Below are 65853 nucleotides of genomic sequence, written 5' to 3' on the forward strand. Positions count from 1 at the left end.
TCCTTATGCTTCATTTGATCATCACTTGAATTGAAAGTCTAATCAAACTAATCTACAACTACAAGAAACTAAGGGCAACTTCTCACAACTCATCATTATAATATTAAATGTATTCTACTCATGATATTAGATTAAAATGCTAAAAATTAAAAAGTTGGAATCATGGTAAGAAAATCAATAAAAATTTAATTTATTATAGATAATTTTTTGTAATTTATGTAATTTTTTTTATTTGAAAGAATCATATATTCTATTAACTTTATTGTATCATACATTCTATTAATTTTACTGTATAATAACAAAAAGGAAGTTTGATTGTGAGCATACCATTTATCTTTTTTACATTGGTTAGTATTAATGAAATTTAACTAATTTGCTTTTTTTACACTTACCATATTTACAAATTTATATTTTCGGAAAAACTCATACATTAATAGATGCAATAAATCACAATTATTTCCAATTACATATTTGTATATAAATGCACTATTTAAAAAATATAATGGGAAATCTATAATGTACTATGTTGAACATTATATTTTGTCGGATAAAATTCTGAAATTACACTACGTAGAAAACTATTCTACGGAATAAATTACATTTATTCCAGTACAATTGGAATTACACAATTTAGAAAATTATACTGTAAAATTACACTGTGTATAAAATCATACAACAATTTAGGAAATTACTTGAAGTACATAATAGCCCCTTTATCTATCAAATGTTATTTAAAATTAAAATGACATAAAATTCAATTAATTGATCATTAAAATCAATTATTTATATTGTTAGATTACCATAATTATAATTTTAAATTTTAGGAAAAATGTAAAGTATTGTTTGCAATCTAAAATTTTATAAAAATATTAATGTATTTAAAAATTTGTGCGGATTTCTACCCTAGTATCTGTATAATATAACTATATTAGAGTAAGTATAATTTTATTTTCCTCTCCCTCTCATGCTAAGGATTTCTCCCTCTCATCCTAAGGATTTCATCTTACTAATAATAATAAATAATAAATAATAATTTTCTAAAATAAACCCAATTTCTAATTTAAATTTCGCTTAATACAATCCCCATCATAAACCCTAAACAAGACAACAATATAGTTTGTGTTAACCTAACCCCTAATCCCCCAATTCCCCTAATTTTAAAAGAAAACAAAGGAAGAGGACCCAATGTCGGAGTACCAGTTGAAGTAGACATTTTAGTGTCCATTTCAACTCAAAATCTGCATAGTATTTTGCTTAATTGCTGTACTTTTGGATTTTCTTAGATTTTTTCCTGCTCAATCTGTTTCAGAAATTCTTACATATGCAGATTTGATCTGGGATTTGGAAAATGTTCAAGCTTACACTTAGCAAATTTCATTTTTTCACTATTTGAGGTACTATTTCATTTTTCAAATGCCCCTGAATTCACTCATATTTGCTTTATTTTAGTTTCCATGTAAATTCTTATTTTTTTACTTAATACTCCGCCCATATACTCTTATAAAATATCTTTAGGTTATGCTCCTATTGTGATATGATAACAATTAATCATACTAAACTGCAAATTTGACCGTATACATGTGGATGTAGTTTGAGATTTTATAAATAGAGTAAATAATTTGTATTTGAAAGGATTGAGCTTTTCACATTGTGGATTTTTTGCCATTCAAGTTCATGTTTGTTTAGGAGGAATTATAGACCCTTTTGCATGTTAACTAGATAAATGTATAGTTTTGTCAAATCATTCTTAAATTTTAATGGACTAACAACGGTAATTGTTTAAGTATAAAACCTATTATGGGACCTCAACTATCAATGTAAGCTATTGGTTGAGTTAATTTCTTGACATAATACCAAAAGCTAGCGTGACAACTAATAAGAGGTAATGGGTTTGAATCTATACGCCCCTCATTTAGAGTGGATTATTTAGCACCGTGTATGAGGAGAAATGTGTGGAATTCAAACTTCTAGCTCAATGGGCTTTTGTGTGAGGGGGCGTGTTAGAGTATAAACCTTATTCCGGGGCCTCAATTAGGAGCTTAAGCTTTGCTTTTGGTTGAGTTGGTTCTTTGACATGGTATTAGAGCCAAAGGTTCGATTACAGATTGAATAGTAGGTTCAAAAAGAATGTTGTTCCTACCCTAATTGATTACTCCCATATGCAAACTTAACGTTATTTTGCATGTGAGGGGATGTTGGGATGGTTTGTTACACATCGATGAATTAATGATGATGTGCACACTTTATAAGTCATTAGAGCCCTTGCTCCCATTGCCATATGGTCTTGGGATGATATCTCCTTGGCTTATGAAGTGTACCTCGTGTTTTCCCAATTGTATGCGGGCATACACATTATGTCCATCCCAATTTAACAATAAGGTTGCATACATTTAAGTTGACCTCTTAAATCCGAGCATAGATGGTTAATGGCATTGTGGTGCTGTAATATTTCATATATTCGTTAAATTATATACTATGTTGGTGGATATATGGATTTTACTTTGCTAACATGGGTAAGTTGGAAATAATCTTTTTGTTGCCATTAACAAGGGCAAAGTTGCATACATTTGACCTTTTGAAATCCTGCCTAGGTGGCTAATGGCACTTGGGTGCTTGAACATTACATATTCGTTTACTTCTAAACTATATTCGTGGATATATAGATTTTACTTGAACTTAACGCAATATTATATGCTAAATTTTCAGGTATTCGGGATTAGCTGCTTATAGTATGCAAAGTTAAAGTCCAAAGGGTAGAGTTGATGAGTGCAGCTCATCGAGTACTTTTCAAGGAAGTTGTCAGGCTTACTAAAGAACAGAATATCCAAACGGGTAAAGCTCTTCATGCAAAAATCATCAAGTCAAATTCTTATTCAAATGTATACTTAGGTAATAGTATAGTTAATTTGTATGCTAAATGTGGCGAATTGTACAATGCAAAGTTTGCTTTTGAGGAAATCCCCATCAAAGATGATGTCTCTTGGAGCTCCATCATCAACGCCCATGCTCAACATGGCGGGAGCAAGTCGTCTCTTCTTGTCGTGGATTTGTTTAGGCGAATGCGGGCTGATAATTCTCTTCCCAGTCCTCATTCTCTTGCTGGGATTTTTACTGCTGTATCGAATTTAGGTGATGCTTTGGCTGGGAAACAGGTTCATTCATTGGCAATAAAGATTAATCACAGTGGAGATGTGGTTGTTGGAAGCTCAATTCTTAACATGTATTGTAAATCGGGTAACATGGAAGATGCGCGCCAAATGTTTGATACAATGCCTGAAAGGAATTCAGTGTCATGGGCTACTATGATTTCTGGATATGCAATACGTGGTATGGCTGGAGAAGCTATGGGAATTTTTAAATTGATATTGAAAGATCAAGAGGATAAAGCCAACCCTTTTTGCTTGACGAGTGTGCTTAGCTCTTTGACCCTTCCAGAGTTTATTAATGCTGGAAGGGAGATCCACTGTTTTGTTATTAAAGCTGGAGTGTCATGGATTGCAGAGGTAAAAAATGCCCTTATTACTATGTATTTGAAATGTGGGAGCCCAGACAATGCACTTCAATTGTTTGCATCGTCTACAGATAAGAATTCTATCATGTGGTCAGCAATGGTTACTGGATTTGCGCAAAGTGGGCACTCTAATAAAGCTTTGGACTTGTTTTCTAAAATGCATTATTCCAGGATTAGGCCTAGTGAATATACATTTGTTGGGGTGATAAATGCATGTAGCGACATTAATGCCCTTGAAATTGGAAGACAAGTCCATTGTTATTCAATCAAAATGGGGTTCAAGAATCAAATGTATATTATAACTGCACTTGTGGACATGTATGCTAAAGGTGGCAGCATTACCGATGCTCGGAGAGGTTTTGACTGTTTGCAAGAACCGGATGTCGTTCTGTGGACCTCAATGATAGGAGGATATATACAAAATGGAGATAATGAAGAAGCTTTGGGTTTGTACAGGAAAATGGAGGCTGAAGGAATTCCACCAAATGATCTAACTATTGCTAGTGTCTTAAAGGGCTGTTCTACCCTTGCTGCGTTGGAGCATGGAAAGCAAATTCATGCCCGCGCCATTAAGTATGGCCTTGCTGGGGAGCTTACTATTGGAAGTTCTCTTTCATCCATGTATGCAAAGTGTGGATGCATTGACGAAGGAAACTTGGTGTTCCGAAGGATGACTACAAGGGATATAGTTTCCTGGAACGCTATGATATCTGGTCTTGCTCAGAATGGTTGCAGTGACAAAGCTTTGGAGCTGTTCGAGGAGATGAGATCAAAGGGCATAAAGCCAGATAATGTTTCCTTTGTTAATATACTGTCTGCATGTAGCCATATGGGTTTCTTTGACCGAGCCTGGGATTATTTTAAGATGATTTCTAGTGAATATGGGTTAGAACCGGGATTAGAACATTATGCTTGTATGATTGATGTGTATAGCCGTGCAGGGAGGCTAACTGAAGCCAAAGAATTCATCGAATCAGCAACGTTTAACCATGGCATGTGTTTGTGGCGAATTTTATTAAGTGCATGTCGAAATCACCGGCATTATGAGCTAGGAGCTTATGCAGGGGAGAAACTAATGGAGCTAGGCTCACAAGAATCATCAGCTTATGTCTTGTTGTCCAGAATTTATACTGCACTAGGAAGACCGGATGATGTGACAAGGGTCATTAGGTTGATGAAGCTTAGAAGGGTAGATAAGGAGCCTGGGTTTAGTTGGATTGAATTGAGGAATCTTGTTCATGTGTTTGTTGTTGGAGATCAGAAGCATCCTGACATAGCAGATATCTCTTTTTGGTTAAAGATATTAACCAAACAAATGATGGATGAAGGATATCAACCAGACCTGATTCATTATTGACAGCTTTGATGTGAATCCGGGAGGATCCTTTTGAATCGAGACCTATGCTCTGGTACTATCCTTATTTCTTTTGATTTGTGTTGATATGCTCTTTTCTAGTTCTTCAGGTTGGTCTTTTGCATGGCCATGAACTTCCATTTGTTGATAATTTACCTGCCAATTTTGATTGGACCCCGAAGATTTGATCGAACCTTATTTGGACTGGCCGACCCTACTGCTTTTCTTACTATTTGCCATAATTTTGAATTTTGCATCAATTTTTTCAAGTTATAACGTAGTATATTTCGTCAATTTTTATCATTTAGGTCAATATTTCACAACTATGACTTATAAAACTCTTTTTAGGCCAATATAATGAATAACTAATTTTAGAATTTTAACAAAAACTTACATAGTATTCTTAGCTATTTTATAGCAATAAGAATAAAACAAAAACTAATTTGTGACTTGTTGACTCAAACCTGGCGGATTCGAGACAGACCATTTTGACATGTGTACAACTATATTATAGCTTGACTGTTAAAAGCCAAGATGTTTATTTTATTGTAGGGTATTTCAGTAGTCTTCAAGAAGATAAAGAAGAATATAGAACACAGATTCTTTGTCCATTGCAATAAAAAGATATTGTGTGTACTTCGCTTTTCTCGTTCTCTTCCTTTGAGGCACTACTTGACATATCTGGAATGTGAAGATACAAAGCTTGGATTTCCCAAAAAAATTTGTGCAAACTCCCTATTTATTTTGTAAAAGCCTACACTTTTCCTCTTGGTTGCTGAGAATTTCTTGTATTTCCAGCAATAGATAGGCTTCAGATCTACCGTGATCTCTTGTTAGGACCTGTTAGGGGGTAGTTGATAAATTCCGTTGAGTTAAAATAGTTCTTGTTTCCAGTTGGTCTTCTAAATTCAGGCTCAGATGGTGGTTAAATCTGATGGCCAACTTATATGAAGTAATTTTCTTAATGAATTAATAGTCTAATATGTAGTGGGCCATATGATATAAAGTTTGGTAATCTAACTTACTAACACACTTTCTATAAATATACTTATATGCAGCATGAGTGAGATGATGAGTACTTTACTTTCCTTGGTGACTAGTTATGGCAAACCGTCGTCTGCTTGGAGTTTTCGGTGTACTGATTTGTCTTATCGTTGCATGCGGAGCAACCACGTATATGGTTGGTGACACAGCTGGTTGGGATATTAGTAGCGATCTTGATTCGTGGGCGGCCGAAAAGAGATTTGTAGTTGGTGATGTACTTGGTAAGGTTTATTCCTCTTGTTTTTTCTTTATCGAGTGCTTGATGGTCTATAAGAGTTGCACATGTAGTTTCGATTACCAGATTGTTAATATAAGCAAATGGTATGCAAAGGCGAGTGTTCCGCTCACCACCTATAATAGTATCCTAAATTCACCACTGTGGTTTGAAGATTTACTTAATTTCTAGGGTAGTTTAGAGATTTGTGTTCAAAATTTGTTTAATCTATTAGACTCTATATTCTGATCCTGTTTTCAAGCCCCTCTTCCAAGGGGTACGAGTACGGTTTGTCCATCACATTCCCTCACCCAGACCCTGTTTTCGAGCGGGATATTGGGTTGATGATCACTCTATATTCTAATTTAAAACCGACATTAACAAACTTGAACCCCTTAAAACACAAAATAAATAGACCAATCGGGATCATTACGTTTAAGTCATTTTATGAAATTATTTGAATTGTTTCATTTTAACCCATTGATCCAATTCATCGATTTGCTCCGACTGTATTTCCAACAATGAACTAGTGCTTTTTTTTTCGAAAAAAATTGCATCGGTAAACCTTGTTCGTATTTCTTCAGCAAAAGTTAAAACCGATACATTTTTCTCTTGTATCGCAGTATTTCAATACTCATCATCAGGAGATAGTGTATGTGAGCTCACAAAACAAGAATTTACACGTTGCGACACCAATAATGCTGCCCGAAGAAGCACTTCAGGAAACACAACCTTCACCTTGACAAAGCCAGGAGACCGATACTTTGCTTGTTGCAACCAACTTTACTGCCTCGGAGGGATGAAGCTCCAGGTACATGTAGAATCAAACTCGACGAATGCTTCACCGGTGGGAGCACCTGTAGCAGCACCGGGGCCTGTAGGTTTACTCCCAAGAACTTCTAAGAGCAATAACCCTGTTCTTTCCTCTTCGGCTGAGTTTGTCAAAGTTGGCAATCCTTTCGTTCTATTTTTTCTTGGTTTTCTCTGCTACTCGATTCTCGGTAATGGTATCGTTTGATTATTCTTGACCATGGAAATATGATTGATAAAATAGTTTCAGTTTGTTGATTTTATCAATATACATATGTTAAGATGTATTTGACGCATTCTTTGTACTAAAACATGAGCTATTGACAAGAAATATACATTATCTTGCATTCTTCTCCTTACATAGCCTTTAATATTAGATTTGTTTTTATAATAAATATTTTTGTGTATTAGAGAAATTTCTACATACAAGAGCAAAGCGAAAATTGATCTTCCTGTAGGTTTCGAGAATAAATTATCTTATTTGCACTTTGCAAGTTTACATACCCCAAATGGAGTACATGCTAAAGCATGTAAGTTCATATATCCCATAATCAAACAAATTATGAACCATAGGATAACAATTCTTTTGCTTTCTACACCATTGATCTTCACGATCGTTTATTAAGAATTGAGGATTGAAGGATAGAGATAAAGGGTGATGGATTTAATTCATAGGTCTATTGCTTTTTATATTCATCAAGTCATTTTGTCAACTATTTTTTGTTATCATTATGATAGTTCAAAATAGTGATTATAATGGACAAATAATGTTATTCAATGAGCCAATAATTATTGACTTATAATAGTTTAAACTTTATTAAACATAATTAGGTGTAACTTGAAGTAAACAAATGAAGTACAATAAAATTGGAGTAAACAATGTTTTTTATGCCATCAATGAAAAGGTATCAAACATTTATTATCATCCTATAATATTGCTTCTTCATTGACAATCCTTTTGATTTTTAGGAAACATCTTCATAATAGTCAACTTAACGGCTAGCAAATTAATTAATATTTATACCTGGTCAAACCAGCCAACAACTTCCAACCAACTTATATTTCAAGTAGAGTTGTTCATGGGCAAGCTACCCACTCGAAAAACGGGCGGGCTTAGACAACAATTTTGGAAAAAATTTAATATTTGGGCATGCACTACCCACTTGCTAAGTTAAACGGGCGGGTAGCGGTAGAAAAATAATACCCGAGAGTAAACCCGTCCGCCCGCTTATTTTATAAATATATGATTTATCTCATTTTTATTTTATGAGATTGAAAATTTTATGTTTTATTAATTGCTTTTTTTTCTATGTTTTTGTTTTTTGTGTTCTTTAGTCCGTTGTAATTATGAGTTGCATATTAGTTAGTCTTGATTTTTATTATTTTGTTTATTTTTCTTATGGTATCAATTTAACTCTGGATAATATATTGTATTTCAAGTATGTATGAGTATTGAGAATGGGGTATTATTTCAGTTGAAGAACAAATACCTCTTTTCAGAAAAGATCCTATGTTCGATCCTCCTCCCCATTCCCTCATCCTACCCTTGTGATCCCATTCGATGATCCTATATTGGATATGAATTAGCAATACTAGATTTTACAAGAACAAATTGGTACAATAACTGGAACATTTAAAACCAGTAATCCCAAGTCCATTGATTATAGTCGCATATCCAAGGATGATTTGAGCAGGCCTCATATTATATATCGTCTTCTATGAACAACTCTTTCCTGTACAGCTGAAGGTATTAACTTATCGAGCACCTTATCCAATATAGCTCTATTGGCTGAAATCGCGACAATAGAGCACATAACAATGACTATGATAGCTGCCCACAACGACTTGTGAGATATAGTAGTGTATACTCCGGTCATAAACGCCACCAATGTTCCATAAAGAGCTTGCACAAGTATCACCACACTTCGATCAATCAGTACAAGTGACTTGTATCGGTCACCAGACATAGACCAAATCAAGCAGAATAAGACTAACATTGAGCAACACATTGCGTATGTATCTGCTATAATAAACACAAGAAAAGACGCCTTCTTTGATAGAAGGGCTTCTCCGACATCTTGGTCTAGGCCTCCAGGAAGTGTGAATCCGGCTGCAAATGTAAGAGTCGCTAAAAGGGCTGCTACGATTGACAGTGTGCCTCGTATTTCTTCTGCTGATGTTATTCTTCCTCGTGTACCTTGCGCTGTTGGATAAGTCATGAAGTTTGTTCTTAGCCTCGGGTTTATTTGTATACGTTCGCACATTTCTTCCTGCAGCATTTTAATTCAGATGTGAGCCTGATTTTGTTCATGCACTACTTTTAACAAACCAAACAACAAGAGAAAACAGGTTGAAGTGAACACACCCATTCATAATGTTCTTTGCCTAATTTTTTTAGCAAATGGGTGCCAGTTTTACCATTTTTATCCTTTATGTTTCGAAGAATCCCATCACCGGAGAGCAATGCTTCAACAAACAGGATGTCTTTGCGTTCTAATGCTCGATGAAGGGGCGTTGCACCATCAAAATCAACCATGTTTTTCATCTCCTGAATCAAAGGAATAGCCAGAAAATCCTTGTAATCTCTGTAACTTTTCAGTTCTATGTGATGTAAAGGGGAGTCTTTTCTTTGGAAACAGAAAGTTCTGAAGTCAGGAGCGTCAATGAAAGCATATATAGCTTCTAAATGACCTTTTTTACATGCTTCAATACAAGCAAAAGGTGCACTTGTTATTGAAGAAGGATCCTTTGTCAGCAGTAATTTTATAAGCCACGCGTTTACAGCTTCTGATGCTACATCTAGGGCAGTTTTTCCATTATCATCAGGCTCGTTGATCAGCCATGGTAAGTTTTCCACCAACAATTTGCAAGTTCTCTCTGTGTACACACATTGACAGTTTATGCAAATTCAATTAGCGTATTCATAACAATAAGCTGTTTTAACCAGCTAATTTACGAAACACGACTATTGATGGTTTGACCATCCAACCATCTATTTGTACCTATGCAATTCGAAGCAACGTGCAAGACATTTTTCCCATCATTTCCTTTAAGCTGCATCAAACGAAAGCGAGAAGGATCTACTGAGGCCAATATATCTGCTGCAACTTCATCACATCCATGCAGCACAGCACAGTAAAGTATGCTTTTCGTTGCATTTATAACTTAGTTTTCGACATCTAAAGCAATGAAAAAACGAGCTAACTTCTCATTTTTATGGACTAGGGATAAGATCAATGGGGTTTCGTCATTTTTGTTCTCAAAATTCCAAGGGCTATGCCGAAGCACATCTCCCTGTTCATAAGCATCTATATAAGCTTTTACAAGGAGCTGCACAGCCTGCAATATGTCTTCTGTGTGCATTGAAGCTGCTGTATGTAAAGGATTGTTTCCGGTTGATTTCTCAGCTGCACTTAAAAGATTGATGAACTCTTTTCTCCACTTAAAGTTTGCCTTTCGGTTTAAAAGGAACTCGAATGGCCATAACTGACCCATCATTACCCATTTATGTATGACTGTTAGTCCATTTGTACTAGCTTTTTTTAGCATTTCTGGGTGCTTGTCAAGAACCAGAGTGCAAACTTCCTCTGCAGAAGAAAATATTAGGCTAGAATGAATATTTGTTGACTTTAATCAAGTCATGTTTGGTACTAATCAACATGTATAAGATTCTGAAAGTATCCAACAGATTAAATAACAAGGCAAGCCATGATCTTCATTCAAAAACAGATTTATTCTAGTAGTGTTGAATAGTACAATACTACAAAACGATAGAGTATATAACCATTAGCTTAAACTTTTAGTTGAGTTGGTTCTTTGAAATGGTATCAGAAGTCAACGTGACAAAAAAGTCACAAATTTGCTCACCCACCCATCATTTCAAGGTGGAATATTTAGTGGCTCTGATGTGAGGGCATGATAGATTATATAACATATATCTTGGTCTTCAACCATCAGATGAAAGTCGGTAAATGCCAGTTCATTCTTAGCTAAAAGCATTAAAATTCAAGCAAGAAATTCTTATCTTTCAGCAAAACAAATGGGTTACAGTTACATACCTGAACAATTTGGTATAACATGAAGGGGAGTCATCTGATCCTCACCAACAATACTGTAAGAAAACCCAGATGTCAAGATCTTCATTACAACTTGTACACAACCTCTCTGCACAGCTTCAAAGAGCGGACTTGTACCTTTGTTATCAGCCATATTACAAACAACTTCTCCATCTAATTCCATAATTTCTATAGCACATTTTTCTCTCTTCCGATCCAAGCCCACAAGAAAAGGCGACTTTCCATTGATTTCGGCTGCTAACCATGGTTTCGATGATGCTGAAACCGATTTACAAAACTTGATCATGAGCCTAACAATAGCAAGATTGCCTCTTAACATGGCACAGTGTAATGGGTTGTAATTGAAATAGGATGAATCTTGTTGGCATAGAAGCACTTGTGAAGTTGAGATTGGTAATCTCTCAAACAATTCTCTAAGGAACTCTGTTTGCTCATTTAATACAGCAATATGCATGATATTGTAATGTTCTTGCCCATTTTTGCTTTTCATTCTAGTTAGGAAGTAACCAATGGGTTGACAAGCAAGAGCTTCTACAAGGAATTCAACATTTCCTTCTTGTGCTGCTAAGAGCAGATGTTCATTAGACATGTTTGCCATGACACTATATTGAAATTTGTGCTCTTACTAAGTTTGAGTCTTGGGTCTGCAACTCGTTGAAACTCTTAACTACTCCATTTGTTTGTTCTTGTATTGTAGTCCAATGTTTATGTTGGTCTTAAAGGCGGAGTAAAAATTGATAAATTTTTTGAAGGTCATGTGCAATTATTTCAAAACTCATGATAATTTTCTAACAACTTCATATCTTTAAATACTTAATATATACTACATAATTTAACTTTAAAACTTTCAATTTTTTGGGACCTTATGCGATCGAATACGTTGAATATGGTCAGAACCTCCATAATCACTTAGTTTTGAAATAGACAAAATAAAAATCAAACTTACGAATTCTTTGTACATTGCACAACGTCATGTATTGCATTGGCTTTAACAAAAGTAACATGGCTTGGAAAAGTAAATTAATGTACTATTGGTTGCATTTACAAAAAGTCATTAACTATGTGCTTGCATTCACACACCAATTAGTTAGATGAGATTAAATTTGTGTTATAAATTGTCACTTTCCTCTTTCTCATATGCAATTTAAGGAAAGTTTTATTAACGTTTAAACTAAAAATTAATAGTGTTAATGTGATTAGTTAATTAATATAATAAGAGCATAAAATTAACATAAATCACTTTCATTTACATATTTAATTCATAATTTGTAGATGCTGAGTAATAATTGTTGTCCATATGAGAATCAGATGATTTTCACTCCATTATTTAATTTATACCCTTTTAGATTATAATTTTCAATAGTTTAGATCTTAAATTCAATCACATATTATATTCTTTCACCGTGTGATATCTAAAATATCGCAAAAATTATTAAACTAACTCTCTAATATTCAACCCGCAAATACACATACAATAAATAAAATTTCACATGGATATGGTAGTCATCCCCACTTCCCCCACCAATTTGCAACATGTGGTATTGATAACATCTTCAAAACCTTGTAAAACAAAAAACTAGCCATACATTTAGCTTACATCCATATTTCATTCATTTTTCTTTATTTCATTATAACTATTACTCTTAAAAATCATAAGATAATCACAAACACAAAACTAGTACAGCCCATTCAAAAATGAATTACCATCAAAATTTCTTCCTTAAACCTCAAAATCCATGTACAAACATAATTCATCATCTACCCTTTACATATTCATTTTCACAAGCTAAAGTACATAAAACCAATCATATACAAGCATCATCTTCTTCATCACCATCACCATACCCTGTATATGTCGCTCATAGAAGCTATAATCAGGATTCGTGCAGAGTTGGAAGACGGCAGACCAGACTCTTCTCGAAAGAGAAAAGGAGGTTGCAAAGAATGATACCATCGGCCCGAGAAACCCATGAAAATACAGCTTCCATTACCAAAGAAACTCAAGAATTAAAATCATTAAGTTCTTATAAGATTGAGTTTAAGACCTTGGGAGATTGCAAACTTGGTATTGGAAGATACCCAGATTTTGAGTATGATGCTAAGGGTGGTTTTGGAACAGGAATTGGTAAATATGATGATGACTTAAACGGAAAAATTATGGTTAATTTTGATGTTGATAAGCTTTATGTGCCACCATTAACAAGTGGCACAACTAAGTTTCTAGGGTTGCCTTTACCTCCATTTTTGAGAATTGATATTGTGCCGGATATGTTTAGTGGAAGCATTGATAAAGAGACTGGCAAGGTGAGACATATACAATATACCTATGTTATTATCTTGCATCAATCAATTTATTTTAAAAATTTTGAAGCAATATTTTTTAAGCATTGTCATGTCTGAAATACTAATATAGAATGAGTTGAACACTTCTATCTTTTTTGTATTGTATATAGACTTGTACAACTGGCCAGTGGTTTACTAAATGTCCAAATTCGACTCTTAAATTTATAACTTTTAGGTCTGATTCTAAATGAATTGGACTTTAAACCGACCCTTTATTTACATAAACAAAGCGGACTAAAAACAGTCTTTATATGAACCTTAAACAAATTTTTATTATTAATTTTTGCTAGAATTATAATACATTACTATTGATTTATAATAGTCTATAATCAGATTATAGATGACAAAAACAAGTCTTTATTATTAATTTTTTGCTTCAACTATGGTTCTAGCACTTTTTCACCTAAAAGAAAGTAGAGAACATAACTTATTCAAAAGAAATGTTTTCTAAAACCAAACACCTTTTAGTAAAGCAATTTAAATTTTATATACTATATTTATATGAGTACAATATACTTAAAATTTCTCAGTTATTAATCGTTAGTTATTAACAGTTTAAATAGTTGATGATGCTTACATGTCAATAAAACCTACGTTCCTTAAAGAAATTCTCGTTTGTCTTTTTTGGTGTTTTATTTGTTGTTCACACAAAAAAATTTTCTATTTTTATCACAAATTTTGGACTAACTTTATTTTTAATAATGCTTTTGGTCCTCACATATCTTCTACTAACTTCATTTTAACATTTTTATATTCTTTATGATCCCCACATTTTTCCCACTAACTTTATAAAAATATTTTTTTATTAGTTCCGATCTTTATATTTTTTCCACTAACCTTTTAATATTTTTATATTGTTTATGATTCCCACTTTTTCTCAATCAAATTTATTATTTAATAAAATAATATATTAATTATCTAAAATATTTTATTTTTTTAATTCTCGTGAATATTTCTTGTGGAAAATTCATTAAGAAACTAAACGTAGGGAGTATTAAATTATAGGGTTGCACAATACTAGTTGAGATGGTTCACATAGGTATTCACATACACCGACACAACACAAGAACATATGCCAACTGAAATTCCAAACTTTTATTTCGTTAAAAAGGCTAAAATCGAAAAAAAAAAAAAAAAAAACACTTGTTGAAGCATAAATTTTTAAGATATAAAGTCTATTACATAAATCAAAACAAATAAAAAAAAAAAACGAGATTGTTCGTAACACCTTACCTTTATCCATTTTAGATTGATCTTGAATTCAAGGCCAACTTTTGGTTCTCAATGGGGACTATATACAAAGCACCACCATTACTAGTTTCAACAATGTTGACCTCTGAAGAATCACAAGGGAAATTGAGAAAAGGCAGAGGAAAAAGGCTTGAGAAAGATGGCAAATGCAAGCTAGTAGGAGTGGCAACAGTGGATCCCATTGATGATACCTTCATGAATACCTTCCTTAGCCTTCCTACTGAATGTCTTGCTATTTTGAATGCCACAATCTCCTTATCATAAATCAACAATTGTATAGTACTCCATGAGTGTTTATTTATTATATCAACCTCATGATATATTTTGCAGGTCATTCTCGAGCCGAAAGTCTAGCTGCAACCTCTTTTTCTCTTTTGATAAGTGTATAGTTTGGCTCTTTTTATCCCTCCTCAGGTCTGAGTATAGCTGCTAAAGGCAAGATACTCCAAATATGATGATGATTCAAATAAAATTGGCATAAACAACAACATAATCCGAGCACTAGATTATGACACTGTATAATATGATATCACGAGATTTGCTAATATCCTCTCAACAAACAGTTAATAAAAAAGAAAATTAAATTTTGGTTGGTTTTGAGCTTTATTGGGTCATATTGAGCGAATTGTAAATTTAAAGGCAAAGTAAACAGCACATACAATTGATTTAATATCTCGTGAGAAATACTCTTATGTTTCAATTTGTTGCTACATTTCTGATTAGGTATACTTTATTAGGTTTGATTGGGTATATAGAAAAAAAAACATAAAACATACTGTAAATGACATGAGAATAAAGAATATTAGCTCATGTCTAAATATAGAGATGTACAAAATTTAAAGATCATGCATATTCTCCTTTAACAATCTCTTTTTCTTCATAAAATTTTGGACTTTCAAAAATGATAAACGTAGCATGTAGCAAACTATCACAATAGATAGAGTATATGACTTTTGACAATTCCCAACATACTAAAAAGATTGTATTAATGACTTCATAGTAAAGAATACTCAAGGCTCAAGCTATTGATACTTGAAAGTTTAAACAAGCAAATTCCGTGATAAAGTAATACACTACAATGAATGTGATGAATAAAACAGAATCATATATTAAGTTCAAACAAACCTCCTAATTTTGTATTTTGTGCATACAAAACATAACTTAACTTCAATCAAGTTCATAAGATAAACCCATCTTCTAATATACTCTTACATCATATCAACTATCTATTAGCTATTAGCTATCAGCAAGCAGAAATGCAGTGTTATAGACCTGTTTCCTTAAACCAAATCAGTGTTCCTCAGGCACATTTCTGCAAGACTAATAGTAGTAATGATGTTTACAACAATATTAGGCTGAAGACACTCAATGGCTGCGAGTTGCGCATTTCGCAGCATCGTTTTCTCTACAATGCAGAGGGTGGGAGAGGGATCGGCAGCTGTATCAAGAGTCTAGAACACGATGATTTAAAAAGCCAAGTTCCAATCAGATATGATTTTGATCTGAAAACAGTGCACATTCCTCCATTGACAAGCACAACATGTATGTTGGAAGGGCTTGTGTTAGTTCCTTTGCCACCTTTTGTGAAGGTTGATGTTGTCCCAGAACTTATCCAAGGAAACATATACAAGGATTCTGGAAAGGTAGGTTGTAAGTATGCTTAATTTTTGATCTAAAATAGGTGCTTGAGTTTTGATTGAAGTAAAGAATCTGAGTAACATAATTTACATTACGGGAGAATCTAGGCTCGGGTATAGTATCTAGGCCATGGATTAGATCATTTGATTAAAAATCTTTTATGCTATGTTTGGAAAGGATGATTTCATTTGAAAATATAGATTTGACTCAATTTAGTGTTTGACAAATAATAAAAATTCAAATTTGAATGGAAAATTTGTAAACAATACTCTCAACTATTGCTCGTTGACCCAAAATGCCTCCAACTATTATTTAACTCTGTATATCCTCAAGTATTGTGATACTTAGCCTTGAATACCCTCAACTATTGTTCATTGACTCAAAATACCCCAAACAATGAATGGAAAGTAATGTGCAAAGTGTTGAAGGATAAGTATCCCAATACTTGGAGGTACACAGAGTTAATAATAGTCGGGGGTATTTTGAGTTAAAAGAACCATAGCTGAGAGTATTATCCACAAATTTTCTAATTTGGATTTGAGTTAAATCCACCATTGTTATAAAAGGGGTGAAAGACGAGGATTTAAAAATGACTTTCCAAACTTTGTCATTCTCAAATTCTTCGTTAATAATTTCATGATTGAAATCCACAATTTGAAATGAAATGCTTGTTCTCAAATGCAATCTTATAGAATTGTGTAACATGTGACAAAAAAATAAAAGTTGAGTTAGTTCAGTTCACATATAGAAATGAGTGTTTCGGCCAACCCTACAAGTATCCTAGTTTCGCCCCTGATTTGCACAACCCTCTTGATAGTTGATAGCTACTAAATGCTGAGATGTTTTCCCTTTACAGATTGAATTTAAGATCAAATTTAAGTTCCTATTTTCCATGGGAAGCAGCTATAAAGTCTCTCCTATGCACATAGACATGACATTAACAACTGAAGAACTGAAGGGAGCATCATCTAAGAGCACAAGAGGGAAGAGGATAGGTAAAGAAGGGCAGTGCGAATTGGTTGGCATAACCAAAATTGATCCAGTTGATGACAATTACATAAATTTGGTTCTTGGCCTGCCTTCTGAATGTCTGGCCAGTATGAAAGCTATTGTTTCTTTCTTCTAGTTTATACCCAAAACACAGCAGTAGGCAATAAGGGATAATTCTACAGTGATTGGCTTTAAATCCAACCACTATAATAAATTCAAGTAAATGATATTGATAAAATTTAATATTAAGTTTGACAATATTAACGATAACTTAAAAATATTTATAAATTTGTCATTTTTAATTAATAGAAAAAAATTGCTTACATTTTGTACTAGAAAAATCAAGGGTTGAATTACCCAACAAGTATATGTTTTTTAACTTGATAAACATTGAATAACACAAATTTCATTTTTATCGATAAGGGCTAATGCTTTAGTACTGTTGTTGTATAAATAGTTGAATGTGTGTCGTTCCTTAGTAATAACTCCTAGTGATCTCCACATATTTCTAAACCAACTTTATTTCAACATTCTTTTAAAGCTTACGGTCGTTATATTTAACAGCTAACTTTATTGTAATATTTTTCTAATGCTCAATAGTCCTCAACTCCTCAAATTATTGAAGATAATTAAGAATTTTACACTTCATGAAATTGGTAAAATAATCTCATTCATTCCTAAAAAGAAGCTGTTTGAGTGAAATATTTGATACATGATCTCATTCAGCAACAGAATTCTCTTTCATCAAAAATTGTGCGTGAGCCAGTATTTAATCAAATATATAATCATTTACCAAGAGCACATCACTAATAAGAGTTTGTACACAAAAGAAAAGACATCAAACCTCAAACAAATCACACACATCGTCTTCATCCCTCTTTATCTTTAGCTGAGCAGCACCCAGAAATGCAGTGCTCCATACCTGTTGCTGTAAGCCAAAAGATTATCGTTTCTCAAACACGAATGATGTATAAAATAAAATTAAGACACTGAATGGCTGCAATCTTACTCGCACATAGCAATTGAAATCTGCAGCGGTAACTATAAATTGACGTGTTTCTGTCTATACACAAGAGCATAAACGCCTCTTTTCGGCTTATGTTCTCATCATTCCAATGCAGTACAAGCTACTGAGTACCAACTAATGAAGCATATTCACCAGTTTGCGACAAGAATTGAGAATAGATCTTGACCTCTGTGATCTTCCCATCAGACCAAAGCGTAATTTAATAGTGTCAAGACTTTCAACCAAAGAGCAAGTCCATTATACATGTCACCAACAAAAGTCAGGCAGAGGAACAGAATCGACAGAAACATAAGCAATGATGTGTGCCTCATCAAACATCAAACTTGGAGCATTTCAGAAATGTCCAGATTGGTATGCCCAGCTAGGACATAGTCTTTATGCCAAGAGGGGGTTGAATTGTCCTAGAGGACCTTCTTGGAGCACAATTGGGTTGGGAAAGAGGTTCAGGAGATGTTAGTAATGGTGGAGAGGGAGAAAAAGGGATAGAATCATCAGGAAGTATAAGAGGATTGATAGAAAGAGAAGGAGAGGGAGCAGGTGATGAGGTAGAAAAAATTTTAAAAAGAAAAATATGTTCATGAAATGTAACATCTCTACTAACAAAAATTTTTTGAGTCAAAAGATTAAGAAGTTTGAATCCTTTTGAGTGGAAGGGTACCCTAAGAAAATACAAGGAATGCCTCTTGGAGATAATTTTTCTATGTCTCTACTAGGATTAGAAGCCAAGGCAGGACAACCAAAGGTCCTTAGGTGAGCATAAGAAGGGAGCTCATTGTAGAGAATTTCATAAGGTGTTTGAAATTTGAGGGCAGCAGTGGGAAGCCTATTGATGATATGAACAGCACACAGTCACATCAATAACTTAAAGGCAAACCAGATTGAAACCTCAAGGCTCTAGACATCTCTAAGACATTTCTTTCCACCCTACTATTTTTTTGAGGCCTATCAACACAAGATGTTTGATGGATGATACCTAGATTGTGAAAAAACTAAGTGCATTGCTTATCATGAAATTCTAATGCATTATCTGATCTTAAGATTTTAATACTATGATTGAACTGAGTTTTGATCATTGATGCAAAATTCTTGAAGACTTGAAAAAAAACCAGACTTTTGTTTTAAAAGTTGTATCCAAGTGACTCTGGAAAAACCATCTACAATAGTTAGGAAGTACCTGTAATGGCCCTTTGTAGGTACCCTATATGCACCCCAAATGTCAATATGGACAAGAGCAAAGGGTTGGGAGGCTCTAGAATCACTAGAAGGATAAGGTTTCTTGGTGAACTTGGATAAAGGACAGGTTATGCAAACATCTCCTGCAGTGGGCGTTAAATGTGATAAAGAAGGAAGTTTTTTGATTTTTTTCAAGTGGAGCATGTCCTAGCCTACTATGCCATAGAGTATTGGTGGACATTGGCTTGATGCCAACAATAGAATATGGAATATGCAAAGAAGTGGCAGCACAGTGTTCATTTGTGGAGATAGAGGGTGGTGTAGAAAGGTAATAAAGACCATTCATAGCTAAACCGGTTCCTTTTACAACACCAGTAAGACCATTAATAATAAAGCACTTAGTAGGCTCAAATATAATTTTACAATGCTCATCTCAGTTTTTGAACAAATAAAAGATTGTGCTTGAAGCTAGGAATATGTAAGACATCCTTAAGAGTTAAAGGACTTATGGAAACAGATCTTTTGTGAGAAATGACAGAAGTTTCTCCATTAGGTAAGTTGATCTTTGAGTGCTGGTTTTGATGAACAGGATTGAGCAAGAGGCCTATAATGCCTGTCATGTGATCAGAAGCTCCTGAATCAATGATCCATGCTTCTTGAGTAACATCAGCATGATAACAAAATGTCATACCAGCATAAGCATGATCTATTTCTTCTTCTATATCAGAAGAGTGCTGCTTGGAAGGTGAAGGCAAAATTTTCATGAGCTATTCAATTTAGTTTGAGGAAAGAGATAAAGTAGATGCAGTGTTAGAAGATCCACTATCATATGAAGAAAGGTTCACATTCCTGCCTTCTCTTCCACCCCTTCCCCCTCTAGTCCATCTGCCTCCTCTAGGAGAAGCTGGTTTGATTTTATCTTTTTGAAAAAGGGGATGCCAAGGAGGATAACCAACAACAGTCTAACATTTTTCCCTAATGTGTCCATCTCTACCACAAGCAGAACAAGTGGTGGATAAATCATTGCTTTTACTAAACATGACAAGGTTGTGATCAGGTTTGGAATCACTTAAAAGACGTTGGCTTTCTTCTTGCTGCAACATATTATAAGCTTCATCAACAGAAGGCAGGGGTTGTTGCATGAGAAAATGACTTCTATGTGCAGAGAAGGAATCATCAAGCCCATTGAAAAACTGAAAAAGCTTTTGTTCATCAATATGAGTTTGCAAAGTTTTAAGAAAATGTCTGATTTCACTGGTAATGTTTGTTATGCTAGAAAGAGCATTTAAAGATTCAAGTTCTTCCCACAAAGCTTTCATTTGAATATAGTATTCAGAAATGGATTTTCCATTTTGTTTTGTGTCAAAAATCTCTTTGCTTAGTTTGTATTTTCTGGATCCATTAGTGACAGAAAAACGTTGTTCCAGTTGTTTCCATATAGTGGAAGCATCATCTAAGAACATCACAGATTTCTTAATAGGATCAGAAATATTGTTAAGAAGCCATGAGAAGACCATGCTATTGCAAGTATCCTATGCTTCCTGTTTAGTTAAATCTGTAGGACGCTTAATGGTTGTTCCAGTGACAAAACCAAGTTTTCTTTTTGAGGCAAGACCAATCTCAAAGGATCGTTTCCATCCTCTATATTTTTCAGCTCCAGAGAGTTTTTCTACCACTATAGAATGACTTCCATCTGAAACTAATATGTGCAAAAAGAAAGAAAATCAAAAAACAGTAATAAGAGTGTGCAAGCTCAGGTAGTAGGTTATTTTGTAACCTTGCTCTGATACCATGAAGAGCTATTGCAACACTTAAAAAACAAAATAAAGGTTTTAACAGATTGCATTGTTTTCATTACATTTTTCTTGATTGCTACAAGCTGAATATGCACCTATTTGTACAAGAAAAGAAGGCTAAGGCATACTACAAAGTAGCCGTTTTACAGCTTGCATAATGTACTACTTGTACTAATATTCTTTGCTCATGATTGTCCAACAAAGCTAAGAGAATATTCTTTTGATCTGCTCCTGATTTTCATGTATACTACCCTTAATACTGGCATTTCAGAAGTATATATACAGTAATAAGAGTATGGATAGAGAATTTTATCAAAAGAAGGAACTTCCATCCCTTCATTTCCCTCCTGTCTAAACAATTCTCACAAAAACTAGTATCAAATGAATTGGTATGTGGTTCAACTAATTCTCGCAGAAAATAAGCAACAACTAAAACAAAAACCCTAACAACAAATTTTCACCAAATTACGACAAAACGAAATTAATTAAAAGTTGGATTACCTGTTGATGATAGAAACATAGAAAGATCCATTGAACTCCACAACAATCTCTAAATCCCAATTAAGAGTAAAAATTGCGGACTTATGAGAACTTTCCGCCATTAATGATGAATGGTGATGGTTGTTCTTCGAGTGCTCTTAGAACTGAATTACAGTCAAATCAATTACCGACGTGTTGGAACTCCTGAACCTTTTTTAAGCTAACTCAAGGAGCATATGGAAATACTTCCTTTGTTTTGTTTTACTTTGCAGGCACTATGTCAATATTCATCAAGCAAATTAATTATGTCTTGTTTAAATTGTCTATATTTAAAGTTTATTAATTTTTAGTTTCTTAAATATTTTAATATACAATTAGAGATATTAAAATTTTAATTCGTGTATTAAAGAGTGAAAAAAAATGGTGCTTAAAAAATAACGGTGGAAATATATGTTTAAGTTTTTTTTTGTACTAGCTCAAACTAATTTGAATTGAATTCTTGTTGGATCTTTTGATATTTGCTTCTCACCCCTTCGTCTACCCAATATCTAAAAAAAATTAAAATTTCTCCCATGGGTGAGAAATAGATTGAAAAATATGTTATATTTATATAGCATATAAGTCATATGACATAAGATTTTAGGGCTGGTCATTGATCAGGTCCAACTAGATTTGAATTCAAACTCATTAATTTTTAATGGTCCTATATTTTGATTTAGATCCTTCCGGTCTAAAAATTTTGGGATCCGAACTCAGACCTAAATTGAGTCCTAATAAACGTAGAAATGGGTTTAGAATAAATTTAATATTAATTTCAGATTGAATAGTAGGTCTAGTCTAAAGCAAGTTTGATGGTTTTGAAACATGTTTAACAGATTTGGGTCTTAAATGGTCTAGATAAATAAAAGGTGTGGCTCAATCTAGATCTAAAGACTTTGACGGTCGATCCAAACCCAAATAATTTTTTACGCCTAAAACCGAGCTCAAATCCACTTAGTCTCAAAAAATTGGACCCAAACACTAAAAATAAGAGCGCATCTAGAGAAAATTTGGATAAAATAAGATTATTTAACAACTTAATTCTAAAAATAAGCTTCGTGAAAACTTAATTCCCAAAATAAGGTTCCGTACATCCAAACCTAACCTTGGAGTAAATCGATGTTACTAATAGCGAAAGACAAAAAAAATAAAAAATAAAAGCCATAAGTCGCTGAGTTGACCAGTCAACTCCTTAAGTCGCTGTTAGTAACAGCGACTTTAAGGTTAACTGATAGGTTGGAATGAGGAAGTAACTGAAAACTGGAAACTTAAAACGCATTAAGTCGTTATTACTAACAGCGACTTAAAAAATAAAATAAAATAAAATAATTTTTTTTAAGTCGCTGTTAGTAACAACGACTTACTCCAAGGCTAGGTTTGGATGTACGGACACCTATTTTGGAAATTAAGTTTTCACGAAGCTTATTTTTGGAATTAAGTTGTTAAAATATTTTATTTTATTCAAATTTTCGCATCTAGAACGGGTCCAATAAGGTCTTAAACCAATGATCATCTCTATAAAAGAATAACAATTGGTCTTGGGCGAGACGACCTCATAATGATATCGTCAATTTGGGTCGGCCCAATTTGCGCATGTAACAATTGGGGTATTTTTTTCATTTTCTGGGCATTTTTTAATTTTGATCTTAAAGGTATCAATCAAAATTGATACTTTTAAGGTCTAAATTGATAAATGCCCAGAAGATTGAAATATTGTTACACGCACGTGAAATGGGCCAGCCCACACTTCGTCTTAACTTGCGACAGTCATGTCCAAGTTTTTGTGAAAGAATAATACTCCCTTCGTTCCTTAGAGAAGTTCTCACTTTTCATTTTGAGTTGTTTCATTTGTTGTTCCTTTCGAGAATCTTTCCATTCATATCACAAATTTTGGATAAAAATAACCTTACTCATCCTTATTTTGATATTCTAAGAATGCTTATGGTTCTCACATATCTTCCAATAACTTCATTTTAACAATTTTATATTTCTTATGGTCCTCACATGTTTCTCATTAACTTTATAAAAATATTTTTTTAATTAGTTGTGGTTTCCATTTTTTTTCTATTAAATTTCTTTTAATATATTTTTTTAATATTTATAGTTCCTACTTTTTCTTCACTAAATTTATTATTTAATAAAATAATATCTTCACTATTTAAAAGATTATATTTTTTCTTAATTCTCGTGATATATGAATATTTGTTATAGGAAATGAGCAAGGGAAGTAATTTACTACTATTATTTGGATATGATAACACCCATTAGAAGAAAGCCACATGGCAAGCTATAGACTATATCAAAAGATACCCTCAATAATCCACAAATCCACCACCACGTGTCAGTTTATGCCCAAAAACAACCATCACATTTCCCCATAAACAATAACAATAATATTCACTCACCCTTTATTTCTCCGTATGCCAAACTCCCTTACTTAAATAACTCATCGTCTTCCCACTTGTCATTTCTTTTTATCTCTCTCTCCTACCTCTTCCCCAAAAATTTCCGCGCAAAATAAAAAATATCACGCAAATCTCCCCCAAATCTCTTCCATTTCTCTCTCTAAAAATGTGATTGACTTTTTGCCGCCATACCTGTTTCTTCTTTGATCTCAAGTCTTTTTTGCAGTTTTTTTCAGATGGCGGTTTGTCGTTGGTTTGTGGTTGTATTCTTTACTTTTTTCGGCATTGTTGGAGCTCTTAAAGCTACTGAAGGCGATACTGATCCAATTTACAGGTTGTTTATTTTATCTATGTTTTTTCATTCTTTTGTGTGTTATGCTGGATTTAGTTCATTGATTTATTAAGTTGTGGTTGATTAATTGGTTAATGGTTGAATGTTTAAGGTTATTGTTCTTAATTAGGGTTTGTGGTTGATTTGTATGAAGTAAATTTGTTGAACAGCTGTTCGAAGTTGTTATTGATTATTTTGAATAGTTTTTATTTCGTATTTGAGTATTTTTTGGTTTGAATTTCTAGTGATCGTATTGTTTGCTTCTTTATTTTCGCAATGTTGAAGCTCTTAAAGCTACCAAAGGTGACACTGATCCAATTTACAGATTGCATAAATATCTATTCATTTTTCGTCCTTTTGTTTGTTATGATGGTTTTTTGTTAATGGATCTATCATGTTGTAGTGAATTGATTGATTGTTGAATGTTTACGGTGCTCAATTAGCTTGGGTTTGTGGTTGATTTTTGAAGTATTAGCCTATTAGGTATCTTGTTTTACAGCTTATGAAGCTGTTATCTACTAGTATTTTCAGTAGTTTGTAGTAGGAATTTGAAATTCGAAAATTGATGTTTGTTCAAATTTTAGGTTTCATCCTTTAGGAATTCAAATAAGGTTAGATATAAAAAAGGCAAAAGAAAAGGTAGTGTTATAGCTAGTTGATTGGATTTTGTTATTCTTTGTGTCTTTCTTTTTTTCTGTAAAAGTGGAGGATGTCGTAGAAGTGAAACCTAGTATGTGAGGTTTAAGTCGATGGATACTAATCACGAAACAGTTTTAATTGAGTCCATGATTCAGTGGTAGGGTTTGGATTTTTGTATCGCTTTCATATGATATTCTGTATTCACTACCTGAATTTTTGGGTGATGGCTTTGTTTATCAATAAAAACATTTGCTATATGTATTAGTCTATCAATGGGTTAGAAGTCGAAACAAGGTGCCAACTTAAAAGCTTAGATTCTTTTTTAGAATTATTTACTCTTTTTCGATTTTAATGGTGCTTTGAGGTCTTATATGTTAAATATCTCATTTTTAAGTATTTTTTTGCTTCTTGTTAAAGATTATTTGCATAAATTCAGCCTTACCATTGCTCATGTAATGTTGAGTGCATTTTGCAGTATAAAAAAGAGAAATTTTTTTGGAATGTGCAATTACAGCCACATGTAGGCAACTTACTCTACATCTATAAAGATGTGACGTCCTTGTCCAGTTTCCCAATGGGCAATCATACTTTTTAACACCTTGTTATTGTAATGATTCCTAATTGGACACTAGCAACTCATCATACATCAAGATAAAGTAAAGGTTCACTGTCTGTGCACAGAGAACGTTATGCATGGAATGCCTCCAACTGGGGTATGCATATGCAGTTTTGAATTTGCTGAAATCAGCATGTCATGGTGACCAGCAAGGTGAAGGAACACTGCTTTTCTGGAAATTCATTGCTGATAGGTCCCAATTTCTTTAAAGTGGAAATTAAACCTTGTGAAAAGTGAAGAATAAAGACTTCAGGATGATATGGAGGTGACATCCAAGAATTAGTGTGATTTTCGACTTTGAGGAAATATGAATGTTGAATTTGTTAAGTAAATGACACCTTAAAAGAATTTGAGAGAACATATTGATCGAACGTCGAAATGCTAAGACTCATGATGAAACTATGGAAACAAATTGCAAAAAATTGCAACCTTTAACTTTTCATTGCTCTAATGTCATTTTAATTTTCAAAAATTTGTAAAATATGTGTGTATGGTGTCCATGAGGGATAATTGTAGCATACGAACCTAATTGGATTCCATCTTTGATTGTCGACACCAAGTTGTAAAAGGAGTAAGCTATGTGGTGTATAGTAATTTGAAATTGCATCCCTTTTTCAGTTGTAATATTAATTTGTAATTGGAGAACAAGAGAAAAGGCTATTGGATAGAAGAAATGAAGAAGTGGATGGATGCGATGAATTATAAGAATAAGTTTGTGGATGATGATAAAAGAAAGGGAGCGACACAATTTTCAAAAAAGGAAATAGTGCGAAGTAAGTGGGACAAACTTGAATAAAAATATGTGGTTTATAGTAATCATTGGTACATAACTAATAAGGAAAACTATTGGAAGGTAGTGAGGCTTTAACTTGGTTTTTTGGGACTATGTTGTCTTGCTCAAGTGTGCTATCTATGAGTCATGTTAGTTGAAGTTTCACCCTTAAGTGTGTTATCATGGTTAGTATAGTCATAGACTAGTAGTATTAATTTTGTCTGTTTAATCAGGACAATATTGCTTAATAGAAACTAAGATGACTCACTTTTGGATGGAGGGAGTTTGAACGTATCTAATTGTACTATTTTTTTTGGTTCTCATAGTGTTTTTGGTTACCTGGCCTTCAGGTTTACACCTGTAACCTGATTATGAATTTTCTTTTACCTTTTCTTTTGTTATTATGAATTCTTAGAAATATGTTGGTGATATTCTTGTTCGAAATAAGAATAATGTCACATGTCCTTTCAGGTTTAAGATGGATATGATAAACTGCCTCAAATGTGCAGGTATTTGACATCTGTCTAGATGAACCCATCACTTATATTTATATATATATATATATATATATATATATATATAAAATATATATATATATATATATATATATATATATATATATATATATATATATATTAATTTCCATATTAGTGCTTTTAAGAGCGGGACTGGAGAGTTTGTGAGCCTTGAACTTCAAATAACCTTTTTTTTAACGATATATGTTCGGTTGATTCCTAGTTTTTGATTAATTTTCCAAAACAGTAGAGACCTTAGATTTATTTCAATAATTTGTCAATTTGGCAGATTGTCACTGCATGGCCTATCCTAATAAATGTTACTCCCTCCGTTCTTATTTGATCTTCCACTTTGGGTTTTTCACACATATTAAGGAAGATAGAATCTTTGGGTTGTAGTGGGTATTATTTTAATTAAATAGTAGTGTGAAGTAATGATTGTATTGGAAGTATGAGAGAGAAAGTATATAAATAAAAGAAAAGGGGTACATTAAAAGAAAAAGGGGGTTTTAAGGGGTAAAAGTGGGATAAAAAATTTCTAAAAATAGAAAGTATTCTAAAGTGGAAAAACTTTTGAAACTACCCGTTATAGTAATGTGGAAGATCAAAAAAGAACGAAGGGAGTAGAAGTTACTCTGTTGCCTGAAGGCTAATGGATAGCCAGCTGTGTGGACAAGTTGCTTGCAACCCTTTCTCTTGTCTTTTCTGATCGTTGAATAACAACTTTAATGTTAAAAGCTGCTCTAAATGTTGACGCTAACAACGAGCTGGAGTGATGGTTTGGTTTCATCATTGGTTAGTTGTTAGTGGCGATGTTGTTTTGGATTATGATGAACTATGGTTAATGATCCATTGATTTTTATGCACTTGTTTTATTTATATAAAGTTGCAAATGAAGTTTGCTATTAAAGGTTAATCAGAAACAATTTACAAGGGTAATGTGGTGCACATTCACTCTCCAACTCCCGCCTAGGTAAGATCTTAGGTGGGAGGTTAGGAGCCACTTAATGGCACCTGGGTAATAGCATTAGTTTTTTGCTCAGGCATAGCAGCTTTATTTCCAAATAACAATACTTAATTTTTTTTAAAAAAAATGGATTCGATCTGAGATTATGGGTTTATTCTCATCACCTTTTTTACCTCCACAAATATGTTATCAGTCTTGGACAATCCTATTGAGTCTTGGTACGGCGTTATGATTTAAGCTTGTCAGTCCTGGTTAATCTGGTAGATATTGGTTAGTCCTTAATACTTAAATATTTTCAAGGTTAAGGAACTGCACCTCTGTTTTGGAAAAGTGAGGTTAGAAATACTGGTGTTTTGATTTGATTATGCCTCTCCAAAAGTCAAACATGTTTCCATCTTATATCTGTATGAATTTAGGAATGTGTGCAGTACATGCTAAGTGGTATTACTTGCATCCTGATCAGTATGTTTGGATTGCTTATGTATCTATGGTTTTGGTAGGTTTTTTTAGTCTTCTCAGCATGAAGTTTCTTGTCATTATCTGTTCGCTTGTTTGGCTGTTTGGTAGAAAGTTTGAATAGGTGATATCTATGCTCCAGGGGTTGTGTGGAGCTTTGTCAGGAGACTGGTTGTGTTGGAAACCAATGTTTTCAGCAGTGCAAATTCACCGCTGATGGCAACGTTTCTGATGGACGGTGGTATCTCCAAGAACCCCTCTATCTGAAATGGAAACAGTGGGATTGCAATAGTGATTGCCGATACCATTGTATGCTTGCACGGGAGGAGGAACGGAGAAAGCTTGGGGAGCAGCCTGTCAAGTATCATGGAAGGTGGCCTTTTCGTCGTGTTTATGGAATTCAGGTATTTGTTTATCACTCTATCTTTGAAACATGCTGCAATATGTCAGAGCAATATGTTTGTTTAATTAACATGTTTAATATGTGTTTCCTATCTTTTTACAGGAACCTGTTTCTGTTTCTCTCTCTGCACTCAATCTTGCTATACAATTTCATGGTTGGATATCTTTCTTCATTCTTGTTTATTACAAACTGCCTTTGACGGATAACCGGAAGACATACTATGAGTATACTGGCGTATGGCATCTCTATGGTGTCTTGGCAATGAACTGTTGGTTCTGGGCTGCAGTTTTCCACAGCCGGTTCGTATATGCCCTATTCATTTTACTTTTTGAAAATCAAACTTTTGCAACTGTACTAATGGTAATCATCTATGTTCTTGAGCTCTTCAACTTACTTAAAGTAAATAGGTACATTTAAAGATGAGTTTGCCTGGCCCTACCCTGAAGGCCTGAAGTTTCTTCCCCTGTGGAAGAGGAAACGTTAAACTAGACCAAAAGAGAGACGTATTTTTCTGCATTGTTATTCCATTGAAGTCCAACTTGGAAAGTCTTATGGCTTAGTGATCACTATGGTTATTATGTGGACAAAAACGATTGCTTTGCTTTAACATGTCAGACTACTTTTCTAATGACAAGCATAAACTATGTCAAACTGTTTAGTTCTTCAGCAATCAGGAAACTGAGATTTATATTAAAATATAAACAATAGATGTATTTGAGAGCTTAAGTATTGTTGCATATTTTATTTGTAGTCTTTGTTTGAATAAAGAAAGTGAAAAGGATGTAACTAAGCCCCAGAATTGTTGCTGTGTGCTTTAAAACCTCTTGATTATTATAATAATCAGTGATGGGGCAATTAGTTTGGCATGTGTAACATAACTTCCTTTTGCAGAGATCTGGACCTATCGGAGAAGCTAGGTTACTCATCTGCTGTTGCTTTCCTTGGCTTTGGTCTTATATTGGCCATTTTTCGAGTTTTTGACATAAAGAAAGAAGCCTCTAGGGTTATGGTTGCTGCTCCATTGATTGCATTTGTGACAACACATATCTTGTTTTTAAACTTCTACAACCTCGACTATGGTAAATTCCTTTTTATGTCATAATCTCTATAACTTTCGCTGCAATATATACGTGATTCACGAGAAATTTTCATAAATCAGAAACCTCAAGTCTTCAATAAAGTATCTTTATATTAATTCTTTTTTATTGTAGTAATGATAAAAAGTTCCCATGCTCTTGAAAAATCCCCATATGATGGGATTAAGGCTTTGGGATTGATGTTTCTTCTCTTGAATTTGGCTAATGAGAAAACACTTGTTTTGGATGAATTTGAATTTTCTCTTGATTTTGGCTGATGAGAAACATTTGTCTTGCATATTGATTTTTAACTACCTGCTTGGATGCTTTCCGGATTTTTTTGTCGTTGCTTCTTTACTCAATCATGCACGACCATTACTTTTCTCTCATTTATCTGCTTTAGTTACCAATTTTTGAGTAACTTAAAGGTACACCGTACATGTCTATCACTCTATCTGCTATTCCTCTTAATTATCTTCAATCTAACTCTCAATAAATGATGATTTTATGTTTTACATCATGTAACTGTTTCCTAGCTGAATTATCGCCATCAACTCCATTAAATTTTGAACTCTATTTAGTAATCGCCTCTGTGATCTAAATTGACGAGGGGATACCTAATCGTTGATTCAGTAGGCATGGGAGGGGAAAAAGTTTTGATTCATTATTTTTACTTCAAAATTTCAGAACTTTCTTTTCCAAAACTGGAATTTTCGTTGTCATACAATTCTTCTCATTCCTTGTGCATTTATCTCAAGATATCATTTTAGCTCAACACTCTTCTCATTAATGTATTCTAATTTATTGTACTAATTTGCAATAGGCTACTTCAAGCCATTAGTTAGCATTTAGCCCGCACCTTGACTCCCATGATACAAGAGTTGGGAGGTTAAGGTGGGGAAAGCTAGCAAGTTGATAACCTGAACTGTGTCAACTGTGAAGTTATAAGTTATGTTTCTTCTTCCATTGCAATCTTTCCTTTAATAATCAATACTGTCCATGTTTCAAGTCCAGTCATCTGACATTTTCCTCTGTCCATTCAGATCTGAACATGAAAGTATGTTTGATCATTGGTGTGGCTCAGCTTCTCCTGTGGGCCGTATGGGCTCGTGTGAGTCAGCATCCATCGCGTGGAAAGTTGCAGGTAGTAGTATATGGGGGCGCTCTTTCTGTTCTCTTGTTAATTTATGATTTTCCACCCTATTGGGAACTTGTGGATGCTCTTGCTGTGTGGCATGCCGTTACCATTCCTCTTTCCTACATTTGGTGGAGCTTTATTAAGGATGACGCAGAGTACACAACATTGACTTTATTGAAGAAAGCCAAGTAGGAATTCCTGCACAGACTCGTTTGACGAGTAGATATGTGACGGGCCTTCTATTTTATCCGTTTTTTCCCCCTCCAGTGTGTATCGCCCTAGGATGATTGCATTGGTTGGTGCTTCTGTCTGCTTCAACACAGCTTGGTGGCTAGTAGAACGGATTTTGTTTCCACATAATGTGTTGTTTAGGGTTTTTAATTGAACATGTATAGTGTAAACATTGTGGTTGGTCTTCCTCGGTTTTCATGTACTGGTAACTTTTTTCAGCGTCGTCTGTTTGACTGTCTATGTCCTTTCAAATTCATTTTGCTGATCTTATTTCTATAACCGATAGTCTGTACATTCATATCTTTGTTACTCCTCCATTTTTTTTTATCCTTTTTCGATTCAAGGAATTCCCAACAAGTATATGTTGTTATTCAGGAGAAATTGCGATTATCATGATTCATGTGTTGCTTCTTGGCTCTTGCAAACAGAGTTTTTCCTTGTACTTGATGCAAACCAAATATTTTTGTAAGTACTTTGAAACATGCACATATTATCGCTGTTTCATGGGATTTGCTAGATTTTAATTTGTTTTATAGAATTTGGTACATGGCTATTCCTTACTAACTCATTCTTCGGAGTACGTTCGTATTGGGAATGATCATGTTCTAGATGTTAGCAAATGAAAAGGAAGCTGCTGGCTTCATGCAACTTCGAGGAATGAGTGACGACTGGATCCACCCAGTCTGCTGAACTTTTAAGAGTATCTTGATTCGTACATAACTAGAAATATATTTTAGTAGCTTTAACAAAATTTGATTCGATTTGCTACTTCGATCTGAATCTAATTCGAAATATGTAGGTGGTGGGTATGAGATTTTTGAAAAGATTAAAGCGGAAGAAAAGATTAAGGTTAAGATTTGAATACACTTTGTATTAAATGTGAAGTGAGTACATAGGCCTCTACTTATACAAAAATTAAGTTGACTAAAGAGGAAATAAGAAAAGCTACAAACATAAAGTTATAAAAAAAAATATTTTCTAAACTATATTTACTATACTACGTTCCTACAATTTCATCCGCTCCATATCGATCCGCCCAGCCTCATATTCGTCTGCTCAATATCTATAATGTACTAATTTATATCAAATTTCATCATTATCATCATCCTCCTACCTAATGTATCACACTAAAAAAATACTATGGACAGGGTCTGAGGAGGGAAGGGCGGCGGCAACTCATATCATAAAGGAGAGCGCGGCCAAAAGAGTCCCCCAGCTCGAGAAAAATAAGGAGACGTAGTTACACGGGAGAAATAGATTAAATGCATATAAATAGAATAAATAAGAAGAACCAACTACAAAAAAAAGAAAACAAAAAACAAAAAAAAAACTAATAATAAGAAACGAGAGAAGTAAGATGACAAGAACACCAAAAAGTAAACTAAGAGAACATCAGTAATCTAAAACATGGATATGGCGCCTCCAACTACCCCTATCCCTAGTCAGGCCTTCAGAAAAGTTTAAATCATATAAGTCAACTTTTATTTGCTCATTCCAAGTTCTTCTGAGTCTTCCTCGACTCCTCATATCTTCTACTATAATGCTTTCTACCCTCCTCACAGGGGCGGTGAAAGTCTTTTTCTACACATGTTCAAACCACCTCAATTTATTTTCGCGCATTTTTCCAGAAATAGGGGCTATCCCTAGTTTGTCCCTAAACTCTTGGTTTCTAATTTGATCCATCAATGTGTGTCCACACATTCACCTCAGCATACGCATTTCTGTAACTTCCATCTTATGTTCAAAAATCTTCTTTACAAGCCAACATTTGCTCCCATATAGCAGAGCAGGTCTTATTGCCGCCCGGTAGAATTTTCCTTTTAACTTGCTTGGGAATTTCCTATCACATAGCATCGCGGTGACTGCTCGCCACTTGAGCCAACATGCTTGTATACGATGATTTGCATCTCCGTCAATCTTTCCATCCCTTTGAATGATCAATGCCAAATACTTGTACTTAGTCGTACTTCTAACAACAGCTTCATCAATGGACACCTCTAGTTCACCTACCGGTGTTGTCCCACTAAAGTCACAGCGCAAATACTCGATCTTCGTACGACTAATGTGCAACCCTTTAGCTTCTAAAGCTTCCCTCCACTCATTCAATTTATTACTAACCTCGTATATCTATATTGTACTCCTATTGTATAGGTGGTGATTCACATTATAGATATGCATATTGCACCCACCCGCTCATTTGTCATTTCTATCCACATTGAAGAATTAGGATTGACCAGCATATAAGATTAATAGGTTATTCCTTTTACCACCAATTAGTTTTAGAATTAAATCACATCATGTCTATGCGTAGTCGATTCTTCACTTGTGTGTCTTATTGTGTATAAACTTAATAACAAATTTATTATGCTATTAAAGCAGAAGGTTCAATCAATTGAAATACAAAAAATCTCAAACTTTTATTAAAAACAAGTTGCTCGTTCAAAAAAAATAATATTCTTGTCTAATAAAAAATTAGGATTGGCATTGGAATGTTGGATATGACCATAACTCATTAGATCTTCTTTATCATCATACTCTGATAATCTTGAAACATTTGCCAAGTCTTAATCAACATGAACTGGCTGTGATGACAAACAACAGAAGTAAATCATGATTTTGTGGAAAATAATTTGATTTTTGAAAATGTTATCACAAATCACAATCCAGCTTGAAAATTGAAAAGTATAGAGTATTACCATCAATTATTAAGAAAAGAAAAGTTTGATTCGTACATCACGTGCTTCACGCGTTTCCGCGGATAAACAGTAAACTGTAAAGGAAGGAAGGTGTCCGGGTGGGCTACTCATTGACCTCAGTACTTCAAAAAAAAATAAACGGCTACTCCTGTGGATAACTTTGTGTGTACATGAGAAATTGCAATATTAATAATTAAGGTAAAATATTAGAAAATTAATATTTGGATAAGATTAAAATTCTAAAAGTGACGAAAAAAATATTTGAATAAAAATTTAAACGAAGTTTGAAAATGATATCTAAGATAAAAATATTGAAAAATTAAAAAGATTGATTAAAATGAAAATTATGACAAACTTCTTATAAATGAAGGGAGTATAATACACCGCCTTTTCTAGTTACGTTTAAGGTTGACTAAAGTTTAATTTATTTTAAGTAAATGAAATTGAAGTGTATGTCTGATTTGCAATTTCAAAATTAGGATCTAGTTTTAAATATTATGGAAATTATGATTTGTTGGTTTTGTATGATTTTTATTATTTAAATGTTGATGAGATTCGATCTTAAGATCAACCTTGTCTGAAATAAGGCAGTATTTGCTTCAACTGAGATCTGACCATGTTCTTTTTACTTTTTTTAAAAGGTGTAAATAATAAAGTATTATTCGTAGTTAGTATATTAAGTGGGGTGAAGAAATGAGTGAATAGAATTAAAATAGTGGATGAATTTATGAGAATTAATTAGAAAAAATTGTGAGACCATTATAGACATTAGGTGTAAACTGAATGAAACAGAGTTTTAGAATACTCTCTTTGTCCTTTTCATTAAGTATGATTTTTGATTTCATTTTGAATTGTCTCTTATTTTATATTATTTTTATTTTTGACAGTGAACATACCACTTTCATTTATCCTCATCAATATATTCTAACTCTCTTTCAATTTTAATTTTATATGCAAAGTTCAATCTCACTTTTTTTTAATCAAATATCCATTTTTTTAAAAGAAAGAACACACCTCACTTTAAAGGGCAATATGAAGAGAAAAAGAACGTATAGCTAAATAATAATTATTTAAAAAAGTAGTAAATTACCCTTACGTGTCTCTATTTATAGAAGGGCTTTTGAGATTTTATATTTTTTCTTATTTTGAATATTTTAATATTATATATTTTGTCTTGTTATGATTATTTACAAATAATCATTATTGATTAGGATATCTAGGAAGAAAAAGTGCTTAATCATTATTGTTGTCTTTTAAAAAAGCTATGTTTTGTTGGTTTCTTATCCATAGAATTTTGAGCCGTGTGGGTTCTAAGGTGTCCAAGTAAAGTGTGAGCTTTGGTATTGGGCGGTGGATAATGGTCTATTGGGTAGGGAGGGTGTATTATTAGTGTAGTGTTCATCATCGTCATTGTTTAATCATTTAACTCACAAGTTTGAGTGTTCTTTGTAGAATGTTTCAATATTTTTATTTTGTCATGTTTTGATTGATGGTTCTAGACTTGGTCGTTCAAATTGTAAATACTCTCTCCGTTTCATTGAATTTGCAACATTTGTTATTTTAGTCTGTTTCACTTAATTCGCATTATTTTTATTTTTAGACAATGATCCACCATTTTCTTTTAATTTCATCCATACATTTTATCTCTCTTTTAATTTCATCTACACAATTTATTCTCTCTCTTCATTTATTACCATTATCTACCTTTTTCTTAAAAAATACTACATCCTATTCAGCCTAATTGTCCCTTTTTTTGACATTATTCAATTATCACTCTTAATTTGTATTTTACTCTTAATCTATAAGTTAAACATAATCATGTGGGATCTATTTTGATTCGTTTCAATATAAGGATTATTAATATCAACTTTTTATAATTTTTAATTAAGAATAATTTGAAATATTAAGGATTAAAATGTTGCATCGCAAGTGTGAAAAGTTAAAGGGGACAGTTGGATTGAATAGGAGGGAATATCAATTTTCTCTTTGATTCAATCTATAAGGGACAAAATAGTATATTAACATAGTACTAAAGTAAATTAAATCAAACAATATCAACTTATATATGAATCACGTTTGAATTATAATTTATATTTAGTGGGGCTATTTGAACTGCTATGTGCATTTGGCTCATGACTCAATGCAACTAGATTGCGTTGAGTTATGATAAAATACAAATTGTCCAATTGGCATGTTCTCCAGCGATCAACATATTTCTATATGATAATATTCAATGATACTCCCTCCTATTCATCATAAGTGTCCCATTTATTTTATACATTCTATCCAATACACTTATTAAATCCTTAATATATCGAATTATATATAATTAAAAATTATAAAAAGTTGATATTAATAATCTTTACATCAAAACGAATCAAATAAGATCCCACATGACTATGTTTTAACTTATAGATTAATAATAAAATGCAATTTAAAAGTGATAAATGAATAGTGTCTCAAAAGTAAATAGAACATCTAAGGTGAATAAGAGGGAGTATAAAATATGGATTGAAGATTATTGGTTGTTTGATGGAAATAGAGGGAGAGAGAGGGAGTTAAAAATCTAACTTAATGGGACCAATTTAAGACTTGTTAAAATTCATACAGTATAAAAAAGTGTTTAGAGTCGATCTCTGATGTAAACTCACTTTTATCAGAAAACACTTAGTTAAATCCACAAGTGACTAAATGCTACTTGCTAGCCATGAGAGTCATCATACATGTCTTGTATTGCCTTAATATACTTTTATGATTTTCCCTTAGCTTTGAACCTATGCCATATAATGGTCCATAATAGGTTATCATAGTTATCAGAAAACCTTCTTTCTTTTTAATTGCTTTTCCATCAATCTCCTTAGCATGTGAATAACCTCACTAGTGGATTGTTATGAAACCATATAAATAATACTCCCTCTATTCATTTTACTTGTCCTATTTACATTTTGTCACTATTCATCAATTCCTTTTAATTTGTATTTTATTCTTAGTTTATAAGTTAAAATATAGTCAAAGTAGGGTCTTTTTTTATTCGTTTCAATGAAAGGATTATTAATATTAATTTTTCATAAATTTTAATGAAGCATAATTAGAAATATTAAGAGTCAAAATGTTACCTCTACAAGTGTGAAAAAGCAAATGGGACAAGTAAAATAAATAGGAAGGAGAATTAATATACAAGAATTTAGATAAGAACACCCCTAGTTGATAGGGTAGGAATAATGTTGAAAGTAGATAATGAAAAAAAGTATAATTGCGTAATGACAAAGTCTTATATAGATTTAGTGCACAATTTAATATCATATTAAGATTAATACATATTATTTTAATATATATTTAGTCGAACAATGACTTTTTCAAATAAAAAAGGGTGTGGCAAATAGTAATGGCCTCTTTGATATTACTATACCTTACACACTCGACTGTTCTTGCTCTCATGAGTCATGACTAGTATGCCTTCACAAGTCACAACTGTCTTTGATCATAATTCCTAATTTTCCTATCCTAAAAAACTGACCAACTTCCTCCTACCCCACATAACCAAACTTGGAATAAGTAAAAGCACACATCACCTTGACTATAACTAAACTCTTTTATATTAAAATAGACTCTTTTTCTATCAATCCCATTTGACTTTAAAACTTTTCAACAATTACTTAATTTGTATTTTATTGTTAATCTATAAGTTATAGTATAGTCAAGTGATATTTTGATTGATTCGTTTCAATGAAAAGACCATCAATATCAACTTTTTGCAATTTTTAATTATGCATAATCAGAAATATTAATGATAGAATTATTGTTGGGTCATGACAATTCATCACATGATCACATCATGGACCCACTTGTGTGGCACACCCATAGGACACCCGTGGGCTCGAGCCCACCAACCCGAGTAATGAGCGTTAACTTGCATATATACTTGATGAGTTTCACTCTTTACCAAAACATATGATATAAGAAAGATTACTCATCAAATATTTTATGCAGGTCCACAAATCTATATTTTGGCAATATGGAATTTTTATCACATGTGAAATATTTTCAACAATTATTAGCAAATGTGTCCACTCAAATAAGACTATTAGAATGAATAAAAATAAGTATTTTTTAACAATAATTAAAGAATCAGTATGGGCATTGGGCAGAATGCAAAATATCCATATGGTCACTCGTCAAGTGGCCCTTTGAATTTGACCCACAAGTCCATAAAAACCTGACAGCTCATTCATTTAATTATATAATTATTTAATTACTTATTCAGTCAAATAATAATTCCAAAATATAATTTTCTAAAATTTTAAATGACTTACAAGTGTAATCTTTTCTAGTTGCCGGAAACAGTTGGGACCCACATACTTTTAGCTCGGAACCTCACTCGAACTCCCCTCTATCCCTTCCATCAACCTTAACACCACCAGCTGTATCCGTGTTTACGGCTTTTCCTCGGATTTCTACAACTCTAATAAATATAATATGCATAGGAATGTATATATATACATATATAATTTGAAGGAATTTATTTATATTCACACAAACAAAATAAATAAACATACAGATAAAATAAAAGATGGACATGTTTTTTAGTTATGAAGGATCACCTTCTGAAACAATAAGTCCGCCCTCGACCGAGGACGAATTTATGTTAGCATCAGCCTACCCGAAAAAACGGGCAGGTCGAAAAATTTTTAAGGAAACGAGACATCCCGTATATAGGGGTGTTCGTCAGAGGAATTCAGGTAAATGGGTTTGCGAACTTCGAGAACCCAACAAAAAAACCCGGATTTGGTTGGGAACTTTCCCGACAGCTGAAATGGCAGCTCGAGCTCATGATGTAGCTGCCATGGCTCTTAGAGGTCGTCATGGTGCTTGTCTTAACTTTGCTGATTCGGCATGGCGGTTACCTCTTCCCGCCTCGAATGATACTAAAGATATTCAACGTGCTGCTGCTGAGGCCGCAGAGGCGTTTCGTCCTCCGCAGCAGATTGCAAGTACGGCGGTGCAGACTATTTCGAACGATACAAATGTGATTTATATGGATGATGATTGTGGTTCACCTGGGTTCTTAACTGAAATGTATCAAGGAATGGGAATGATACCTCCTCCTCTGTTAACTGGGTGGAGTAATACTTTTGAGGATGAAGAAATGGATTTGCCATTATGGAATTATTCTATTTAATAAAAAAAATATAATAATAGGATTTTTTTTTGTCATTAAATATGTAAAAAGTATAAATTTTTTTTTTTATTTTAGAGCTTTGTAGAACAGAGTACATAAGGTTGTATTCTTTTTGTTAGTTAGGCTTTACCAATTTTTTGATTGGTAACGGAGGATTACAAATAATAATAATAATAAGTAGGATATTATATTTTATTTATTTCATGGTAATATTATTTGTAAATTCCAATTTCCAAACATGTGCGTTAAATGAAACAGAGTATGAAATTTTTTTTTGGTAATATTTTGTTCTTTTTTCTTTTATGAGTTATGACTTAGGGAAAAATAGCTAAGTGAAGTACATAATTACTAGGTTTGTATTTCTAGAAAGTAATCGAAAGTGAAAATTTTGTATGATTGATATAAACTTTGGCGGAAAAGTTATAGGCATAATCATAATATAATCATCAGCCCTACCATCTTTGTTATTGGATAGTCGCAAATATACATATTACAATCCACTATCTCGTTGTAAAGAAAAGAGTTGTTTGACCGATAACTAATTATAGTAATTGATATTTCACAATTGATTAGAGTGATTAATTTAATCAATTTATTTAATTTATAATTAATTTGACTAGTTAATTTTAAACATGCTGATTGAATCATCTTGTTGTATGTTAGTCCATTCATAACAAGTTACATTTCAAATAACTAATTTAGTACTTACTTCGTTCTAAAATATTTGCACCATTTGACTTTTCACGTAGTTTTATGTATTAATTCAATCTTTGATATCTCTAATTTTTCATAATAAAAAATTATAAAAATTTTATATTAATAATCTTTACATTGAAATGAATTAAATAAGATTCCACTTGACTATGTTTTAACTTATAGATTAAAAATTAATCACAAATTAAGGTTGATGAATAAATAGTGCATTATCATGTAATGTTACAAGTGATATGAAACGGAGAAAATATTAGATAGTTTGACCATTCAGCTACTTATTTATAATTAAATAATCGAAAATTATTTGACATTGGCTAAATATCTAGAGTGCTTTTTCATGTGTTGTAGTTAATGTTACTGAAATATAGTTGCACATCCTTAAGCTACCATTTAGGCCAAGAACATCGCGATTCTAAATTGCAAGGAGGAATATAAATAGCAAACATTAAGTGACCTTAAAAAAGAGTGTGTCACACATTGAGTCCACATCTAGTCCTATTTCAAATAGATTGCTACTCCTATATCATAGTCCATATTAGAATAGGCACGAGTCGAGCCGATACGAACACTGCCCATGCCACGACACGATACAACTCGCAACTGGGCATGACATAGTTCGCAACCAGACACGACATGACCAACCTATCGCAGGCATGGGCCACGAGCGTGCCAAGTTCGTGCATTTTGAAAATGGTACGACACAATACATAAGAAATTAGTACTTTGACCTGCAATATTGCGTCATAATCCATAAGCTGCATGTATGTACCTTGTCACGAGGCATTGTATGATAAACTTGAGCACAACATGACACTATCCAATGTTGTTGGTGAACCACCACAACATTATATAGTAAGCACATGGCTTACTCTGACACGACCCTACAATAACACTACATAAACATCTAGTCTTCATATAGATTCAAAAAAGAGATACCAAGTCAAATTACTTAATAACCAAGAGAACACTAATTACTCCTCAAGTGGCAAGATTCATGAGTATGAAAAATAAAGACTTCTCACAAGTTGATCACAAAACTTGACTACACTAAAAATTTGTTCAAGCTTCAAACAAGTGTGAACAACAACCACTAGTAAACCTCTAGGCAACAAATTGCTTTATCACAACACACACCAAAATCCACACAACTCGCCCTGAAATATCCAATCACCAAATCCTAATAGGAGTACAAACCAACACAAAACCCATATTCTTCTTTTTCTTCATTCATCAATGGCGATGGCGACTCAATCGCCATTTCTCTTCAATCCAACTTCAAAACCCATCAGTTTTTTCACTCCTTCCAATCTCAATTTGAAAACTTATCTCCCCACAATTACCTGTAATGCTTCAATCAAACCTCCACCACCCGAATTCGACTTCCGTTCTTCTCAAATTTCTTCTCTTTCTCGTTCCACAATTTCAGAAATTTACCCTGAATTGTTGGATTTAGCTGATATGGGTTGTTTAGTCTTGGTCCAGAAACATCAATTCGGGCCTGTACCCGCTTGGAGGTCGGAATTTGTGGAGCCTGATGAGATATGGTTGGTGGGTACTACTCATATTGATCAAGCTTCCTCTTTGCATGTTGATCGAGTTGTTCGAACTCTACAACCTGATAATGTTGTTGTTGAACTTTGCCGCAGCAGGCAAGTCTTTGTGCTTTCAATTTATTGAATTTTATTTTTGATTTTGTGAATTTCAATTGAATGTTTAAAGGTTGAGATTAATTTATGGAGTGAAACAAAATATGTTGAAATTCAGTAATAACTAATAAGTATTGAATTTTGTAATTATACCCACGCTAATGCACCGAATTCGATTACCCAATGCCATTAAGTGGGAGTATGTAACATATGTTAGAGCTTCAACTATGTCACGGGTTTGAATCTCAACCGACCCTCATTTAAAGTAGAATATTAACCGCCTGTACGAAGAGGGTCTGTGCTGCATCCACACTTCTAGCCCATTGGGCTGGACCGACGTGTTAGAATATATAGCATATGCTGGAGCTTTAACCATCGGCTTAAGTTTTATCTTAAGTTTTTAGTTGAGTTGGTTCCTCGAGACATTTGGGGGTGAATGTGACATTATAATCCTAAACCAAAGAACCATATACTATCAAAATGAGAACAAAAATATCTGTGACATTTAATTGAGATTGGAGGAAGAAGTTGCATCAAAGGAGATGAAGTTGAATAAATTAGTGGGTCCTTGGTATTAGAGGGTCATTTGAGATGATATGCTAGTATCTTAGAGAACGTATTTGGATTCATGTAGTGTAGGGAAGGTTTACCATGGAAATATTACATTTGATGAGACAATTATTGGAGTATCACATGTTAAGGTTTTGACATGGTTTTCATCGACCAGAAGAAGGTGTACGATCGTGCCAGATAGTGAAGACAAATATAGGATTTGAAGAGGAGCATAGGAGGATTTTTTTTTTATTACTATTGGTTTAAGGCCTTTGCTTCAAGTCTTTTATTATTTGTAACTGTTTTAGACAAGATAGCATATTTGATTTGGGAGGAAGTATTGTGGTGTGTGTTGTTTACTAATTATATTGTATTAGTGGATGAGAATAAAGAAGAGAACCTTGCTAAGTTAGAATTTTGTGGACACGAGTTGGAATCAAGGGATCTAAGAGTAAGTTGAAGTAACGTGGAGCATACTTAATGTCATATAAGTACAAAGAAACCATGTAGAGCTGTGATAAGATTTGGAGATAAGGAATTATGGTTGAGTAAATATTTTCAGTGTTTAGGGATACTTTTCAAAAAGACGGAGATATTGTCCAATATGTGACGCATAAGATTTAATGAGGTTGACTCAAATGCGTATCTGCAAATGGGGTTCCATGTGATCGAGGAGTCTAATGTTAATGAGAAAATTTCATTGGACACCATTAGACCAGTGTGATTATATAGGTCGATGTATTGAATCTTTCTGCAATTGGAGATAAGAAGGAAAATCTTCTTTGTTGGTTTGAGCATGTACAGAAGGGGGAAGGTTTGAACTAGAGTGATTTCAAAAGAACAAGGAGACACATAATGACTAGGATAAGCAATTATCGAATTGAGATTTGGGCTCAAAATCGATGATTAGAACTATTGCTAAACAATACTATTAACGATGAAAGTAATGATATTAAAATAATTAGTAGATATCAGAAGATTTGATTACCCCAAGTAATGAAAACCTTATAACTAAAATTTTTCTACGTAGATAATTCCTGTATGGTCGCGTACTTTTGGGTTTTAAGCTTTGACATTACTGCTGCTATTGCTGTCTAGTCATATGTTATGATGAATGGTATATTCGTAATGCTTTGATTCATGAATTCTTCCTCCTCCATTGTTGTCTAAATGGACTTCTGTATAGATAGATGGTCCTGAGTCTCGACATCCTACCGCTCTAGGTTATCCTTTCCATCAGCATCTATAACTATGTATATATGTGCTAGACCGCTAGTTTTCAATCCATGGCTTAACTTTAATTGTTACAGACTTTCGTCTTCAGAGCTGGGATCATGTACACTTCAAGCAGCAGTCAGCCAGGAAATCAACTGAGCTCGAGTATGTTTTCCTTAAGCGGTGCAGAATTTTTTGGTGCAGTTGGCCGTAGCATAAACTTGGGTAAGCCTTCTTATATTTTCACCTATGTTACTTGGACTCTTCATTTTGCTTCACATACTTGTGTCTGATCGTTGATGCTCGGACATTGTTATGGCAGTAAGACACTTCATTTTAGGCTTAAAATTGAATATTTAGACGTATTCAACACTTGGACACGTACCAGTATCCGACATTAGTACCCAAGGCCAAGTAACATAGATTTTCACTTTGTCAACCATCAAAATGGCCATTGCGCTTTGATTAATCCGGTGTTTGTTTGCTAACACTTCTTTTCCCTTCTTATTATAGGGGGGCAAACGGCACTGGCACTAAGGCTATTGTTGGCTGTCTTCTCATCAAAGATTTCTTCAGATGTTGATCGACCTTTTGGAGACGAGGTAGTCAACTAGCAAAGGTTTGCCTTCATGTATAATGGGGAGCTTGTCTGATTTCTTGAGATGATATTTGTTTGCAGTTTCGTGTTGCTCGGATAGTTTCTGAAGAAATCGGTGCTCAAATAGTGTTGGGGGATCGACCCATTGAAATTACTGTAAGTCTTGAATTTATCGAGTTTTTTTCGGAGACATTTAAGGATTTTGATTCATCATATTAATATCTAATATCTTTATATTCGTGTAGCTCGAGAGGGCATGGGACTCACTGAAATGGGCCGAAAGAATTAGCTTAGTTGGTTCAGTCATCCGTGGAATCACTTCCACATCAGCTGCTTCCAGAGACAATGTGAAGGTTGCTGCTTCTTTTTTATACCAAGTCATGAATCTAAATGCTGTAGAATGCCCCTTTAGAAGATTCATATCCACAAATAGGGGTGTTCAATTTTAATTATAGTAGAGCCTGTTTTCGGCCCGACCCATTTTCAACCCGGCCCTTACAAAGCCCTTATAAAAACGGGCCGGATAAGGGTTTAAATTGGGTGTGCGGCTCATTGAACATCCCTATGCACAATCAAGCTTATATCTTTGAATTTTCTTTGATGCGATAAATCATCCTGTTGTGCCCTTTTTTGGTATCGTACTTTCATTTTCTTGTGTAATTTGTTAACACTTCCATTGGTTACAGGAATTGGGTACTGATGATAACCCGTATCAGCTTTATGAAAAACTAAGCTCCGCTTATCCTTCCCTTGTACAGCCACTTATACTCGAGCGCGACACGGTGATGTTCCCATTTCTTTCAAGTTTCGAATCATTCAGCTTAAATTTTTGGCATAGTACTTCTTACTTTGATTGTCATCGAAATCTTTTTGTTCTCACTAACAAGGGGGTAAGGTTGCATACATACGACCCCGACCTCGACCCCACCTAAGTGGGAGTCACTTAGCGGCATTAGGGCAATGAAATGTATGTAATAAATTGCTTATATACTTAGTTCTGTGTGGTTGTTTCATTGCAGTACCTAGCATGGTCTCTGAAACGGAGCAAAGCTGTAAATAACTGTAAGAGAGTGGTAGGAGTAATCGGAAAAGGCCACTTGAATGGAGTGATATATGCACTTGTTTCGGACCTAGGAGATCTACGCTTTCGAGACTTAGCCGGGAAACGAGCTGGTGCTGATATTCCTAATGCTTGGATCGGTAAAGTTCTTAAAGATTTGGCTAGGGATACACTAATTGGGATTATTCTTTGGGCATTGTATGAGCAACTAAAATCTAGCTTTTGATGAGTTGCAGATTTTACTCATTTAGTGATCCAATTTTTTGACTAAGGTGACTTGTATATGTATAATTCTAGAGCTTTATAGTAATTGATATTGTTTTTTATGGCTAATGTAATAATTTAATAGAAGTAATTCATGTCATTGAAACTTTTTTGTATGGATTTTTATTTTGAATATCATCCATAAATTTTTTATTTTGAAGTGAATAATCCATGTGCTTTAGTACCCCTATTCCTTATGCTATTGAGCTAAGTGTTTAGTAACCATCTATGCACTTAGTTCTTCAAAATGAGTTTATAGAAAAATAAGTTAAAATAAAAGCTAATAAGTTTAGACATTTGGCATCTATAGAGGTGTACAATCAGACTATCAGATTGATTTCGGATCAGATGTTTGGACTTAAGTCAAAATTAGGTCAAAAAAACTTGACTTTAGATTATTTGTGAAGGAAGAAAGTTAGGGAAGATAAAGGATCACATAACTTACAAGGGAAGAAGGTTTTGGATGCACATGACATGTGCATGAACATTAAACACCCAAAAACATAATTGGTTTATGTTTTTGTCCAAGGTTTGAATTATAAATTCTAGATAATTTTTATGTTATTTTTGTTTTATGCTAATTTTAACATGTTAGAGAATTGACTATTGATTGTACCTTCTTATCTCTTAGTAATTTTCTAACACATTTAGTTGTTAGAGGCACAAGGAATTAAGTATGATCTCCCTTGCTAAAGACTTCATTTCTTATTATGTTTGGAGATTCTTCCTAACCTGCTAGTTTTTAACCAATTAAATAGAATTTTAAGATTCTTGTAAAAATGCAAAAGAGAAAATAATTAATAATTATAGCTAAAAACTAATTTGGTTGAACAAGCTTTAATTTTGTTTAAATATATAGCTAGTGGCTAATAAGTTTGGATGTTAAGCGCATGTTTATTTGGGTTACATTTAAATGTCAAAATTACTTTACCACTAAGTTCAAAAATAATTAATAAGTTCAAATAATTTTTAAAAATTGTGAAAGGAAGAACGTTAGAGAACATGAAGAGCCTAAAGTTTGGAAGAAAATATTGAATGCACATGACAAATTCACGAAAACCCAAAAATATTACTGAGTTTAATTTTGTCATTTAGCTTAAAAAAAACGTTCTTGTCAAGACTTAAAAGTAAAATTTCTTGAACATTTTATGTTACTTTTGCTTTACAATAAAACTGACTAGTAGTTACGTTTCATATAAAAGTTTTTTTTTCTCTTTTTTACTTTTTAGTTGGTCTTACTTATTTATTTTATTTATATGTATATTATTTATTCTCGTGTAGCTTCGTCTCTTTATCTTTCACGAGCTGGAGAACTCCTTTGACCACATTCTCCTTTATGGGTATGAGTTGACGCCAACCTTTCCTCCCCAGATCCTATTCATAGTTTTTCTATGAGCGGGATATACTGAATAGGATGATGATTACACTCTCATCTCTAAGTATTTTTCAATGCATTTAGTTGTTTTAGTCACCTATAAAGGACTCAACCTAGTATGAGTTCCCTACTAAGGGTTTCCTATCTAGTAATGATGTTTAGAAGTTTCTTCTTAACTTAATAAATTGAAATTAACTAAAAGACTAAAAAGTTGGTGAAATAAAATGTGTGAGAAAAAGCAATAGTCAAAAATAAACTAAAAATAAATTTAATTTAAAATAACAAGCCCTAATTCTAACTCATCAAACCTCGGCCGTTGTGGAGAAATTTATCAATTAAATCATCAAAATATTAAAAAAAATTTAAATAATGGTTTCAATCAAGTCTATTCATATGAGTTAACACACTTTTGTTAGCCTTTGACTTAATCTAATAAGAATCTACTAGAGCTTGTTTTTGTTTTAACTTTCAAGTCAAATATTTTCAAATAAGTTACTCTTATCATGACAAATGAGTTTAGCTAGTAAAACATAAATTCCTTTAAAAAAAAGTTAAAAGGTAAATTTAGAGGATAAGATTATATTTTATTTGAAGTAATTAAGTATCAATTTTTTCAGTAAGATTTAGAGTTCAATTCTTATTTAGCCTCAGTGGTAGATCCAAAAAAAAAAACATTTATGTCAAATTTTTTTTTTTAAGTAAAATGCACTTAACGGATTTTGAAATTTGGCCACTCACATGGAAGACAATACATTAAATAACTCATCTAAGGTATATTTACATATGCGACTTGATTTTATATTGGATTTAAGCGATGTCAACTGACCTCAATAACCACACACTTAATCCGCACATGTCTAACCTCACTTTCCTTAGCCTATATCTTGTAATAAAAAATTATAAAAAAATTTAAACATGGTCTTGCTCCAAGTTTATGATCTACAAAATCATAATGATCCGAGTTGTAAGATTATTTTTGACTTATAAATTGTGAAAAATGAATGAATTCAACAATTGAAAAGAAAAACCCCTAATATTTGATTTTAACTCTCATCAATAGTCTTCATATTTTTTACTCATAACTAGAAAAACTTTATTATTTTATAAATTGTTGAAAAGAAAAAAGCACAAATAATAACCAATAACAAATAAGCATTCTAACGTTGAAATTATTTTCATTTGTGATCTCAAAAATTAATGCCCTATTATCATTTATGAATTAAATGACAATTCATCAAATAAGACGCATAAAAAGTCTTTCATAGAAAAAGTTTTAAGTTTATGTCAATTAGGACTTAGGAGTACCTTTTTCTTTACTATAAATATTCACCAAATAAAAACAATTTTTGTTAAATTAAAGGTGGTTTTAACAATTTATTTTTAGTTGATACCGCTTTTGGAAACCCACGGAATGTCTCAAACCACTCCTAAAAAATTGAAAAAGATAGTAGGTAATAATATTGGACTTAACACATGTAAGAATTTGTTCTATATAATTTAATAATTTCTTTACTATATAGTTTCAAAAATATTGTACACAAACGTACATTTTATCTAATTAATCATTTAAGAGATTAGGGCTCAAATGCACAAGTTTTAAAAAAACTAACTATTTCCTAGATTCCTTCTTACTAAGCAAAATATTAGATTCCTAACTATAATATTTATTAATATTTATTAAAATTATCAGTTTGAAATTAGTTGGTCGCAATCTCGTTATCTCTTTTTGATGATGGAACTATTTTTCGTCATTCAACTCTCCTCATAACCTGATTAATTATTGCTTTCTGTAATTAGAGTTAGAGGTGTTTATTTGATTATCAGGTCGATTTTAGTTTAAATGTTTCTAGGCAATTCAAAATCGGATATTCTATCTATTTTTTATATAATAATTAATACATTTTTAAAGATGAGTAAATATCGAATTATATCATATATCTTTTGAACACCTCTAAGTGGAATATATATATATATATATATATATATATATATATATATATATATGTATATATATATATATATATATATATATATATATATATATATATATATATATATATATATGTATATATATATATATATATGTATGTATATATATATATATATATGTATATATATGTATATATGTATATATATATGTATATATATATATATATATATATATATATATATATATATATATATATATATATATATATGTATATATGTATATATGTATATATGTATATATGTATATGTATATATATATATATATATATATATATATATATATATATATATATATATATATATATATATATATATATGTATATATGTATATATGTATATATGTATATATGTATATATATATATATATACATATATATATATATATATATATATATATATATATATATATATATATACATATATATATATATATATATATATATATATATATATATATATATATATATATATCTGTGTGATATATATATATATATATATATATATATATATATATATATATATATATATATGTATATATATATATATATCTGTGTGATATATATATATATGTATATATATATATATATATATATATATATATATATATATATATATATGTATATATATATATATATATATATATATATATATATCTATCTGTGTGATATATATATATATATATATATATATATATATATATATATATATATATATATATATATATATATATATATATTCATTTCATATATTTTATGTTTCTGCACAAGAAACATTTGTTACATTAGCTAAGAAACACTTGTTACATTGGCTTTTAGCTAGCAAAACTGAAAACATAATCTTAATTAGGCGTCGTTTTATTTTATATATAACTTATTTGAACTTATATCTAAAGTTATTTACTTATCAAAAAAAAATTTATTTAAATATAATAATCCATATCAAAACCTATTAATTCTATATAAATTTATTCTTTTTGATAATTAAAAATGCCTGGGAATTAAACTAGATTTTTTTTTATTGAATTAATTATACTTATTTTTGTTGACCTCAATTTATTCTTTGAACTAAAATTAAACGTTTTTACCAAAGTAAATTATTTTTACTTATTCAGTGATATTTTTTCTTTATAATAAACAATTATTTTTCTATTAAACTTAACTTTTAATAAATTGAATTTATTTTTACTAGAATAGACAATTTCTTTTATTGAACTTAACTTATTTGTGAACTCAATATTGCTCCATCATCCCTTTTATGAACTTATCTATTTTTTTTAACGAAACTCTGATCTTTTCCTCTAAAATAAGCCATACATTTATTTTGATAATATTAATTACAAAAATAAACAAAGCTAATTTTGTAGTCAAAGCGTATTTGTATCACGATTAATTTTGATATTTAGAAACTAGTAGTATATATACTTGTTGTAAACGTTATGATAATCTTTTATATTTAATTCAAAAAAAGATTAATTAATAATTCAACTTGGAGTAGAATTTTTTTATAAAATTATCCAAAAAGCTAATTTTTTAATGTAATAAGTTTTCATAAAATGTAATAGTCTTAACACTCACACATTTGTGTATTTCACGAGCATCTATACATTTATAATATTATAGACAAATTTAATTTGGGGGATTACAACTAAATAATTGAAATAAAATCACAACACAACACAACACCGATACCAAATCTTAAATTTTGATAAATAAGAATAAACTACATGAATCAATAAATATTTTTCGGTGGTCGTCCTCATGGATTATTTTTCTCCATAAATTTTGATTTTAATTCTACTATATCAAAATGTAAATCTAAATTAAGATCGACTATATGAGCTCCAACTTACTATATATTTCTTACCAGCTTGCTAATACCTCGTTATTCAATATGACAAATCATCTTAAACAATTACTTTTCATTCTCTTCTCAGTATTTACTACACCTAAGCCCTTTCTTATATTTACGTTTTAAATTATATCCCTATAAATATCTGTTGATTCATCAAAACGTTAATCTCTCCTATGATGAGAAGAATTATAAGGCTTTAATATAATTGCACCATTACATGAAAAGAGAGAAAAAAGTTCTATTAAACAAATTCTTAAATTAAGAATAACTAGATAAGCATTGTTAATTAAAAGATTAATCTATCTTTTGTGCTAAAATTATTAATTATTAACCTTTTTATATATACTATTATTGGGAAGAAATGAACATGCAAAAAGCTTGGAATACGTTTCTAGAATAAGAAATCAAATCCTTAATTCCCAATGTAATATACTAATAACCTTAAGGATTTCTTTCTTTTTTCCTACTTTCTTGCTACATATTAATTAAAAAAAACTTGAATTATATTTGATTTTATCAGTCAATAAGGTAAAAAATCACAAGTAATTGGGAGAATCTAGAATGTGAAAAAGCATTGATATCCACTTGTAATATCTTTCCTTAAGTAGTGATTAAGATTAAACGACTTGCATGCAGTACACACTAATTGATATGCTTATCATCAGCTTATGTACTACCCCATTTATTTTATTATCTTCTTTTATTCATTATTATCTTTAATTCATCATCATACCTAGTAATAGTGTTTCTCTTTTGTAGAAATTATGATCAGATTCTGATGAAAATTACAAGATTCTGATGAAAATTACAAGATGATAGACTTTACCTTTATCAGAGGAGTTTGTTGCCAAAGAGAACCCGTCAACATAACACTAATTAATACATCTATTATTATGCAAAAGTATAAAATATTAAAGATGCTAATTTCAAACTAAGTTGACTACATTAGTAGGGATCTTCAAACTTATGATCAAAGTCAACAATTATATATATATATATATATATATATATATATATATATATATATATATATATATATATATATATGAAAATTAATAGTTTTTATTACTCCCTCCGTTCCTTTTTGATCTTCCACAATACTATAACGGGTAGTTTCAAAAGTTCTTCCACTTTAGAATACTTTCTATTTTTAGAAAGTTTTTATCTCACTTTTACCCCTTAAAATCCCCCTTTTCTTTTAATGTACCCATTTTCTTTTATTTATAATTATTTTCTCTCTCATACTTTCAATACAATCATTACTTCACACTACTATTTAATTAAAATAATACCCACTACAACCTCATACTTCCAATACAATCATTACTTCCCACTATTATATAATTAAAATAATACCCACTACCACCAAAGATTCTCTTTTTCTTAATCTTTGTGAAATACCCAAATAGAAAGAACAAATAGGAACGGAGGGAGTATCTTTTATCTAAATTTAAATTAGTAATTGAAAAATACAAGACTATGATGTTATTTATGTTTCATAAAGTTTATATATTAAAAATCTTATAATATACTTCATAAATATTTAGAATGACTGTCAAATATAACTTTTTATGTAAATATCATAAATAATCAAATTATTATAAGTTTGACTGCACAAGTCGTAATTGTTTCACATGAATTAAAAATTTATAACTTGTTAATTATCTTTAAGTATTTTATTTTATTTTTCTTGAGACACAATTTCATTAAAAGTCAAATTGTAATCATGTAAAATCTTTATAACTTTTATATAATACATATATAGAAGTATGACTTACATTTTTTGACAAAGGAAAAAAGTAAGAGACATAAATATTTGCATCATACAAAGAAGAGTGCACCCACTTATAATGTGACATTTGTATAATATCATTTGGTGTTAGTTCTCTATAAAAAGGATTGGTATTAGGGCTTTGGAAAATCAATTTTGTAAAAATAAAAAGATTTCTTAAGTTGAAATTAAAAGAAAAAAAATAAGCATTTAAGTATGGGAAGCTCTAGTTACCCTGAAATTAACATCCTTCTTGTTGATGATGATCCAATTACTCTATCAATTCTTGCAGGAGTTCTTCAAAAGATGTATCATCATGGTACAAATTCATCTCTTCTATTAGCTTGACGTATCTATTTGTATATAAGGATGAGGTCTTTTTTAACTCATTTTCATAATTTATTCAAATTAAAACTGAATTTTCCCCAAATCTTATTTCAAATTAATTTGCAAAAGAGAACAATGAAATTTTTTAATTAGAATAAGCATCTTATTGATTTTTTTTATGGAAAAGAATTGGGAATTAAACCTCCCCTCTAGTGGCTTGATTTTTTTTTTTTTAATTTTAGGCTGATATATATAAATAAAGACTTGAATATATACCTTGTTTTTCGAATCAAACCATGAAACGAGTTAACAAAAACTAGGATTTAAATTATTTCAGATTAATACAGTCGAGATATAATTTTAAAATTAGCATTTCTTTGTAAGATGATGATTCTATACTTCTACCAACAAAGGATATATCATTCCTATTGTTTTCCTATTAGTTTTTCATGACTTTTTGTAATATGATTTTCCTTTCTTTGTCTATAATTCTTGTCTTTATTTCATGTATGTTTAACAACTTTAATTGAAAATTTTTGCTACTTTTTTAATTATTTTACGATTTGCACAAGGTTACAAAGGTCAAGTCTAATGTCAATCTTCGTTATTTTGTTTGTTACTCCTATATAGGACTTTACATTTTTCATCTTTTATTTCAAAGATCTTTCATCCAATTTCATTAACTTCACTTTTTTAATTTGATTTTGTTTAATTTTCAATATATTTGAGAAAATCTATTGAGAGTTAAGGCTACATGATATGTTTTATACTCTAACATCTATTAAATTTTAAAATTAGACAAGCAAGTAACTAGTTGCATGAAAAACTAGCCAATGTATTTAATTTTTGTAAAATTTTATAGAAGTGTATTTTTGTTAAACACACACATAAATAAATAAATAAATAAATAAGACATAATCATATTATTTTAATTAGTTATCTTACTCTTCCTTTTTAGATTATTCTGAATTTCAATTTTATAATTGTATATTATTTTCTGATTGTTTATAAATATATACTGAATATATATGTATACAAATATTTTATTGTTTAAATCTGCAGTTGTTGCTATGAAAAATCCATTGGATGCTTTGTATACACTAAGAATGAAAAAACAATCATTTGATCTGATTTTGACGGATGTACACATGCCTGAAATGAATGGCCTTGATCTCCTTAAACATGTTGACCGAGACTTCAAAATTCCTGTAGTCTGTAAGTGTATACTCTTATATAATTCATCATTTAGTTCTTTTATATATATATATATATATATATATATATATATATATTTATATATATATATTTATATATATATATATATATATATATATATATATATATATATATATATATATATATATATATATATATATTGGAAATCTTTATTTTGCTATTAAATATATTTATTATTGTTATATTTGTTTTTTAATCTTTTGAATAAAACCCTTTTAAAGCAAAAGTTCATCTTCGAATTTAATGTTAAAATTCAAAAATATTGAAATACTGAAAGAAAATACTAAAATTTATTTAGATGGTTCAACAGCCTCGCATTTTCTTAGAAAATATTTAATAAAATAGATGAATATTTAATTTTGTTCACAAATAAATTAATTAAAGTTTACATAAGTGAATGTTATTAAATTAAAACCACAACAACAAATTTAACTTTTCGGTATTATAAAAATGTCACTGATTTATATTTTTAGTATAATACTTGTTGGTTTTTATTTTAAGTTCCACTATAAAGTCTATAAAGTGATTTGGTGACACTTTATTCGGCCTTTGGTGGTATATGAAATTGTTACTATAGTCTATAGTGACATTTAATAGAAATGTCACTAGATCCTATGTCGCGAAAAGTTTTAGTATAATTTTTTATTATAATGCTAAAAGGTTTAATAAATGTCACTAAATCTACTACATATACCATTAGAAATTTAAAGTAGTGACATTTAAATTAAATAACGTTAAATATATCCCATTAAAAGCAAATTATATTGTAGTGAACATACACAAAATTCAATAAAAGAATGTTAAAACTTTTTTGTTGAGGTAGGTTTGCAATTAGGTGAAAAAAACACTAGTAATCATCACTTTAGAAATTCAGGACAACAGAGATAGAGACCAATCTCTTCAAGAGAAAAAACAAATTTAATTAATTTATTTCAACAACAGCAACACTAGTCTTAAAAGCCTTAATCTTAAAAGACTTAGAATCGTTTATATGAAGCAACAAAGTCGTAAAATCATTTTTTGTGGTAATTGAGAATTAATTTTTAATTTATTATGATATAAAATTTTACTAGAGTTACTCAATTGGTGGTCACAAAACCTACCGATGAATTCATTATTTTGAAGATAAAATAATTTAATTTACTATCATACATACACGATTACAAATTTCATGATAATTTTTGTTAAAGATAATTAATCATCACATTCATTTATTCTAGTTGAATTAGCTCGCGGATTCTGTATTGTTACCATTAAGACTTTGACATTAATATTGTTACGTAGTAATTTAATTAATTTATTAATTCTATTGTTCTATAATTTTATGTGTAGTAATGTCAGCAGACCAAGACAAAGGCATAATGCTAAAAGGATTAGAATTAGGGGCAGTTTTCTATCTCATAAAGCCATTATCAGCATATGATCTATCGAGGCTATGGCAATATGCTATTACAGCAAAAGAAAGTACTAACAAAACTAACACTGAAGAAGTACTTCCTTCATTTGGTATGTCTCCTGTGATTACAAATGAAATGATGCATTTCAACAACCCTAATAACAATGGCAACATGATCAATAATGAATTTGAACCGTCTTCGTCGAATGCCCAATTGAAGAAAAATAGAGCAAAAAATAATAAGGGGAAGAGATTGAAAAGGGTTAATGGTGGTGGAATAAGGAAGAAGAGTTGTCCTAAAAAACCTAAGTTGGTTTGGACTACTTCTCTTCATAACATATTCTTAGAGGCCGTTCATACAATTGGCCTAGAGAGTAAGTAACACTATTTTACAATAATGTAATTGATTATATATCAGAAATTTAATTCTGAAAATCTCACTTTTCGTCAATTCTAGAATAAAAACTGATCTTTAATGCAATTTTTTAGAAGACTTTTGACTTGTGACTGTCATCTTTGTTAAAGAAAATTAACAATGATGAAGTTCTTTAAAGAAAAATGATGCAAAGGTCGAATTTTTTTTATAGGATATATGAACGGTGTAATTTTTGAAAGCTAATCACCGAATTAAGGTGAGATTTTTAGAATTAAAATTTTCTTAATCTATTCTTTTATTTTGAATATTTAAGTGTTATTTTATTTTTCTTCTCTATAAGCAGAAGCTGTACCGAAAAAGATTTTAGAGCTCATGAATGTTCCGGGATTAAGACGTGAAAATGTCGCAAGTCATTTGCAGGTAAACAATGTCGTTTCTTGTTTTTAGAGGTTCTAAGTGAAATAGCAAATAAAAGAACAAGCCTTCATATACAAAACAAAAACACATGCATATTATTTCAACTATAAGCACATATTTTAAGTCGTAAATTGCAACAATTAGATAATAATATTTATTGACAATGAAATTAATTTTTCCTAGTATTTTAAGCCTGTTTCTCTATGGGCGGCCTTGCATACGTGAGATTCAACTTAAAACTTAAGTTCATACTTGAGGCCCCATAATATACTACTATTATATATTCTATCATTTCATACATTGTTGATTATCATACATTTAGACTGTAAAAGATCAAAAAATATTTGCATCCTAACTTGATTAATAACTGTTATCTTATACATCACTCTAGAATATAAGCCTTATACATTGTATTCATGTACATGCTTGCATTCACTACTGAGAAGTTTACGTCTCATTCACGTACATTTATTGCCATTGATTTGCATCATTGTCGTCATACTCAGTATATCCCGTTCAAACGAACTATAAACCATTGATTTTGTACATCATAATCTTTTATATGTGATAGAATATGATAGATATATAACAAGATTGCTATCATCAATGTTTTGATGATGTTTTGAAATATTTAATCATATTTACATGATTTATTTACCTAATTATATTTTTATATTCAAAAAGTAAATAAATCATGTAATTAAATATTGATCTTGTTATATCAAGATTGATGGAATTCTAAAAAAAAAAAACTATCAGGTTGTGTTTGGGAACAAACATTATTTCATTTCAAATTGTAGATTTTAATTATGAATTCATTAATGAAGAATTTGAGAATAATAAGGTTTGGGAAATCATTCTCAAATTCTTATCTTTAACCACTTTTAAAACATTGGTGAATTTGACTCAAATTAAAATTTGAAATTCTTTTATTTGCCAAATACTAAATTTAAGTCAAATTTATATTCTCAAATGAAATGAACATTTCCATATATAGCATGATCATTTCAAATTATATGTAATATATGTATAATTAAAACATTATGTTTTGTTTAATATATACATTGTTCTTTGTAGAAATATCGTATATTCTTGAAGAAGATTGCAGAAGCAACGGGATCCATGCAATATGGCATTCCAAGTAATTGGAATGAAAGACCATTTAGATCAAGCTTTGTATTGAATGAAATCACATTCCTTACCAACACTCTTCAACAACAATATCTAGAACTCCTAACACAATCTCAAGGTAATCACTTAATTAGTTGCTAATAGAGTATATAACATATTTTGACGATGCATGCAAACATGAGGTAGAATTTTAGACTGAGTTGGTTTCTTGAAATGTTATCGGAAGTTGACTTGATGAAAAGTCATTTGCTTGAATTTCATTCATTTCTCATTTCGAAAAGAGTATCTAACATCATGTATGAGGATTTAAGAAGGACATGGCGTACTGCATCGATACTTCTAGATTAAGAACTCTCGTCTGATGGGTATGATAGAGTATATAACATAGTTCAGAGGTATAATCATGAGATTAAGTATGTTGTGAGTTGATTTCTTAATAATTACAAACAATCAATAATCAAATTAAGCAACTAAATAAATTAGGCTAAATCTAAACACATTAGACCATTATTTCTATATATTTGCAATTCATCTTTCTATATTAGAAGTTCTAAAAGATTTATGGTAATATATGATGCATAATTATATATACATCTTTTTTAAAAATTTACAAAAATAACTAACGCAGAAAAGTCAAAAATAGTGAAAAAATGTTTGTTTGTCGTAAACGTAATAATTTATTATAATTATCTCTTGTTGGACTAGAATTACACTAAGTGATGAGGTGTGGCTTCACAAGGGGTTGAACATAGATTCCTCGGACATGGTTGTATGAAATCCAAAGTAGTTATTATGAATTCTTACAAATGTTATATGATTGCTACAGGTAAATTAAATGGTGGTACATTTTTCGAAAAGGGAGAACGTAGCTCATCACAAGGGTTGAACTCATTTGGAGATCATATTAAACCTAATGATCACATGCAACTCTACCCTAATCAAGGATCTCAAATCCCTAATCAAAATGTTTCAATTCTTGACAAATTACCAAGCTTTAGAGGTATTGATCAACAAGGATTGTTTTCAAAGGGGTTATTAAACTTTGATAAAGGACAAAGTTCTCAAGATGTTAAGAGTTCAAGTAACCCTAGATCAATTGGAAACCTTCAATCAATTACTAACAACTATGTCGGGCTTCGAATTAGTACTAATGGAGAGTTGATTAGCCCTTTTATTAAAAACTTATCAATTATTAATGGTAACAGTAATGGTAATAATCCCGCGAAAGACATATATGTTACCAATCATATTGAGAAAACTTATGAAATGAATTTTGGTCATAATAACAACTCAATACAAATTAGTAATACAACTCTTATTGATCAATTTCATGGGCTAGATGATGCAAATGTTGACATGCCTAATTTTGATAACAATGCTTCACAACAAGAAAACTCTTTTGGTATGTCACAAAACATGTCAAGCATGCAAGGATTTACGGATGAATTAAGACAACTTTGGATAGACCTTCATTTGGACAAGGTATATATGATTTATACTTAAAACTCAATTAATCTCCTTTTATTTCTTACATTTTAGCCCTAATTATTTTGTATGTTACAGTGTTGATATTATCCATGTCCATTCTCAATAAAGCCAGAATTTCGTTGATCTTTGATTTTGGATTATGATAGAATATTATCATGACCCCTTATCGAGTTATATCCATAATTTCAGATTATAATGGAATACCATGAAAATGACTTATCAAATTGTTAGAGTATATAACATATCCTGGGGCTTCAACCATAAGCTTAAGCTTTTGGTTGAGTTGGTTCCTTGACATGGTATCAGAAGCCAATGTGACAAAAAGGTCACGGGTTCGAATCTCAACCACCCCTCATTCAAAGTGGAATATTGAGCACCATGTATGAGGAGAACATGTGTTGCATCCACACTTCTAGCCCAAAGGGCTCTCGTGTGAGGGGGCGTGTTAGAGTATATAACATATCCTGGGGCTTCAACCATAAGCTTAAGCTTTTGGTTGAGTTGGTTCCTTGACACAAATCGATCATGATCAATTAATATCAAATAATGTTTACTATTAAGAGTCAATTCTAAACCTCTTTATTATCATTATCAAGGGTAAGATTACATACATATGATCTTGCAAAATCCCGTTTAAATGAAAGTCACTTAATGACACTGGGGTGATAAAATATTATTGTTGCTATATAGAATATAATAAAATGACTTATTAAATTATGTGTATTTTTTTATTTATATGACTTATTAAATCCCGTTTAAGAGTCAGTTGAAAAATAACATATTTGTTTTTACAAGGGTAATTGTACATTGGACACCCAAATCTTGCTTAAGTGAAACCACTAAATCAGAGACATTAGAATAATTAAATGTAATAGTTGTAATGATACTGATGTTTAATCATTTATTTTTTAATCTTTGTTTATAATTATGTGATTATATGTCCCTTTTTTTCCAGGAATCTCATGGCAATGATTTAGGGTTTGGTGATGCACAATCTAATGCTGAATGTAATTTGTTTGATGGACTTGATCAGGCAAGTTATTACTAGCTAACACCACAACAAATGTTAATTACATGAAATGTTAATATATAATATATTCATACAAGTAATTAAATTGATCATTTTAATATTAAATAGGATTAGTATAGTTAATATATCATAATTAATTACCATTGTGAGCTTAATTGATTGTAAATTTAATTAAGTTTTATTTATTAGAAATTTCTTTTCTGTCTAGTATGGAATTTGTTAAATTAAACTGGTTGCATACATGTAGGGAATTATTGGCAGTGACGATGGCATCTCATTTGAATGGTTTTATGATCAAGAAGATCAGTTTAATAATCAGCAGGCAAGTACATACTTATGCTCTACTAATTAATGAGTATTAATTATACACCAAATTTTCAAACCATCTTTTACAAATTACAATTACAATTAAATATAATCGATCTAAAAATACATAAACTAAATTACGATAAAAACGTATCTAAATTTCAAACATTTTTTAAACCAACTATCTTCACGTAGGGGCGTTAAAGGGTACACTATGTAGACTACACTCTATTAGACGGGGGTGATGACAAACAACAAATATGTTGTAGTCGCCGCCAAAAGATCAAACAATTTTTTTTAAAAAAAAAATTTTAATTCAAGGGGCGAAGAGATGGCGAACACCTTATAGTATCGCAACAATGCGAAAAAAAATATTTTTAATTTTTTCACCTGAGGGGTGAACACTAAATTCTGCCGCCATATCATAAAAATAATAAATAAGGCGGCGGGTTGTTGACCACCCTAATGTCGTTGCCTCTTCCCTGACAATTTACATTGTTTGTTTATCGTCCTTTTAAGACATGGGCGATAAACTGATGTTCATTTCCTTTTAATCGTTACAATTTGTAAATTTTTTTTGATGCGTAGGAAAAATAGTGGGAAACTAAAATGCAATGTCTAAATTATTTATTAATTTTATTCATTTATTTTCACTACTTTCTTACAGGGATAATGATATGGTTGGTTTCACAAACCCTAGCTAACTGAAGCTTAGGTGCGTACTTTTGCCGTATTGGGAACTTACAACTTTAAAGGATAACTAGAGCCTTAATTACAAGAGTACAAAACAAAACAAACCCTCAACCCTTAAGAAAAAGAGAGGAAGCTTCATCATATATAGAAGTTTCAAACTTTATGTTTTCTTTATAATTAGGTTGAACAAAATAATTGTAACGTAGCTCTGACTCTTTTTAAAAGACATCTGTAATAACAATATAATTTTAGAATTGAATTTTGTCTTAGTAAGAATAAGTATTAGTATTATCGGGCAAAAGTCTTAGATTTGATTTTTTTTCTATTCCTTCTCTTCTATGGACCTACCTTGTAATCTATAATAATTTAGTTTGAAACTTAGGCTGAGGGCAGGCGAGGGTTAGAAAGTCAGAACTAGGAGAATAGAATTCATATTTTTCATAAGAAAAGTCACATATGCTCCAACTGAGATGATACTCGATTTTTGTATGTTAAATTATTATATTGTTTCATTTGACCAAAAAATATGACCATTTATTTGGTTAAAGGCAGCAAATTATAACGAACATAAGAGTTTATGTATTAACAAAACAGAGGAAGTGTGGATTTATAAAAATTGTTGATTACAAATAAATAACAAAACCTTGAACAATAACTTAAACTCAAAAGACCATGCATTATATTAATTTTTGATGTGATGCATTATTATGATTATTATTCACAATAACGGATGTTTAACTCATAAGTTAAAAGGGTTAAAGTTATAATTTAAATAAAAAATTAAGTTAAAAGGGCCATGAAATAAGCTCAGTTAGCATGTTTTACATCCACTAACTAATGTGTAATTAAGCCTTAAAAAGATGTGTACTCCAACTTATTAATGTTTTTTTTTTTTTTCTGTTATACTAGGAAGTAATTTTGTGTGTATGTAAGCTGAGTTTATGTACTCTTTACTTGAATAATACGAAAGAAAATTAAATTTTAGTGACTTAAATTTACTTTCTACAATTATTAATTATTTATTTATTTTATTATTTTATAATTTTTTTATCAGTAATTAGTACCCTATTCAAAAAGTCCTAATTTTTTTCATATGTATTTTTTAGGTAAGTAAAACGAATATTATAAAAAGAAGAATATATTATCAGTAATTAGTATCCTATTTAAGGACACGAGTTTTAAATTAAAGATCCACGAATGTAGAGAGTGAAGTTGACCTTCTTTGAAGCTAAGGTTGGTCAGTCACTCGTGATTATTCTTTCTAAGAGTACACTTCACTCTTTAGCTTAACAAATTAATCTAAATCTATATTTGAATATAAGTGAAAATGAGATTTATTAATTAGCATCATGACAATGGGGTAAGTTACCTCCACACATTCCACCCTTTTTTCGGAAGGGTATCTCAATTTGAAATTTTAGATAGTCATTTACATTATCAAATTGTATTGTTTGGAAATAGTGTTAAATTGAGTTGGACTTATTGTAAATGTCAATATATAATTGGAGAAAATACGAGGTGCACGCACTTCATAAATCAAGGAGATATATATTATCTCAAAACCACATGGCAATGGGAAGAAGTACTCCAATAACTTATAAAATGTGTACACTATATTCAATTTGTCGATGTGGGATAAATCATCTCAACACTCCCCTTACATGCGAACCCCCATTAAGTTCGCATGTGGGAGTAATCAATTAGAGTAGGAACGCCATTCTTTTTGGACCTACCATTCTTAATTTTTGATCAAACTATCGACTCGAATACCACGCATCTTAGACTGATTTGGCCACCATTCAGGATACCCAATTAATTCAAAACACGACTTGACCATATGACCCATTTTCTTACAAAGAGTACAATAAAAGATAGACTTATAAACCTTATCAACTTTATCATCCAATGCTTCCGAGGAACTCTTAGTACGAACTACAAAACCCACAACATTATGTGGCTGCTCAACAGAAACTGGTTTGGCAAGTCGAACACGCTCCTCTTGAATCACTAACTGATCAACTCTATCAAGAGTAGGTAAAGGATCATGAGATAAAATGTTGGTCCGAGTGTGAGCATAATATTCTGTGAATAAACCCATAAGAAATTTATGAAGCCTTGTAGTTTCACGACGATGTTCATGTGCATCACCTGCTGTACAGTGAGTACAACAAGAGCAATTAATCAAAGGTTCATGATGGTAATCTAATTCTTCCCACAAAGCTGTTAACTTTCCGAAGTATGTGCTGACAGACATAGCGCGGGTTTGCTCACACTTGATAATAGAAGTCTTAATCTGCTGAATACGAGGCCCGTTGACGGTAGTAAACCAAGTTTGTAAAGTATCCCAGAGACGTTTAGCATCCTTGTATTTTGAAAGTGTACTTTTTACTTCTGGATCAATGGTCATGAATGGTATTCCAATTTGTCAAAGTAAAAGGATAATAATAAGATGTGAGTGTTCCATCAAGAAAAACGAATTTTCGGCGGGCCTCAAACGCTGTCTGAATATCTCCTACCCATTCATCATAATTGTCTCCCTTGAGACGAGTAGGCGTAATGAAATCACCGGGACGATCATGAGGACCAAGGTAATAGGGAGATGTAATGTCAATTTTAGTTGATGTAGGAGGTGGTGGCATAGAATCTTCGCCAACCATCGTTTTAATGGTACTGTACTTTTGATATCATGTTAAATTGAGCTGCACTTATTGTAAATGCCAGCATGTAATTGGGAAAAATATGAGGTGCACACACTTTATAAGTCAAGGAGATATATATGTTATGAATGGTGTGACTTGAGTGCACATTTGATGGGTGCATTCATGTGGTGACTCTTGGGATGGAATCCTATAAGTATGTCATGAATGGGTGTATTAAGTTGAGTCTTGATGATTGTGGTTTATGATGGTGATTAAGAGTATGGATTAATGAGATAATGAAGTATGAGTTATTCATTGGAGTTATGGGACTTAATGAAGAAGTGCAAAGGTTTAATTCTTGATGCTCATAGGATGCTGTTTTTGACTCTTCAAGTACTTGGAGATGTTTCATTATCATTTATTCATAGTTTTAATGTACTTAATGTTACTTAGTGAGATCTCTCCTATAAATAGAGAGCTCTCATTCACACATAAATAATCATCCACAAAAGTACACCCCAAGCCAAACACTAGCCTATATCTCTTCTATATTGTAATTCTCCATATTTGAGAGTTCTTTGAACTCCTTTGATAATATAAGAGATACTACACACCGGAGGACGTAGCCTAAGTTGGGTGAACCTCGTTAAATTTTTGTGTCGTTTTATTGCATTACTTTCTCCTACAAACATCGATATCATTGATAGCTTAATTTGTTTGTCACAAAACCTCATACATTCGATCTTGGCAATATTGGAGTTTGAAACACACTGTTCGAACTCTAATATAGCATCGTTTTCAATATATTATTCCAAAACCATATGGCAATGGAAAGAAGTACTCCAATATCTTATATAGTGTGCATACTATGTTCAATTTGTCGATGTGCGAAAAATCATCCCAATAAATAGTAATTATATTCCTATTTTATCCAATCTTGCCTTAATTTGACTCACTATTTTTTGTGAATAAATCTTTTAATAGAATGATACACTTCATCTATGTTTTCATAGAAGTTATATAGCCTTTTCTTGCATATTTATCATTCTAAAATGCATTTTATAACTAAATTTATTTTTATTGATAATTTTGTACTCGAGTTTAATGTTTTTGTTGGTTTAAACTATTGCAATAGCCACAATCAGGGTCAACCTCATAAGAGGCCAAGATCTTGCAGCTTCGAAAAAGACATGTGCCCTAGGCCATCCAAAAATATTATAAAAAGGGCTCATAATAATAATATATATATATATATATATATATATATATATATATATATATATATATATATATAATACTTATTAGGGACTTATAATTAATATTTCGTTTTGAACCTCTAAAATTTCAAGTTCGATCTTGGCCAAAATTTGTTTTTATAAGCTTTCGTTGAATGATATATTTCATGTCTTCCTGATGTATTTAAGAATTGCATTTGTTTCTCTTCTTCCATTGTCAAGCATGACAAGTCCATCACCAAACTTAGTTCTTCCTCTTAAATCAAGCACTCTACATAGCAAAAACCATATTCTTTTAAGTACCAATGAGCTGAAAATTGTATTGAAAGGTTTGCATAAGAATATAAGATTAATAGCATGTCTAATAATATAATATGTTTGACCTTTATTTTTTAAAAAATTTATTAAAATTATCCATCTTTTTATCAATTTTCCGATAGTAATCTCAACTTTAGATTAATAGTAAGTTCTCTTTGGAAAGAATACAATTGTGCTACAGAAGCCTGGAGATGGAAGGAAATTTAAGTTTATGTGTGTTGGTATCCTAGAAAAGGAGTTTTGGGATGGTGGCGGTAGGGTGGGGGAGTTGTTGGTGGCTGGTGCAGAACGAGGAGGGAGAAAGGGGAGGATGGTGGATGGTAGTGTTTGTTGATTTTCTTTTTTTTGTAAGTTATTTTTTTAATTAAAATAACATAATGAATTACATGACACGTGACATAAAATTTTTTAATTGAAAAACGTACTTTAAAAGAAAATGGAGTAAAAATATCAATTTTTTCCAATATAAGTGAAAAGTGGGATTTAAAAATAAATTTAAATTTACTAATTTTTTATTGAGGACGTCTCATTGTGAGACGACTTTAATTGGATCAGTTCAAACTGTTAAAAAAATTGCTTTCTGTACAAGTGAGAATTCATTTCATTTTGTTATAATATTTTTTCAGCTAGTCTTTTGAGAGACGTATCTCAAATCCAGCCCATTAAAAATTAATGTATACATACCGTATTCTTAGGTCACTTGGATTCAGAGTAAACATTTTAGGTAGTAAAAAAAGTCAAACTAATGTAACAAATGTAATTATAGATGCAAATGAAGTTATTAAAATAATTGTGATAAAGGTAGAATAGAGTATTAAAAAAGATAAATAGAAAAAAAGTTTGATTTCACTCATTTGGAGATAAAGAATTCCTCCACCTCCCCCCTAGGGTAAATTTATACCCAAAATAAGAGAACTTATTGCTATTTTCTCTATTTTTCATTACTTTCTAATTCATTCTTCCACCTCTCTAATAATCAAATTCCTTTAATCATCTACCTAACTAACTTTAAATTCCTACTTTGACTTTTATTACCCCTTAAATATTTGTTCTCAA

General features: G+C 31.5%; 8 protein-coding genes and 1 pseudogene across 11 annotated transcripts; 8 read left to right on the top strand and 1 right to left on the bottom strand.

The window, feature by feature from the left end:
- The first annotated feature begins 1094 nt into the window (after window positions 1-1094).
- On the top strand, window positions 1095-4868 carry LOC130806537 (pentatricopeptide repeat-containing protein At2g33680). Of its 2 annotated transcripts, none has more exons than XM_057671663.1 (2): window positions 1095-1394; window positions 2707-4868. In XM_057671663.1, the coding sequence occupies exon 2, from the start codon at window positions 2763-2765 to the stop codon at window positions 4866-4868; it is 2106 nt and encodes a 701-aa protein (XP_057527646.1). In that variant the 5' UTR covers window positions 1095-1394; window positions 2707-2762. The 2 variants fall into 2 exon arrangements, with proteins under 2 accessions (XP_057527646.1, XP_057527648.1); XM_057671665.1 differs by lacking the exon at window positions 1095-1394 and having other exon boundaries at window positions 2701-2832; window positions 2943-4868.
- LOC130806538 (mavicyanin-like) lies at window positions 4789-7290 on the top strand. Its single transcript, XM_057671666.1, has 3 exons — window positions 4789-4920; window positions 5966-6130; window positions 6747-7290. The coding sequence occupies exons 2-3, from the start codon at window positions 5968-5970 to the stop codon at window positions 7139-7141; spliced, it is 558 nt and encodes a 185-aa protein (XP_057527649.1). The 5' UTR covers window positions 4789-4920; window positions 5966-5967; the 3' UTR covers window positions 7142-7290.
- Window positions 7291-8608: 1318 nt separating this feature from the next.
- LOC130806539 (protein ACCELERATED CELL DEATH 6-like) lies at window positions 8609-11647 on the bottom strand (annotated as a pseudogene).
- An 805-nt stretch (window positions 11648-12452) lies between these two features.
- On the top strand, window positions 12453-15182 carry LOC130806792 (uncharacterized). The gene is made up of 2 exons (XM_057671991.1): window positions 12453-13313; window positions 14601-15182. The coding sequence occupies exons 1-2, from the start codon at window positions 12705-12707 to the stop codon at window positions 14865-14867; spliced, it is 876 nt and encodes a 291-aa protein (XP_057527974.1). The 5' UTR covers window positions 12453-12704; the 3' UTR covers window positions 14868-15182.
- Window positions 15183-15338: 156 nt separating this feature from the next.
- LOC130806793 (uncharacterized) lies at window positions 15339-17546 on the top strand. The gene is made up of 2 exons (XM_057671992.1): window positions 15339-16246; window positions 17098-17546. Exons 1-2 carry the CDS (start codon window positions 15860-15862, stop codon window positions 17365-17367), a joined length of 657 nt encoding a protein of 218 aa, XP_057527975.1. The 5' UTR covers window positions 15339-15859; the 3' UTR covers window positions 17368-17546.
- Window positions 17547-24167: 6621 nt separating this feature from the next.
- On the top strand, window positions 24168-31593 carry LOC130805922 (uncharacterized). 3 transcript variants are annotated; one of them, XR_009040241.1, is made up of 6 exons: window positions 24168-24485; window positions 28590-28851; window positions 28953-29149; window positions 29742-29929; window positions 30750-30874; window positions 30970-31102. XR_009040241.1 is itself a non-coding variant. In XM_057670761.1 (5 exons), exons 1-5 carry the CDS (start codon window positions 24388-24390, stop codon window positions 31254-31256), a joined length of 1032 nt encoding a protein of 343 aa, XP_057526744.1. In that variant the 5' UTR covers window positions 24168-24387; the 3' UTR covers window positions 31257-31593. The 3 variants fall into 3 exon arrangements, 2 of the variants coding, with proteins under 2 accessions (XP_057526744.1, XP_057526745.1); XM_057670761.1 differs by lacking the exon at window positions 30750-30874 and having other exon boundaries at window positions 30970-31593; XM_057670762.1 differs by having other exon boundaries at window positions 24176-24485; window positions 30750-31593.
- A 6909-nt stretch (window positions 31594-38502) lies between these two features.
- On the top strand, window positions 38503-39453 carry LOC130806858 (dehydration-responsive element-binding protein 1E-like). The gene has a single exon (XM_057672080.1). The coding sequence runs from the start codon at window positions 38562-38564 to the stop codon at window positions 39168-39170; it is 609 nt and encodes a 202-aa protein (XP_057528063.1). The 5' UTR covers window positions 38503-38561; the 3' UTR covers window positions 39171-39453.
- A 1472-nt stretch (window positions 39454-40925) lies between these two features.
- LOC130806665 (uncharacterized) lies at window positions 40926-45384 on the top strand. Its single transcript, XM_057671827.1, has 7 exons — window positions 40926-41533; window positions 43407-43522; window positions 43811-43899; window positions 43977-44051; window positions 44141-44248; window positions 44582-44677; window positions 44915-45384. Exons 1-7 carry the CDS (start codon window positions 41118-41120, stop codon window positions 45179-45181), a joined length of 1167 nt encoding a protein of 388 aa, XP_057527810.1. The 5' UTR covers window positions 40926-41117; the 3' UTR covers window positions 45182-45384.
- A 7037-nt stretch (window positions 45385-52421) lies between these two features.
- LOC130805386 (two-component response regulator ARR2-like) lies at window positions 52422-60620 on the top strand. The gene is made up of 9 exons (XM_057670158.1): window positions 52422-52524; window positions 53595-53747; window positions 55101-55538; window positions 55884-55960; window positions 57035-57206; window positions 57915-58570; window positions 59532-59609; window positions 59854-59932; window positions 60580-60620. The coding sequence occupies exons 1-9, from the start codon at window positions 52422-52424 to the stop codon at window positions 60618-60620; spliced, it is 1797 nt and encodes a 598-aa protein (XP_057526141.1).
- The last annotated feature ends 5233 nt before the right edge of the window (window positions 60621-65853 follow it).

Source organism: Amaranthus tricolor, chromosome 2 (assembly GCF_026212465.1).
Source record: "Amaranthus tricolor cultivar Red isolate AtriRed21 chromosome 2, ASM2621246v1, whole genome shotgun sequence".
Classification (NCBI taxonomy): Eukaryota; Viridiplantae; Streptophyta; class Magnoliopsida; order Caryophyllales; family Amaranthaceae; genus Amaranthus; species Amaranthus tricolor.

Excerpts from the sequence above, each read along its gene's own strand:
- LOC130806537 (XM_057671663.1), top strand. The coding sequence starts at position 2,763 with ATGAGTGCAGCTCATCGAGTACTTTTCAAGGAAGTTGTCAGGCTTACT.
- LOC130806538 (XM_057671666.1), top strand. The coding sequence starts at position 5,968 with ATGGCAAACCGTCGTCTGCTTGGAGTTTTCGGTGTACTGATTTGTCTT. Across the intron at positions 6,131-6,746 it reads TGTAGTTGGTGATGTACTTG|TATTTCAATACTCATCATCA; the intron begins GTAAGGTTTATT and ends CTTGTATCGCAG.
- LOC130806792 (XM_057671991.1), top strand. The coding sequence starts at position 12,705 with ATGAATTACCATCAAAATTTCTTCCTTAAACCTCAAAATCCATGTACA. Across the intron at positions 13,314-14,600 it reads TTGATAAAGAGACTGGCAAG|ATTGATCTTGAATTCAAGGC; the intron begins GTGAGACATATA and ends TATCCATTTTAG.
- LOC130806793 (XM_057671992.1), top strand. The coding sequence starts at position 15,860 with ATGCAGTGTTATAGACCTGTTTCCTTAAACCAAATCAGTGTTCCTCAG. Across the intron at positions 16,247-17,097 it reads TATACAAGGATTCTGGAAAG|ATTGAATTTAAGATCAAATT; the intron begins GTAGGTTGTAAG and ends TTCCCTTTACAG.
- LOC130805922 (XM_057670761.1), top strand. The coding sequence starts at position 24,388 with ATGGCGGTTTGTCGTTGGTTTGTGGTTGTATTCTTTACTTTTTTCGGC. Across the intron at positions 24,486-28,589 it reads GATACTGATCCAATTTACAG|GGGTTGTGTGGAGCTTTGTC; the intron begins GTTGTTTATTTT and ends TCTATGCTCCAG. Across the intron at positions 28,852-28,952 it reads GTCGTGTTTATGGAATTCAG|GAACCTGTTTCTGTTTCTCT; the intron begins GTATTTGTTTAT and ends ATCTTTTTACAG.
- LOC130806858 (XM_057672080.1), top strand. The coding sequence starts at position 38,562 with ATGGACATGTTTTTTAGTTATGAAGGATCACCTTCTGAAACAATAAGT.
- LOC130806665 (XM_057671827.1), top strand. The coding sequence starts at position 41,118 with ATGGCGATGGCGACTCAATCGCCATTTCTCTTCAATCCAACTTCAAAA. Across the intron at positions 41,534-43,406 it reads GTTGAACTTTGCCGCAGCAG|AGCTGGGATCATGTACACTT; the intron begins GCAAGTCTTTGT and ends TTTCGTCTTCAG. Across the intron at positions 44,678-44,914 it reads TTATACTCGAGCGCGACACG|TACCTAGCATGGTCTCTGAA; the intron begins GTGATGTTCCCA and ends GTTTCATTGCAG.
- LOC130805386 (XM_057670158.1), top strand. The coding sequence starts at position 52,422 with ATGGGAAGCTCTAGTTACCCTGAAATTAACATCCTTCTTGTTGATGAT. Across the intron at positions 58,571-59,531 it reads TAGACCTTCATTTGGACAAG|GAATCTCATGGCAATGATTT; the intron begins GTATATATGATT and ends CTTTTTTTCCAG. Across the intron at positions 59,933-60,579 it reads GTTTAATAATCAGCAGGCAA|GGATAATGATATGGTTGGTT; the intron begins GTACATACTTAT and ends ACTTTCTTACAG.